This window comes from Azolla caroliniana, unplaced genomic scaffold (genome assembly GCF_043228905.1).
Source record: "Azolla caroliniana isolate FFs.n. ecotype wild unplaced genomic scaffold, voAzoCaro1.0.p SCAF_18, whole genome shotgun sequence".
NCBI classification, from domain to species: Eukaryota; Viridiplantae; Streptophyta; class Polypodiopsida; order Salviniales; family Salviniaceae; genus Azolla; species Azolla caroliniana.
Window position 1 is genome coordinate 3979058 of NW_028230453.1, and position 66259 is coordinate 4045316.

A 66259-nucleotide genomic window follows, 5' to 3' on the forward strand; every position below is an offset into this window, starting at 1 on the left:
AAAAAAATTGGTGAGGCTCAACTCCTTGCTCTCATGATATAACTTCTATTCTTATTATCTATTAGATTATAATAGAGTTAAACCTAGCAGGGCTCACAATAAAAAACATAGGCCAATCCGGCCATCACATCCATTCATTTAAGTTATTGGGCCAATGGATGGAAACATTGGTGTCACCCTTGAAAATGGGCCCACTTTTAACAACGTAGGCCAATATGGCCATCATATCCAATCGTTTAAGTTATTGAGCCAATGGTTGGAAACATTGGCTTCACCCTTGAAAATGGGCTCACTTTAAAAAACGTAGGCCAATCCGGCCATCATATCCATTTATTTAAGTTATTGAGCCAATGGTTGGAAACATTGGCATCATCCTAGAAAATGGGCTCACTTTAAAAAACGAAGGCCAATCTGACCATCATATCCATTCATTTTAGTTATTGGGCCAATGGTTGGAAACATTGGCATCATCCTTGAAAATGGGCTCACTTTAAAAAACATAGGCCAATCTGGCCATCATATCCATTCATTTAAGTTATTGGGCCAATGGTTGGAAACATTGGCATCATCCTTGAAAATGGGCTCACTTTAAAAAATGTAGGCCAATCTGGCCATCATATCCATTCATTTAAGTTATTGGGTCAATGGTTGGAAACATTGACATCGCCCTTGAAATTGGGCTACTAATAGATAAGAGGGTGGATGTAATGATTTTTTATATAAATAAGTAATGTTCTTTGATAGCAAATATGGCATTCGAAAGAAAGAAATGCTTAATATGGGGGTGTTGTGACAATTTAACTCATGACCTCTCACACTCGAAGCATGAATCATACCACTAGACCAAACACCCAATGCAAAAAAATAACTCTACAGAAATCAATACATCTTTTTCAATTTATGGAAGTCCACTAATATCTTCAAGAACAAATTGTTGGTTCTCATCTCCATTCGTGAATCTTTTATCAAGTAACTCGCACTCATGATACCATATAAAGCATGTTGACTCTTGTATAGTCGAGGTGTGCAAAAGTGTTGTGTGTGAGCAAGATAATGAATCAAAGAAAACAACCAAAAATAAGATATACACATGATGATGGTTTAGGGTTTACACACATAAGCATGTTGACTCTTGTATAGTCGAGGTGTGCAAAAGTGTTGTGTGTGTGAGCAAGATAATGAATCAAAGAAAACAACCAGAAATAAGATATACACATGATGATGGTTTAGGGTTTATGCCCATAACCCACTTGACTCTTGTATAGTCGAGGTGTGCAAATTGTGTGTGAGCAAGATAATGAATCAAAGAAAACAACCAGAAATAAGATCTACACATGATGATGGTTTAGGGTTTACGCACATAACCCACTGGACATGGGCAACGATTAGATGTACGCAAATTTGGCAATCATGAAATCTGTCGAAAGCATGGTCAACTATGGCATCAATTTGTATGTGGAACATTTGGAAATACAAATGTGTAAAATGGTACTCAGAGGAAACACACACGATTGCAAATGCTTACACAACTATGTGGATTGATCTAGTGGTATCATTGTGTGCACAATTTGAAAACCTACAAGGAGATTCATAGTCTCAAGAGTTGGCACGAGCACAATTTATCTCACTCTAGGAAGCCACACTGATGGTGGACTTCACACCAGGATATTCGAAATGGTGCTTCCAACCACCTCACTGGCTCTACCTCCCCTCGCCAGCAAATCACCGATATTGCGTTCAGTGATATCAATGTCTGCCTACGTTCAAAAGCTTGCTAGCTATGGCTTGATGCTTGTTGAAAAATAACAAGTTTTATCTCGCAACCGTTTGTTGTTATGTGGACAACGATTGCCCTAGACATTCAAAGTTTGAGTTGATGAGAGTCAAACTCGTGCCCTCTTGTACCCAAAGTAAAAGTAGACTGTAGCACCATTCGACCAAATACTTCAACGTTTGGTGACTTTGATAAAAATCATTTAATAAACTTTTTTAGATTACCTTTGAGCCTTTTCTTGATCTCTCGTCATTATCGTTATATTTTTGTCATTTTAGTAAATATTCTGTGTAGAGCTCAAAAAACCACTTACATATGCAATTAAAGTAGTTAAAGAACATGCTAATGATTGCATCTTTTACAAGGAGTGGCTGAATTGAGCCATTACATGTGATAAATGGCATGCCAAGGGGACCCTCAAAATGTTTGAGTCCATCTTTGGCGCGATTGATGGCCTTGTTGTAGCCAAAGATGATGCACACTTGAAAGAGTGTTGGTGAGAGTGGGCATCATCAATTAAGATCAATAATAAGAAATTCCACATGGATCTGGCAAATTGCAACGGTTTGGTTTGAGGGTGTCAACCTCAAACCATTTTAAACCGAATTGTTAAAAAAAATTTGAAACTTAAACCAAACCGAATTGAACCATGAAACCATTTAAACCAAAACTGTTCAAACCAAACCATTAAAGAAAATTCAAACTCAAACCAAACGGTTTTAGAGATTTTCAAACCGTTAAACTGTCATAATTTTTTCAATTTTTTCAAAATTTCCCTAAAATGTCAAAATTAGGCTTAAATGAAAAGGTTGTTAAGAAAAATGATTATGAAAATATTTAAGAAAAAATAATAAAGTGACAACATTAAACCATTTAAACTGTTTGAACCATTTAAACCACGGCTGCAAACCGTTTGAACCGAACCGAACCGAACTGTCGACCCCCCAAATTGAACCGAATCGTTCAAAAAAACCTAAACCTAAACCGAACCGAACCAATCCATTTTAGCCGTTAAGTTGCGATTTCGTGGTTTGGTTTGGTTCAAACTAAACCATTGTCAATTCCTACATGGATCTTTGCCAATGAGAACAAATGTTGTCCCTTGGGTGGATTGGCGGTTAAAGGATAATACACTCTCGTTACAAAGTCACAACAAATATGTTGTATAATCATGCAATGACATCATTGTCTTGGATATTACCTAAAACATGAAAAGGTATGGAATAATATATGTAGGTCAAATGCAAGGTGGTGGCAAATATTGTAATGTGGTTGGCATTGCTATTTTTCATTTCATGCAAATGTATTCATATGGAGAGTCATGATTTGTGGGTTACCATTAGGTTTAGCCTTAAAGGCACAAGGACGAGGGTCAGATACATGCTTCTTTTGCACTATTCTATTGGAGGTCAATACACATATGTTCATTTAATGTCCTATGGCACATATAGTTTGGAGGTACTTATGAGATATTTGGCAAGTTTTAACCCGTTGTTATTTGAGGTTTCAAATTTTTCGCTCAATATGTTCGAAATGGTCCGGGTGACGAGTTGGAGATACTGTTCCAGTTTTTACAATACTGGGTATTGCAACACGATTGGAATATGCGTAAACGCTTTCATGTTGTTGACAGCAAACATGGGGTTGAAAACATATGCAGAGAAGTTAGAAGAGGCATTCTTCATTCTTATGTGGAAGTTTTGGATGTGAGAGGCATATATATATATATATATATATATATATGTATATACATAGACATATTCAGGTGTTTCTAATGGCGTTACAGGGAGGGAGGTCTTGCTCTGCTCTCTCCTCCCTACGTAGGTAGGATAGGTGGGTAGAGAAAGACAGAAAGTTATATTAACGTCTTCTAAGGCCCAAATTTGGCCCATGAGACAATTGGTGTACTAGGTAGGGTGTCTACCGAATCATCAAAATACAAATAAAAATAAGCATAGACTTAACAAGTCTGTAACAAAAAAAGGCGGATTTGCACATACGATCGATATAAACCGTGGGTGCTTTTTTTTAGCCCAGAAAGCAGAAAGCAGAAAGCATAAAGCAGAGAGCAGAGAGCAGAAAGCAGAAAGCATAAAGCAGAAAGAGACGCCATTTGTTCTTTGGTTATACATATGAATATGTATATATGTACATATTTGAATTGGGATGTGTCCGTTTGAGAACAAAAATTCTTTGATTTCTTCTTTCTTTCTTTCTTTCATCTTCTTCCTGTGTTTCTTATGATTTTATTGATTGAAAAGTTATTTTTGGAGGCTTTCTCTCCTTTTGGCTTATTTACATATTTGCCCCCCCCCCCCCCTCCTCTCTGTCTCTGTCTCTGTTTCTCTCTCTCTCTGCTCTGCTCTGTTCTGTCTTTTTCTCTGTGTCTCTCTCCTCCTTCGTCGTCTCAGGTTCTCTGTCTGTCTGTCTGTCTGTTTGTCTGTGGATCCTTCCCTTCGCTTCATTCCATTGATCGCTATTTCTTTCTTTCTTTCTTTCTCATAGGGGTAGTTCTCTCTTCTCTCTTCTCGTCCTTTGCCTCCTTTTCCCATCTCCTTTCTTTCTTTTCTTCCCTCCTCTGCTTCTTTCTCGTTTCTTTTCTGCCGATTTTCTGCTTAAGTACAGTATCAGTACCAAAAATTTGGTTTTTCTTTTTCTTTTTCTTTTTTCCATTCAGGTGCAGCTTCCTGTGTGTTGATACATATATATATACATATATATATCACAGAAAGTAAAGAAGGATAAAGGAGGAGGACATCGATCAGCGCGGAAGGAGTGAGCCATGGAGAGCAGGTCTTCTGAGAATCTCTCCACAGATCTGTCTGAAGACTTGATAGAAAGTGGGGTTCTGGAAGGTTCCGAAGAAAGAGGAAGCGAAGGACGTATCGTCCCTGCTTCTGTATCATCATCCAGAACCTCTTTTACAAGCCTGAGTCAAGTCGATTCTGACCTTGCCCTCGCCCGAGCTCTTCAACAACAGGTATGCCTTTGGTCCTCTTATCTTTCTGCTTTCAACTATCTTGGCAAAGATTGCTGGGTTTCTGTCCCGAGTTGTAAAGATTCAAAGAGTTGTTTTGCCAGAGGATATGTACAGGTTCAAGATAATAGGTTGAGTGATAGAATGTATAGATACATGAGGAAATCCACGGCGATCATGTGGAGAAACAGTACATCCACAGAGATGATGTAGAGACATAGGATCACAGAGGGGATGTGTAGAGAGAGGATTTACATAGCTAAGATAGGATAGAATGTGAACATTGTAGAGAAATGATGTGTGGAGAGAGGATGGGTACGCCTACATGTACATGAACGTTATGTCCTAAGAGAGGATATGGTATGTCGATGGAAAGGATGTGTACTTTGTAAAGAGAGAATATGTATACTGCCATGTCAACAGTCCAAAGATAGGGTGCTTATCCTGTTAATAAATGATATGAAGAGACAGGATGTGTAAACTCCATGCCCCCATGGATTCTGGCTTATATACTTATATATAGACCTTTATAACTTATTGTGTTTGGGCAGCCTTAAAATCTTTCAACTATCATCAAGGAAGTTCAAGATTATTTATCATTTCTAATATGGTTTTTAGTGTTTCCTAGAGTACATTGTTCGGTATCTTTCTTCATTGTAGAAAATTTCCTTAATCTTCATGTACGTGATTAAATTTATTGTTTGGATTATATGTTCTTGCTCAATAATTCATAAAAATGAGGCATTGGAATCTCTATTTCAAAAGAATCATGAATAGATAATAGAAATGTAACTGTTGGATCTTGTATCAAAGAGGGGTTGGGGACATTCAGAGTTGGATAGTAGAATTGAGAAAATTTCAAAATAGTGAAAATCATGGAAGTGAAATTTGAGAATCAAAACAGTAAAAAAAATCAGTGCTTGAAAATCAGGGAAATTTCTTAAATAGAGAAATGATGAGGGTTAATTGTAGAAGTGAACTTTGAGAATTATAACAGTTGAAAAAAAAAGCGCTTGAAAATCAAGGAAATTTTTAATTTTCTGAAATAGGGAAAGTCATGAGGGTTAATTGTAGAAGTGAACTTTGTGAATCAAAACAGTTGGAAAAAATCAGCGCTTGAAAATCAAGGAAATTTTTAAGTGTCTTAAATAGTGGGTCTAAAACAGTTGGGAAAGTTTATTATGTGAAATTAGTAAAATTTTAATTTGCAGCCAAATTAGAGATTGGGATTGAAAATTGAATAACAGGTTGCAACTCATATGTGTTCTATTATACTCTTAGTTTTAAAGTAATTTATGAAATAGCACATATGAGGGGCCCAAACCATGCCCATTTATAGAAAAACTGTGGAAACAATATCACTATGCGTATTATATTGGAGCATCATACATGATATAAAAAGTTCTATTTCCAGCATAAAAACTGTTTTTCTTTGCAGGAGCATGCCTACTTACTTTTGCATATGGGCGGTGAAGAAAATGAATATGAAATAGTCAGTGCTGCTGAGGACTACGAGTATGTTAATGAAGGTGATGAGGATCAAGATCCTGCAGATCTACAATCACAACTCCCACCAGAACCTAACCGTTTGATTGGAGAAGAGGATGATGATGATGAAGGTCACATAGATGGATCGCTGTTTGAAAATGATGAAGCATATGCCCAAGCTTTGCAAGATGCAGAGCAACGGAATGCAACTCTTTACATGATGGGACGTATAGGTGTTGTTGAATGTATGTGCCCTACGTTTTTAACCTATGCCTAAATAGACGACTTTGTACGTTGGTGTATACTGTATTTTGGGATATTGACATGCATGAAGGATTTTAGGCATTAAGAGTTAAGGTTGTAATGTGTAGTGTAAATCATCATCTTGTCTTTCAGAAATTTGTTTTATATTCTGATTTCCTAAACTATATGAATAAATATTGACACTGGTGTTCATTATTCTAAGGATGAAGACATGCATGAAAAGTTTATGGTGCCCTTGTATAATTTGAAAAGAGAAAATTGGTCTTCTATTTAAGTCCGTCAATGTATATTCTTTTCAGTATGCTGACATGACATAAAAGTTCTTATTCTCACTGATGATGCTGTCAATAGTTTGCTGTCTTGGTCTTCAGACTAAATGAACATCTGTTAATAGCTTGTAACCCTCTCACAGTCTTTATGCAAACATGGCTGCATTTCAATTTCTTCGAATTATCGGATTACTCATTCTTTCTTTCAGAGTCTTTACTGCTATTCTGATTTTCTATTTTTACTCATACAAAATGTAAACAAATCTTGCAGCTGATGGAGAAGAAGATGATGAAAGCTATGGGTCTCAGGTACTAGATCCATTGAGTGCTCATCTTTATAATGTACATCCTTTGTTTTTCTCTTTTGATGTTTGTGTATCCTAATATTATATTAATGCTTCTGTTTTTTGCTATTCAGGATGTCTGGCAAGATGTGGATCCAGATAACATGTCTTATGAGGTAAATTGAAAGCTATGTTGTTGGTTAAATGATGAATGGTGTTAAGCAGGTTTATTATATTGGGAATTCAGGGTTTCACTGACTGTGTTAAACAGGTTTATTATATTGGGAATTAAAAATTGCAATCTTACACAGGAATTGGTAGCTCTAGGAGAGGCAGTTGGAACACATAGTAAAGGTCTGAAGCCTGATGTTATTGCTTCATTACCTTGTAATAAGTTTGTTAGCTCAAGCACCAATTCTGAAGATCCGTAAGTTTTCTTCATCCCAAATCATCATACATTTTGTCATCCCTTACTGATTTTTATGTGCGTCACTTTTGCGAAGTATTCATTTTATATCATATTATTGCTTGAAGAAGTGTGAGTCAGTTCTTCTGCTCTTGTTTAATGATCATGCATTTCTTCTTTCCTCATTTGAATGGAGTTCGCTACTTTATTTTGATTGTAGTCTTGCATTATCTACTTGCCAAGATGTTCATTTCAAAATATATGATGGTTTGAATAGGTGTGTGATTTGTCGATATGAATATGAAGATGGTGATACATTATCAACATTACCCTGCAAACACCGTTACCATACAGATTGCATTAAGGACTGGCTTCAAATAAACAAGGTAGTTCATTTTTTAAATTCTCTCTTTATACCTGTTTCCTATGGTTGTCGAAAGGCAATGCTTATAATATGAACCTTATCAACAAACAATCCATCATCAAGGGTTTTGTTTATATGATCTTGAAATGATCTCGCAGGTTTGCCCAATGTGCAGTGCTGAAGTAACACCATCAGGAAAGGAGAATTAGTGTTTGTATGATGGTTTCTCGAATTATTATGACTACTTGATATATTGTGTACATACGATATTGTTTGTTTTGGACACATTCACCGCTGTGAATGTGTCTTGGTGGCAATCCAATTTGTAAAGGATGCAACTCTGACATTGTTTTTTCATTATGATTTATTGAAATCATGTGCTTTGCACTCATTCTCTATTTCAATCTTCATCATATTATGAATGTATGGAAGAGATGGATAGAAACCAGTTGTGCCATATGTCTATATCATCATAATTGAGAGTGAGCGAGAGAGAGGGAGACAAAGACTAAGCGGGAATGTTAAAATGAATTCAATAATATAGACAATTTGATGGAAATAGAAATTTGTACTTCCATGGCTCAAAGTGATACCATGGTTTTCAAGAAGGTTTCAAGATTAAGGTCTTCAAGTGGTTCTGATGGTTATGGCCCCATATTAACACCTCATTGTAGCATAAATTGTTTTATATTAAAGCTATCAATTGGTGCTAAACTGATCAATTGGCTGTAAATGTCTTACCCAGAGAGTTTGTGAGTGAAATTGTATTGCTGAAGATAGTTCTGTAATAACAATGAACATGCACTTTGTGTTAGAATGTTTTTAAGGGAGGGTCATGAAGTGGTTCAACTCATATACTGTGTGACTCAACTTTGGGTTGGAACTTGGAAAATGTAAATAGACTAGTCATTGTTTTACAGCCTTTTAACATGATCAGGAAAGTGACATCTCCTCTTTAGCACCTTTTACCCTAAATTTGGACACACAACAAAGAAATCATCATTGTATATTGTCTCTTTTATATCTAGATTTTACATGTCTCATTAACCTCTTTTTTTCAAGTCTACTTATCTTACACAACAAAAATGATGGCAATAAAGGCAACACAACCAGGACACCACACCATGCTTACATATAAGGCAGAACCAATACAAGTGGTTCAAAGATTAAATTTTAAATTTTAATGCCCCATCGACAAATATGTGGAGTATATGCTTTGAGTCTCGATTTCAAGACGGTAGACATATTATATGTCTGAAAATCAATGCAACCAATGTGACACATGAGGATTGAAGCTGGATTGATGTTATTCAATGTTATGTTGGTCCAAGCGTTGCTTTATGCAGTGGAGGTGTGGGGTGGCACTATCTCGCTTAGTGCGTGGAATGAATTGGGGGCCAACTATGCAGGTTGAAACATATCATCCTATTGGAAACAAGTACTACCTATGCAAAGAGTATAGATGTATATCACAAAAGTCAAGAGTATGCTTGATCATAGATTTCCCAAAGAAGTGTGGAACATAGGATGCAAAGTATGAAAAACTAATAAGAGAAAAATCCTCTCATCTAGCTAGGTGCTTTACATTTCAAAATGGTTAAAGGGTGGGTATTAAAAGATGTAATGTAGCTCTTAGTTGATGTTATGAAATTGGGGTTAAATTACCAGAGGCACGAAGGATGAAGGGACAAGATGCTAAAATGTCCAAATTGGAATATTATTACATTGCAAATATTAGCCCCTAGTATTGGCCCCACGACAAGTTAAAAAATACCAAAATATATCCAATTCCATCGCACTTCTTCAAACTCGCTCACACAAGTTAGGCATTGAGGTAGCATCATGGCCTCACCATAGTGGAGGATAAATATCGAATATCACTTACTTGTCGCATGCTCAACATATCAGGTAATTCGTGAGAAATATGATGACTTGTTAAATGCGCATGATAATGTGAGTGAGTGTCATACTCAGATTTCCAACGAGAAGGGTGAGCGCGTACGTGGGTGCATTATTTTCACAATAGAGAGAGATTTTTTTTACTACATAGTAGTAACCCCTTTTCTTAGGAAGGAGTCACATAGACACGGTGATATGTTGATTTGGTCTCGTAGGTCAAATTTGGCCTCATCTTGAACGATACAATTTCTATGCTATTCTAGTCTTTTTCAACATGAAGCAGCAACACATTGATGCGCTACTGTGAGCGAAACGATAACCTGTCATTATAGTCATACCTCCATCTTCATAGCCTTTTACGGAGCCATCGGGACGAAGAAGTAACATATATCGTAGTTTCCCGATCGGGAAAAAACCTCGGATATCTCAGTTTCCCGATCGGGAAAGGTTTTTTTTTACGACTACGCGGTATAAGAAGGAGGAACCAACATGTGTGAAAGCAATAGAAGAAGAAGAAGAAGAAGAAGAAGAAGAAGAAGAAAAAGAAAAAGAAGAAGAAAAGATGAAGAAGAAAGCTCTGTTTTTTTTTTTGTTAACCAAACATATAGAGACAGAATAAGATAAGGCATGTGGGCGATCTGCCTATCCTATCCCAATCTGCACTGATGTGAGTCTCCCTCTCCCTTCTCTCTCCCTCTCTCTCTGCACTTGATTTTCTGGCTTTTGATCTTCATCTGTGAATGCTTAAAGAAGTGTGGAAAGCAACTCTCTGTTTTGTGCTACATGCCTCTAGGATATGGCATGCTCTGCTATCTTATTAACTCTTTGTATTTCAGGCTTTGAAGGGCACCTTATTGCTGTATCTGTCAAACACACCACACGCACACATAGATATCATGATTGAAATGTGTATGGCTGTCTGTCTGTATACATATATGTAGTTACATACATTACATACACAGTGATAGAGAGATTGCTGCATGTAAAATGCTGAACACACGAATCAAGTCTTATGTATAATAGGAATGGCTCAGCTGTATACATATGTTCAGATACATACATACATCCATACATCATAGAGATGGGACATCAATGTATTGGCGAGTCTGACAATACATACCAATAAACCATCACCCTTTATCTGCAATCTGCACAATCTGCACCATTGCTGTAATATCACATAGCTTTCATCCTCTTTGGTGTGAGACAGGGCATCCAAACTTTTGGGGGACTTATGAACCATGCATGTTTTGATCTGAACAAGTATCTCTAGAACCCTCTACTTCAATCATTTATTTTTTATTACATTGAAAGTTAGTTTACTGGCATTTTCAATCATGACCTTACACACCTTTCTTTCTCAGCCACAGTGTGCACAGTCAAATGCAAAGTTCATTGTGAAAGTTCTTGAACATTTATATGTAATTATGTGAGATAAAGATAGATAGATAGAGAGATGTGGTTTATATATGCCTTTTAGTCTCTAAAAGACGGTTCTTAAATTAGGTCATCAAGGCCATAAGTTCCCATTCAAATCCAGCCAGCAGTGTATTATGCATGTATAAGTTAGTTTCAACACAAAGTGCTCACAATCATTGAGGCTAAGCAGAATAGAATGGCTCTTCTATGTGGGGGTTGTTATCATGCTAACCTTCCAAATGCTCATATGAGACTGGTGCCACATCCAACCACTTTGAAACACTTATCTCATGTTCAGTGCAAGTCTAAGGTGGACATCAACATGGTCAGAGAAGATAATTTGTTTCACATTCAGTCAAAAAGACCCGAATCAAGAAAGCATGGTTCCACCCTCACAACATTTGCACCATTACTTTCTTCCCTCTTCATGCTAGCACCAGCTGGTGCTATGGAAACTTCTCGTTCGTATGCATTACCTCTTGCCAAAATTGGCGAGAATGGCCTATATACAGAGGACCTCCGGACTTTATATATGTTATCTCTTGCGGAAATAGATCCATCAACGGCTGCCACCATTGCGCAAATCCTTGGTCCCATCTTTGCGTCCCTAAATTTCCTCTTCATTATAAGAATCGTTATGTCATGGTATCCTCAACTACCTGTAGACAAACTTCCTTATGTAATTGCTTTTGCACCGACTGAGCCAGTGCTTGAACCTACCCGGAGGCTTATTCCCCCTGTTGGAGGTGTGGATGTGGCACCTGTTATTTGGGTAGCTATCATGAGTTTTTTGAATGAAATTCTGTTGGGCCAACAAGGGCTCCTTGTGCTTCTTTCCCAGAAGACCTAACTTTAAAAGTTATATACATGTACTTTTCAATGTATAGCACCTTGAGGTGCTTGCTATATTTACATTGGCAGGTACATCCTCTTGTAACACATTTGTCATTATAGACGCGAATTTAATTGTAATTCAAAGGGTTTATCTGTTCCAATGCATAACGGCTTGAGGTATTGATTTATTGTTCATAACTGACCAAATGTTTATCATGCACATGTATTTATTGGTTGTGGTTGCATATCTTTTATATGTATGTGGTTAGAGATCTTGATTTTTGTCCATTTTGGTATTTGAGATCCATTCCCTTCGCAATAGCATCTCCAGTATCTATTGATTCTTCTTGTTTATAATTACATCGCTGACTCTCTTATAACCAAAATATTGTGTACCATCAGTTCTTGGTCTTCAAAATTTATTTGTTTCCACATCATCTCGTAACCGATATTGAACGAGAGGATGATTGATAGTGAGATTTAACTTCTGACCTGAAAATAACATCAAATTCATATGATGCACAACAGTGATCCCAGCCTAATTATTCTCTACTTTTAAGGCCATGTTAATATAGTAATCTATTCTTGAGAAGATGGCTAATGTCGAGAATAATTAGAGATGAAGTCAGTATTATACAGCGCACAATTAATACTATGAAAGGGTGCCATATGCAAGGATTGGAGTGAAAGTGAAAAGGGCAGTTAGAGAGAAAGTATGCAGTAAGACAAAGGACAACAACAAGATAGAAATGAAGAGAATCTCACTTAAACTGACATATGCAACTTAATAAAGAAAATTTCTAAGAAATATGAGGAAATAGAAGATAGAATGAGGATGCAACAAGTTCCTCCCTTGTTTCTAGTTGAGAGCCATTATAGGTCTTTGAAAACATTAGAACCGTTATAGGCCTTTGAAAACATTGGAACTGAAGGAAAAAGTTATATTGTTAACACGTAATGTTGCACATCCATTTGTGTGTAGATGTTAGAGACACAAACACCTGAAGATGTTACATTCTTCCCATCCAATTGCATTATGTGTACAAAAGCTTGTTTTCCGAGCTCCATATTATTCCATTTCTTGCAAGCGCCCAAGAAGGTAATCCATGTTACAAGGTTAGGTTGGTAGGGCATCATCATAATCATCATAACAACATTTCCCAATTGACCTGCACGACCAAGTATATCCACCAGGCAAGTATAATGCTCGAAAGATGGTGTCATACCATGGTCTTTGCTTAGGTATACATATGCCTCGTCTATTAAACCTGCATGACTACATGCATTAAGTATAGAAACCAATGTAAGCATATGCGCTTTTTGGTCTGCATTCCTCATTTGGTTAAATGTAAGAAAAACTTCTTCACATTCACCAAGATGAGCATATCCTGTCAACAATGATGTCCACGAGATTACATCTTTCATTGGTAGATTATCAAACACTTGTCGTGCCCTTGAAACCAAACCACAATTTACATACATATCAATCAATGCATTTCCAAGAAGAAGATCACGCTCTAATAATTCTTGCTTCACAATCTTTGCATGTACTTCTTGACCCTTTTGAGAAGCTCCTAAGCTTGCACAAGCCTTCAGGCAACATACAAATGAAATTGCATCAGCGTGTATACCATCTTGATGGTGCATTTTCTCAAAATAGTCTAACACTTCATGATTGTAACAAAGATTTGCATATCCTGTTATCAAAGCATTCCAAGAGACCTTGTCTCGAGCATGAAGACTGTCAAAAATTTCTTGTGCTTCCAACATCCAGCTACAATGGCCATACATATTAATCAATGCATTGCCAATTCCTACCTCTATGTCTAATAATCCTTTCTTGACAACCTCAGCGTGTATTTCTTGGCCTCTTTCCAAAGCCCATAGGCCGCCACAAGCTTTTAAGGTGCAGATGAAAGTAACACGAGTAGGAATGATGCCTCTTACAAGCATTTGTTCAAAACATCGGGAAACTTCATGAAAATGTTTATGAATAGCATAGCCTGTCATAATTGTATTCCAAGATACTACATCTTGAACCGAGAGTGTATCAAATACTTCTCTTGCTTTTGTTAGAAACCCACATTTGGCATACATATCTACTAATGCATTTCCAATACTGATATCATACCCCAGTAATCCTGTTTTAATAATCTCAGCATGTAGTTCTTGCCCTTTTTGCATGGCTCTCACATTACTACTACCACTACTGCAAGCATTCAGACTACAAAGAAATGTGACAGAATCTGGAGGAATAGCTTCATATTGCATCTGTTCATAACAATTTAGTGCACAGTCAGAATATCCATGAATCACATACCCCATTATTAGTGCATTCCATGATACCGTGTCTCTTATTTTAAGTTCATCAAATACTGCTTGTGCTTTTACGAGTGCGCTACATTTTGCATACATATCCACCAAAGCATTGCCTATTCTGAGGTCGTTTTCTAGAATTCCATTTTGAGTGATTTGAGAATGTATCTGTTGGCCTTTATCTAAAGTGCCTGTGATAGCACAAACTTTCAAACAGCAAAGAAATGTAATTACATCGGGAGAGACACTCTCTATTTGCATTCGATCATAACAAGTGAATGCTTCATCGACATACCCATGTTTGGTATACACAGCAATTAGCATTGTCCATGTGACTACATCTCGAGCTGAAAGCTCCTCAAACACCATACATGCTCTTCGCAACAAACAACATTTAGCATACATACTGAGCAACGCATTGCCAAGGAAAATGTCTCCTTTGAGAATTTCTTTGATTTTGATAGCTCTATGTATCTCTTCTCCCTGAGCTATGGCTCTAATGGCAGTGCATGCTTGCAAGGTAAAGGCAAATGTGACATTATTTGGAATAAAACCTTCCAATTGCATTTGTTTGAAACAGTTAAGCGCCTCAAGAGCATGCCCGTGTTTGGCATATTGTGCAATTCTCACATTCCATGAGACAATATTTATTCCACCATCCTTAATAAACATTTCCTCTGCCTTTTATCGAAGGGAATCATATTTTCGAATACTCATCGATCAGTACAATAACGAGTATTAATCACATATACATACATATACATATAGACACACATGTGTGTGTAAATATACAAATACACACAACTATCGATCAGTGGGTTTGGCATTAATGAAATGTGATTAGCATCAGAACATGTCTTTCTGGGCTCTGTTCCACAGCTTTTTATGTGAGATGACACACATAAATATTGATATGCATTATCAAATTGCTGATGGTGATAATGATCCAACAATTTTCCTTGATGTTGCAACTTTTTCTGTTGACTATGAAAATGATACAACATTTTCCCAGGCCCCTTGAAACAACTACCCCAACATCAATTATGCACATTCTTCAACTCAGTCAGTACAAGGCCTCCGAAGAGTGGCAAGAAAACATTCGAGAGAGATACAAAGAGTCGAATACGATGTGAGCTCACCTTGTCTGCCACGAATTCTCGAAAAGGGGATGAGTGTCTTGGGGGGGGGGGAATGTGGACACAAGCCGTGCATTGGCTATCGCCAGTTCGTGCCCTAAGGTGTTGTTGAGTTAAGTCTCGCATTGAGGGAAACCACCCTAGCGGATTGTTTCCAATACTAAGGTTGGAACCCTACACATACCACCGAAGATAAGCCCGCGGAAGGTGGACATGATGACAAGTCAGCATGTCCCTTGCGCCTTGGCGAGACACCACATTGCCCCAATGGTTCACAAGACGAAGAGCCGAGACCCCCCCTGTGGAGGCAAGCTAAGCTCAGGAATGCAACAAATAGTATTTGGCTCTTCAGGGGGTTGTTATCCGGGCTACGGCTCGTAACCTTCGCCGACAACCACGATGGCCCCGCACGCACTAGAGGGCTAGAGACTACTACCCTGCCCCACCCTTGAGGTCTTAGAAGCGGCCTCCACACTTGCTTTGGAAGCAAATATATTTTTTATTCACAAGATCCATTCTAAGTAAGAAGAAGAAGTTATGAAGAAAAGGTGGGAGATAGGAAGAATTTGGCTCATCGGATTTGTGGGTGAGTCTATTTAGGTCTACGGCCAAGATTTCAACAATTCCTCGGTGTGACTAATGATTCCTCATTAGGATGGGCCATTTACCCATTACATATATATCTATTTTTCTATCTAGAGAGAGAGACACACACACACACATAGAGTTTCTTTTAAACCCCAACAACTGGCATTGGAGAAAACTTGACCATTTTTTGAATCATTTCGTTTTGAGCCATACCTAGTTGACGTCTAAACAATGTCGAGACCCATTGTGGAGCTCATGAAGTGGTGAGATTGCTTAAAAAATGAATAGGTAGATCTAAGATCCCTGTCATCATAAGGTTTTGTGATCTAGATGGCTAAGTTAGTACTTATTTGAAGCATACACGCTCTTTGTGTACATTGCAAACACTTACTTACTCTCATCTCATGTTACAACATTTTTATATTGTGTACGTGTTGATATCTTATATGAGATTAGTAGATAATAGGGGAAGAGCGGGTGGTGCGACCCAATAGACTCTCTAAAATATAGTTCATGGCGGTTCTTATATAGCTTGCCTTAGTATTAGCTTTCACATGAAGCCGTCAAGTAAACCGTTCTATTGAAGTCACCCAAATAGATCGTGGCCCATAGCCAAAACCTTTAGATCTATTCATGGTTCTCTAATGCTCATTGCTCCATGTTGTGCCCTGTTTGTTGTCTTGGCATTTTGCAAGGTGTGATTGTTTATGCATTATGATGCTACTAAATTGATGGGATAATGTTGGATGCTTTTCGGGTGCAATTGGTTATGCATTAAGATACTGATGTCAAGTTGTGACAAGAGAGGATTCAAAAATAATGAGAGACGTGGTACATAAGGAACAAATAGAATACATTGAAATCAATTCGCGTGTATGAGTGAACATGGGTATTTTGGACCCGCCCTAAGATCAATGTCAGAAGAATGCGTGTTTGAATCACTATTTTCTTTTGAAACACTATGCAATGGAATCTATTTTCTATTGAGTGTGAGTTGCGCTCGGTCATTCAAATAAAGGCAAATTTTAAAATCCAATAATTACTTGAAATTGGGTTAGGCGACGAAACGAGACGTTATATAAAAACTATATCATATAGCTTTCTTTCTTTTTTGCTTACCCTAGCGGTAAGTTGGTAACACTACTAGCACTACATGCTTGGGTTCGAAAACTCGGTTTTCTCACCTCTCTAGTATTCCATACATATCCCGTTGATTTGCGAGATGCCATTGTGGAATGTAGGTAGGGTTTGAACCTATGACTTTTTGGTCTCCATCCATATGGGCTCTCTTTTTTTTTTTGCCCTAGTGGTAAGTTGTTAGCACTACAAGCACTACATTGTGGGTTCGAAACCCAACTTCTTCACCTTTCTATTATATATTTCTTATATATCTCTTAATTCACTAGATGCCATTGTGGAATGTAGGGGTTAAACCCATGACCACCTGGTCTCCATTGGGCAACCTTACCAACTGAGCTACATCCATATGGGCATGGGCGCTCTCTCTGTGGGTCAATATTGGACTCTCTATGGTGGCTAAAAAAGATGTATATATGTATCTCATGCCATTTGGCATTGACTTGGTGGTTTGCACCATGACATATGACCCTGGTTCCATCCTCGTGATGGTCATACAGGTAGCCAATTGGCCGATCTCTTCATGGAATGGCCGGCCTCGGCCGCCCGACCCGACGGAAGTCTCCGGAAAGGAGGAGGAGGGGGCCCATCCATATATTTTTGCTGGAATCTCAATCAAGATTCAAACTCACCACCACCACTAATTTACAATAATAATAATAATAATAATAATAATTATTATTATTATTATTATTTATTTATTTTGGGCCATTTCTTTTTGTTTTTCTGCGGAAAAATGCACACAAAAATTGAATTCCCGAGTTTATTTATTTATTTATTTATTCCTGTAATTTTTTGGTGGCCATGGAGGAGCCACAGTCTCTCACGTAAAACCAGAGAAAGAAACCCTAATCAGACTCCTCAGAACCCCATCTCCATCTTCCATCTCCATCTCCATCTCCTTCACCTTCTCTCTCTCTCTCTCTCTTTTTCCATCATCATCTACGCCTTCTTCTTCTTCTTCTCTTCTTCTCCTTCTTTCGATCCTGATTTGGAGGAGGCCATGGCTGCAGCAACGACATCCACATCTTGCACCCCGCGAACGAACATCTCATTCTCATCTCTGATCACCAGCACCGCCACTGCCAAAAAGAGAAAGAATGGCGTGCTCCAGCAGTGCCCCTTCCATGTCGCTTTACTCAGATCATCGCCATCATTACCATCACCATCACCATCGCCGTCACCGTCATCGTCATCACCTCCTTCTTTTTGCAGAAGTTCCTTCAATTCTCCATCGATCTTCAAAGCTATGGTTTCCAATGGTTATAATCGCACAAGATCCTCCCTGCACCAGGATCGACATGAACAGATCACTACCTCTGAATCGATGCCTGATTCTACTTCTTTTCTTCATCGGCATTTGAAATTCTTTTGTTTGGCTTTAACCTCTGTAGCAGTTTCTGCTGCTTTGCTCATTCACCCTCTCACGTTTGATGAAGAGGCGATGGCTGCAGAATCCCTCACCATCACGTTTCCTGCTTCCAAAATCCGTGAGGTACTGCTGTAAATTCTTCATTTTCCTTTGTCAAGCTCCGTTACTAGATATCTCCAGGTATAAACAACGAAGCAAAAAGACAAATCTATGTATTTTATCTCAAATAAAAAAAGATGAGAGAAAGAATCGGTAGTTTAGTGATTGAAAGTAAAGAGATGTTAATTGCGTGACTAGAGAGATCTGTGTCACTTTATGCTTTGAAATTGAGGGAAATGGCCTGTAAATTTCGTTCTTCCCTTCTCTAGCTCCTTCTACAACATATCTCCAGGTATAAGAAACGAAGAAGTGAAATAGACGTCTTTTTTTTATGGTCTTCCTCGTTGATGTTTCTGCACTGGCAGTCTCCATCAGTATCATCATTATCATTGAAACCTGGAAGGTAATAGCATAAAGAATTGCATTTAAGTTATTTTTCCTTATCCTTTTCGTTCTACTGGATATCTGATTAGAGATATAAGCCATGAAGAACGCAAATTTCTTACTTAAGGAAATAGAAAGAAAAACGTTGTTAGTTCATTGTTGATCTAGAGATGTAAAAAAAGAATAATAAGATATTTGCGAGTCCCCTGCTTCAAATTTTTGGGAAATATGGAAAAAACAAAAAACAGAGAGAAAAGATTGCTAGGTTAGTAATAAGTATTGGACTAGAGATATTAAGAAGAAGAGAAGTTTGCATGCTAATTTCATGCTTCTGGGAGGAACTCTTTTCTTTTTCCATATCCTTGTAGTTATTTCTTGGTATAAGTAAGAGAGGATCGAGCATCAAGAGGCAAGGAAAAAGTACTGTGCTTTGGATGTTTACTAGAGAGAGAGAGAGAGAGAGAGAGAGAGAGAGAGAGAGAGATCTTTGCTAATTCTGTTGATTTTCATTTGGAAAAGAGAGAAATCATTGTTAGTTTCATGATTCACAAATCGAGGAGATTCCATCATATTTTCCTTTTCCAACTGCTTGGACAAATCGGATCCAGGTAGCAGTGAAACAAAAGGTTGCTCATTTAGTGTTGAAATGAAGATGTTAAGAAAAAAAGACATCTTTGCTAATTTCTTGTAGATTTGATCTCTATGCCCTAAGCTTCCTAGAGGCCTTTACAACTCTGACGTGCACTACAATTATGCCTGTTTTTTGTGGATAAAGGAAAATCTTCCTTTTCCCATGACGATTCCATTGTGTTGGAATGGAGATGTTCAGAAAAGGAGAGGCCTTTGCCAGTTTGCTGCTGGAATCGATGTTAAGAGAAAGATAGATGTTTCTTGTATGATTGACATGTGTGTCCATAGCATCCGAGAGGCTTTGGTGACCCAGGAGTGAATCAAGAGAATTCCTTCTTTTTGTACAACCCCCACCCACATGCACGCAATTGCCCGTCGTTTCATAGTTGATTACATTAACATTTTTCAAACGTTTCACATTATCAGGTGATTGCTGCACAGAAGACACTCATTGAGACATGGGGACTAATCAGGGAGACCTACGTTGATCCCACTTTCAATCACCAAGGTTTGTCTCCTCCTTGGTGTGGCCTCCATTTTTCCTAGGTTTAGAGTTGATGGACAAAGGACAATGGCAACATCCTCAAAATATGTAACAGAATAAGACTAGGTTTTGGGAATCTCTGAAGAGGAGGTAGAGGAAGAAGCGGAGGAGGACAAAGATCCAATGAAACAACACTATACCTTTAAAAAAAGTTTCTGGAGAAAGAATAGCAGAAGGAGAAGGTTTTTCCTCATCTAGCCATGGATAACATTCTTCTGAAGGCTTGAAACTCCTTGGAAATTCTTTTATTGATCCTGAAACTGTGCCTTTGTGATTTACATTAGTTTCTTTTTATTGCTGTGTAATATCAACTGCCCATATTAATTTGTTATTGTTGCAGACTGGGATTTGAAGCTTGGAGAAACCATGTCTCAAATACTCCCTGAGAAAACAGCAGATGCCGCATACAAAAAAATCCAAAGCATGTTGGCTACCCTTGGTGATCCTTTCACACGCCTTGTTAGTCCACAGGTATATATTCTGATCAGATTTCAACTTTCCAATAGTCCACTTACTTTATTAGTATATCCATGCTCTAGCATATGCATTCTATGTCTTTTACCTTCAGCTGATTATTAGAGCTTTGTCTGCATAAGTGTCTTACCTACTCTAGATATCTCTCACACTTTCACAGGAGTATCAGAAATTCAAGATAGGCAACGATGGTGCTCTCGAAGGTGTTGGCCTTCTCATTGCATCTGACCGTGACACCGGCCGCCTGGTATTTCGCCTATCTATGTCTCCAGTTTTACTTAAAATTCAATCACCAAACTTTTAGCGAGATTTCCACTGAGACGGATTGTCAGGTTGTAATCTCTGCACTTGATGGTGGTCCAGCTGCTAGGGCTGGAATACAGTCTGGTGATGAACTTCTGCAAATAGATGGTAATTCTCAAACTCCCTTTTTTCTTATTTTTTGTGCATTGATAGAGAGCTTGTGTGAAAAAATTGTCATGCTAACCATTCATGAATCACATGTCTTGTCCATTCACAGATGAAATGTTGGCAGGAATGGATGGTGAAAAAGCAGCATCAAAATTAAGAGGACCTGCTGGAACTCCAGTAAAGCTAAAAATTCGTCGAGATGTATGATTCTACATGATCATGGTTATATTTAGCACTCTAAAGTCCAAACTAAAACCTACATTTGTGGTATTTAACAGGGAGTTCTGAAAGATCAGGAGAACACAGAATTGACTGAGGTGTAATGACATTTATGTAAAACTTCAGTCGAAAATTGTTATTCTTGCTTTGGCTATTGTTGATCGTACGGAAAATGATGGATAGAATTTTGAATCATGACGATCTATGATATTCTGTATATCTAAATCACATTGTTCAAGTTTCAGGTGAGAATATTACGAGAGAGTATCACACTTTCACCTGTTTCCACAGCAGTCCTTTCCCACGTGACACCAGATGGACACTTGGCAAAAACAGGATATCTCAGATTGACTGCTTTTTCTCAGGTCTTGATTTTACTATGCATAGTTAAGCTTTGCTTGTGGACAGTTTGTTGTTCCTTTGCATGAATGTGCAATGCTATTTTCTCCTTTGACTTAGAATGCTGCAGCTGATATGGAAAAAGCCATCTCTGGTCTTGAGATCGAAGGTGCAGATTCTTACATTCTTGACTTGCGCAATAATCCTGTAAGCTCTCAAAAATTTGTTTATCACTAATACCCATTCAGGGGAATACATTTTCTGTTTGTGATACCACCTGTATCAAGGAGAAAAAGTAATTTTTGGAAGAACACGACTAATCTTCAAACTGTGTTTGGTATTTCGCACAGGGTGGACTGGTGAAAGCTGGTTTGGATGTTGCCCAAATGTGGCTAGATGGTGATGAAATTCTGGTCAATACTATAGATAGAGATGGGAATACCCTACCAATAAGCCTCGAGAATAGCCATGCCTTGACACATGATCCTCTTGCTGTTCTGGTATGTCCTTTAACAATATGCACGTTTCTAGCCCTCAACCTAGATATGGCTTTTGTACTGATACCAAAGAATGAACGAATTATGTTAGGTGAACGGAGGTAGTGCGAGTGCTAGTGAAATTCTTGCTGGAGCTTTACATGATAATGGACGAGCCATTCTTGTTGGCACAAAAACATTTGGTAAAGGAAAGATACAGGTATAGAAATGCCTTCTGTATATGCTCACATTGGGAGTGCTTGTTTAAGTGTTTGGGAAAGAGGTTCTAAAACACTTCAGGTTGTTGACAGTTTGAACTTCCATTGCCAGTGGAATATATTATAAATGAAACAAAATCCTGCTATAGATTTGTAGTATTTCCATTATTTCGCGTACGAAAAGGGAACTTGACCGATCAATAATGAAAACCTTTTTGTTACACTGATTTTGTATGTGTGGTTTTGTGTTCAATAAGAAGATGGTTGATTCACCATTTTGACCCTTAAAACAGAGTGTCACAGAGCTCAAGGATGGATCTGCGCTGTTTGTAACTGTTGCGAAGTACCTTTCACCATCATTACATGAGATAGATCAAGTGGGTATAACACCTGATGTGCTGTGCTCTCCGGGAGATGCCACTACAACCAGTGCTGATTTACTTAAAGGTGCATCATCAGCCACATCCCAAATAGAGCAAGATTCTTGCATAGTTGCAGCTGAGCATCAACTTGGTGTCTTCTAAATCACATCTAAAATCCCACTTGTATGTACATACACATATTCTTTCAATGCAAATTTATGTAACTGTAAGCCATAGTACCAGTGCGGCTCAGCACATTCTTCTAGATTCTGAATCAAAAGAATCTGTAAATATGCCCCAGAATGGGCAAAACAGATCAACTTGATCCTGTATAGTAGTAGTGTGAGTATGTATATTTGGTTTCGAATGAAATTCAACGTCCAGGTTGAAATGGGGATACATGACTTTCTCTCTCGATTGATCAATTAATTCACCTACATTTGGGCAAATGCTAATAATACTAAATTTTCTTACAATTTTGTGGGGAAGCCGGTACTGGGCCAACTATTTTTCTGGAGGAGTCATACTTGAATGAAGACGTTAGCTAAACATATTAAGCAATAATTATAAATTCATTAACAAATTCATGTTCTATTTCCATGACCAAGTTTGAGGTGAATCAATGTGGCTTGAACATGCCGCATGCAGGAGATGGTAAAATATCGATATATGGATTATCCACTCTCAGCGAGCGAAGGTCTATGAATGCAAGGAGAAAGGATCGCGATATGATTGTAGAAGCACAGTACATCAAAAGGATTGGTCCAAAACACAAAATCAAGCTAAGCTATTATAGCTATCTTGTTCATGGATGGAGATGTGATTGGGGCCATGAGAAATGAGAGTGATCAGTGGGATACGAGCCATGGCACCTTGCCCAATCATTAGCACACTGGTGTTATAATAAACGCCTGGGTGTGAAATGAAGGCTCCCAACCGGAGATAAGGATTGTTGGGTTGGCATTTCACTAGGACCGATTGTCCATGCATTAGGGTGAATTGTGGACCTTCCCATATTTCACTATATCGCCTTTGTAGCGTGATGGTCTCACCGCTCATGTTTACTACACGTGTGAAACCTCTCTTCTTCTTCATCATCATCATCATCTTCTTCTTCTCCTGGTGATGGTAGTTGTTGTCATGGTTGTCAGATCTGCAAATAGGTGAAATACATGAATATATGAATCTTAACTTATAATCGAAATAAGAGTCTTGCTTTTCCATTTCATACGGTGCCATGTCTCAGGTAGCTTTAACTCAGAATCAAGGGTTTTAATCTCAGGAAGGCTTCTCCAAAATACCTAAAAAAGTCTGCATATGTTGAGATGATGTGCGTGTGTGGCCTTCTTTTATTGTGGAGTTCTCTACTATACTTGGCTAAGTCAAGTCTTAGAGAAAAGTTGAAGAAGCTTCTCCTTGTAAATAAAGAAAAGTTGAAGAAGCTTCTCCCCTTTTTGACAATTTGTGTTAAATATGTATATATAATAAATAGCCTGAGGTTCCACAATTTGTCTTAAATTACTGTTATTTCCCGGATGCTGCCAAATTACTGTTATTTCCACAAATGCCCCCTGAAAAGAAAGAAAGATGGGGATGGAATTGACTACATAATTGAGTGAGGAAACGAGATGAAACTGACAACATGAGTGTGCTTAAATATAGCACATATAAGTACACTCAAGGGTATTTAAGGAAATAGCAAAACATTAGGGGCAGTTCGGTAGAGATCAAGAGGAAGCTCAAGGGGTGCTTTAGGGTTTGAAGTTTGAACCATTGCAATTGAGGGCGATGGGCAATTGGTCATTTCGTGTTCTACTACCACAGATCAGGTTGGAAGTATCCAACCGGAAGAAATAGCCCTTCAGTTGAGGTCTCCCAATTCGGAAATAGTTGCTCCCTCAAGGAGAGCACAATACAAATGAAAGTTGTTGGTTGCATCTTGGGGTGGGGCCATTGTTCGGCCTCCATGGTAGAATCATTCGCGTAGGTCCTAAGAGACGATAGCTCACCTTGGGTCAAACGATAGCAATTAGAGTCCACTTATTCCTAGCATGTGATCCATGTCCGTGCATAGGTAACTTAAGTGTAGGGATAAGATTTTTACCAACTGTTTGCTAATGGATTTTGTCCCATTCTCTACAAACCTCCCTTAGAGGTAGTTTCATTGCTTGCTGAACAATCTTAATCAACTTTCTCATTTCATTGAGTCATATAAAGTGATGAGCCCACAAATCTTCTTTTGTTTTCACTTGGATTGTCCATTCTTTCTACCCGATTTGTGGCAAAGAAGATGTTGACTAAACAAAAGAGATAAGTTTTTTATTTTGTAGTTAGTGATTCGGACAAACGAGAGTAGGTTAAAATAATCAATCCTTTTGGTAATATATTGGATTAACAACGTGTACAAGACTGTTAATCCTAGGGCCGGACAACAGCCTAACACAGGGTGTCCACTTAAGACACTTCACCAAAGGGTGTTACGGTAATTCCATGGCTACTGCATGAAGATAGAAACGAATCTCTCGTTTCATGAGGGGACGAACTCAACCCCGACAGTAATCTCTTCAGATCTTTTCGCCCGTGGATTCAGTACCAAAAAAGAACTATCCATCTCTAACATAAAAAAAATTTAGGTAGGCGTGATGGATACACGGTGGGGGTGGCTTTCTATTACTGGCGGAGGAGAACAGGTTTCGGAGAATGCTCAGAAGGCATGGGAAAGCCTTCACGTTCTCGCCGGAGGAGATTGGGTGCGTGGACCCGACGACCATCGAACCGATGGTGATCTTCATGGTACCGCATGTACCGTGGAATCTCAAATCGATTCCGGTGCCGAGAGTTACGGCAAGGTGACTTACGGCACAACGCTTAATTAGACCTTAATGGATTACTTAGCCAAACATCATTAACACGCGTAAGGTATAACAATAAGTACATAACGGTAATCAACACTGAAAGATTAAGGCAATAAGTTCTATTAATTATCTGTTGTCGATTACATTGTAACCGGGCCTTTATATAGGTCTCCGGTGTGAAGTACAAAATGGTGCCAACCAACACCTTTTCGGGATCGGTCCGGATCCGAATCGGCATACTGATTCCGGTCCATCCGTCCACATCTTCTCAAATATTAAAATATATTAAGACTAATAATTACAACAGTTCCCGAATAACTATTCCTTTCACACTCTAGTCTGGACCTCCTTAAGCCTTCTTGCCGGCCGGGTAACAAAGACATGGAATGGGGCTACAAGTGGTTAAAAAACTCAAGGATAAATTTATGTCTCTAACAAATTGGTGTAAAGTTAGAGACAAATTCATTGGATTGATCATCAAAGCTTTTTTGAAAGAAACATCATAGGATTCAAGAGAAAATGTAAAAGGGAAAGAGAAACAAATGAAAATTAATCCTCATGAGGGATTATAGGTTCTGTACAACATATCATGATATCTATATATATTGATGACAACATGCATTGCACAATGAATATAAATATGTGTAGCCCATGGTCTTAGGCTCTCTCAACACTAGAAGATATATTGCATTAGAAATTCTCCATGTTTTCCTTATCTTCTCGTCTTTCCTTTCTAAAAATTTGTCAAACCCTTTGCATCCTACCCCCCAAAATTTTATTTTGTCGATCCCCTCCAAAAAGTTAGTCTCCTTTGCTATTCAAGGATTCAAAATCACAATATACAACACTGAAACACTAAACAACATGGATGTGTAGAGGGCGGGCGTACCTACTAGAAAGTTCACTACCAATGACTAGACCCAACGAAAATTTATTTACATATTCGATATCATTATTTTCTATTAATTTCACCATTTTGAATGAAAAATATAAAATTTTATGTTGGGTGTTTGGTCTAGTGGTATGATTCCCGTTTCGGGTGCGGCGAGAGGTCGTGAGCTCGATTCTCGCACCACCTCAAATTATGTGTCTTTCTTCCGGAGGCTATACTTGTTCTAAAAGGACATCATCTATTAAATCAAAACATCATTGGCATTCGCCTTATTTATTGCTAATGCGTTTTCAAGGGTGACCCATTTGAGTACCCATTAACTCAAATGAGTGAATATGATGACCAACCTAATTGCCCTATTTTATAGTGGGCAAGCCCTTGTAGGTTTAACTCCATTATAAGCTAATAGAGAATAAAAGTAGGAGTTGTTGAGCAATGTCCATGATACATAGACTCCTGAGTCCTAGTTGGAGTTGAAGGTCGCCTATTTTTTCGCTTGTCAAAAACTTGTGCTACATAAAAATGCCAACAATAATGTTATGAAGCATTGTTTGATCTCAAACATTATGAAGAGTTTCACACAAGACATTGATATTTATCGGAAAGTACTATTTTGTTGCAATAATGTTCACCTTGGTATTGTTTATGCACTCCCCCTCATGCGCAATTAATCATGTGAATGTAGGCTAGGTGGATGTAGGGCAAGTGCATTTGAAAACTGTCTGATCTTGTTTGCCTCAAGAGAGTGGTTCATGATAAGATCCCACATTCCATTTGTCATAGCCATATTGGCTCTCCCAATCTATTAACTCTACTAATTGAGTGTTGCAAGGTGCTTCTATGATGCTTTCTAGCTTGAGAATGACAATAACTTCATCATGAAGACATCGTATCCCACCATGTAATCATTATACCATGTAGCGGGTGACTAGACTATTCTCTTGAATAGAGCACTATATTCACTTAGTTGCTCCTATCGACAGTTGCATCGTCCTCGATTGTCATGACTATGCTCAATTTCGAGAGTATCACGATCTTGTTTCATCAACCACAAACCTCAACTTACAAAAATCTTGTGGATTGACATAATTGTGCTCCTTATGTTCAAGAAGTAGTTCACACACTTGGTTGTGACCTTCATCTATACCCCATTTGGGGACACTCACGTACTTGGAGACACACATACTTAATGCATCCAAAACCTTTGCAATGTGGCATATCTAGCTTCCTCCCACAAATAATAGTGATGGTGTGCAATCTCATCATGGATTACCATGATAAACTACTGATTAATTGTATGTAACTCCCATTTGTTGGAGATATGTTGTAAATTCATCCATTGCCATTTGATGTGCTTGAATCCATGAACCACACATCATCAACCTTTCTAGTGCTCATCAACATGGAGTTTCCCTTGTGATTTATTGCAAACATGTCACCATTTGATGTGCTTGAATCCATGAACCACACATCATCAACCTTGTTAGTGCTTGTCAACATGGAGTTTCCCTTGTGATTTATTTCAAACATGTCACCATTTGATGTGATTGAATCCATGAACCACACATTATCAACCTTGCTAGTGCTCATCAACATGGAGTTTCCTTTCTGATTTATTGCAAACATGTCACCATTTGACGTGCTTGAATCCATGAACCAACTTCATCAACCTTGCTAGTGCTCGTCCACATGGAGTTTCCCTTGTGAATTATTGCAAACATGTCGCCACATGATGTGCTTGAATCCATGAACCACATATCATCAACCTTGCTAGTGTTCATCAACATGGAGCTTGTCAACATGTTGCCATTAATCATTATGACTACGGATGGTGGCATAATTAGTAAGTTACCAACCATTGGTGGCATCAATTTTCTTCTTATGATAATCCAAGCTTGCCGCAATATCAATAATCCGGTTTGTTTTGAGGATTTTCTCCAACATCAAAACTCCCCTTTTTTGGGGGTTTCCTCATCCTTCCACTAACATGATATTCTTCTACCAACAACATGGATTGTGGCCGACAAACAATGCGATTGGTTTTTCTCAAGTAAGAATTGCAAGCCTCAAAGGACCAAACCATTAATTAACCCCACAAAAGCATATTTCAACCATATTTTCATCTTTAACATGCATGCCAATGGAGCAAGAACATTACACAAGTATTTCATTTTAAGGGTGTCATTAATGGATAGTTAAACTCTTGACAAAGTTGAAGCTTTTGTACAGCCGTATTGGCAACAAAATTATTTGAGGTCATCCCATGCCTCCTTCAGTATCTTCACGTCCCTCATTGCCCATTGTGAGGCAATATGTTAGGTCAATGGCTTCTTGTTACCATCCTAGATACTTGATGCCAATAATGTCGAGCATATTTAGGAGATCACCTTCAATGCATCTCTAATAGCCTTGTATTGAGCTCTTGTATTTGCATATGCAAAATTGTTACTGTATTCAAGCTTCTAGAGCTACCCATTTGTGGATTCATCTCATTGATGGCAATTTCTTTTTCTCTTCTTGTTGTCTTCTTCCTTTCTTCGCAACATATGAAAGTATGCTCTTTCAACCACAATTTGACAATTCCTAGAGTCTATACGTGTAAAGCAATTATTCTCCAACTATGGGATCAAACATAAGACACCAAGAAGCAAATGACCTATAACTATCGCATCTTCACACATCGATACCATGTAAAGATATTGAACTCAAGATTAACTTCTTGCACAATACTTCCCCAAAACTACTGGGAAGTGCATTGGTACAATACTTCCCCAAAACTACTTGAAACTAGATATTTACTTCTGGATGATATGGGGTTACAAAATTTCTCAACAAACGTGGATAATTGTTTGGGAGTCAAGAAATATTAAGGCAAGTTTATAAAGATTTTGAATGGAAAATATGCAAAAGAGTGGAATATGGAACACAATCATCGCTTTATCCTTTATCACATCATGGGTATTGTTCAATTGAAGAAACTTGAAGAAGCTTTATCTTGTTTGTCCAAGCACCTATAGATGGTTTGTATAGATTAAAATTTAAGAACAATTTGCATTTACATCATAGTCATTGGACCTCCTAATTAATGGTTCCTTTTCTATTCTTAGTCCAAACTAGCATATATTAAGTAGCCTAGGTATTTGAAGCACTTACTTACAAGACTGGCCCAGTTAACCAAAGCCTCGGTAAATCAAAATTACTAGTTGCCATCAAATAGCCAAGAAGGCATTTGCACCATCTCTTTCCTTTCATAACATCAACAGCAAAGAACCTGATCTAGTGATCATTCTCTAACATCGACAAAGTATAGATTCTTTACGCCACCTACAATCAAGGCCAATATATTATCACAATATCCATTTACACTACCTTTGCTAGATTATACTTAAATTTTGGAGAAAGTACATTTGTGCTCACACATGTTGGTGGTGTTTATCCACCTTTCTTTTACATCAAACGTAGCACAAGTTAATTTCAGCCAATGCTTGTTCCTTACTGAAGTTTTTCCACGCTGGTTCCTTACCAATTATGAGCTTTTTGATGAAACAGACAACCTTTGTTACTACATACTTCTACAAAAGTCAATACTATGCCAATTTCATTCCAATATCATCTTTACACATTACAATTCACTGTAGATTCTCCATTTCAGAAACAGAATGGAATACACTTTCCTTTCAATTTCAACCTGCACTCAACACAAGCAATGATATTGGCTATGTCGAGGACAAGTTATGAAATTAAGTTTTCAGCTCTATTAGCACATCCTTTCAGTGAGATAAAAATAGAGCACATCACGTTAGGGATACAAAATCTGCATTGGTATTTGTTTGATGGAGCTCACTGACCATCAAGCTAGCGCATCATGTTATTCAGGAACTTGCTGGCCATCAGAGCTAGCATAAAATGTACTTTCCTTTTTTAACCTTAGCATTGAGAGAGAAACTCCGACATGGAGATGTGTTTTTTGAGGAAAATGATCTATTATGCCAACAATTAGAGCTAAATTTCAAAAAAAATAAGAATAACCTAAAATTGGACTATCACTTTCCAACTTTAGGAGGGAAATTTACACTACAAGAACTGGAGTTTGGCATTTCTATCATCATTGTAATATAATTCACAGCACAAACCCAACTTTTAGGCTTTGCTTTTTTGGCTATAGTTTCTGAAATCTTTTTGGTCACTCATTCTATTGACTATTTTTGCAGCTCATTGACTTCTGGCATTGTTTTTTTCTTTTTACCATCACAAACTATGGTAACATACATGTACATCTTCGTTTCAAATTTGATTACTTTTTCTTGACCATTCCACAAAGGATGAAAACTTTTGACATACATTCAATTTTTCACTTCACCCTGGACATAATACCTCATGTAAAACAAAACATCATAAATTTAAGGAGTCTTCATCTTCAGGAGGTAAGCTGAAAAGCAATCGGAAAGCTGGTAAGATCTCTGGGACTACTGGCAAATCTGCAAGGTTCACTGTCATCATATCAAAAGCAATAGACGTTGTATTATTGTGGCTAGTATCAAAGACAGGGACCGCTGGATATCGCTGGCTAAAATGTGTTAGAAAAATGCGATACACTCCAGCAGCTACACCTACTTCAATGGCTTCCTTTGTGATACTATGGTTCTTTTTAATTGCTTCAGGAAGCATTCCATCATCGAATGTGGCCTGAAGAATGAAAAACAACAAAACCACGAGAACAATAAGGATCCGAAACAGATTTTGCTAGATTTTGAGTACAGTAATAAACCATAAGTTGGAGCTTCCAAGAGGATAATATGATTATCAAGCTTCACTTTAAAAAGAAGTGGAGTATCTCGGGCAAATGACCAAAATACCAAAAAAAACAGTAACACTTAATAGATTCTTAAAGGAGCAAATCATACAGAAGTTAATCAGATAACCAATTACCTTCATTAAACAACAAATTAATTAGTAGTTTATTGGTGAGTATTATTGTATAACGAACTCCTATCTTAAATATAGACATTTATTCTCAAACTCCACACAAGTATCTTGTTCGCAAAATGCTGATATTACCTCATGAATTAGAATAGTTGCTCCACGTGCAGCTTCAATGACGGCTCTACATGGCCTTGTATCACCAGAGAAAACAAACTTCCAACCTCTTTCCATTGAGCTTCCATTGAGCTTTCTTCCATGAGCTTGAATTACAACAGCAAATGCATTGGGACAATGTACAACAGGAATACTAAAAAGATCCTTCAACCCAAGAGAGTTTAGAGCACTCCTCAATTTTTGTCTCCCTTCTCTATCAACACCTTGTTGAATATGAAAGCCTGGATACATCCAATAGTGTTGCATTTGACTTTGCCTATTACCGTTCTCTGTAGGCACAGAGATCAAACCCCCCTTTTTTTCGAGTGAAATATTCCCGCCTTGTTCAGCATATTTGTCATTATCCTTAGAAAACTCCTCAACATCAAATGTGGTCTGGCTACAATCCAGAAAGTCCATAAGAAGGTCTTCTATTGCACCATATGCATCCAGAAACACCCTTAGCTGCTTGGGTCCAATGACAAGAAGGCGTTCGCATGGAACACGGGCGTCTTCTAGAAGTTTCCTTCGCACAGAAAGGACTCTGACAAGGCCTGTGAAATGATCAGCATGCATATGTGAAATCCATATGAGTTTCAAGCCCATCAGCACTTCATCTGCACCTTCCAAACCATACCTGTTCACACATGCAGCTCTTATTCAAGCATGAAACTATGTGTAAGCTATTAAATAAGGAGAAAAACTCCAAAATACCCGAGTTTTTCTTTATTTCCCTCAATGCCTCTAGATTTTCGTTATTTCCTGGAATTCCCTTAGTCAACCATCGGACGAGATATTATATAGTGAATTCATCCTTTAGACCTTGATTATGTGTGCTAACTGAGCCATTATATTGTTAAATGCTGCATTTCGGGAAATAAAGAGAAATTCAGGGTATTTCAGAGTTCCTTCATTCCAGAAAGAAGTTTATGCATCACCACTGCATACCGTCTTTTAAGTTGTGCATAAGTTCCTTCTCCACAGTCCAATAGGATCCCTCCATGCTTAAATAAGTGGACATATATACTAGTGACATTACGATGTCTTGAAGGTTGAGATGAACCTGTGCCTAAAAATATAAACTCCATTTCTTCTCGGGATACACCTTTCAAACACGGTGGGAGTTTTTGGGAGACCCTGTAACCTGCCAGTTGAAATTTGCAGAAAAGCTTTTAGCCCTCTGTTTCCGTCTTTCAAAGCCTGAGATTTCTTTGTGTTCCGATTAGTTAGCATTTAAGTAACTGATATCATGACTTTTACCTCTCACCTTCATTTTGTGAAAAATCTGATGAAGAGTTTAGACGAGACCAGTTTTCAAATGCCCTCATAGAAATTTCTCGTGCTTTAATTGCTTCCATAGTTTGAGATATATTGGAGTCAAAAATACTTGGCACGTCAGAATCATCTAGTCCAAGATTTGCAAGTGGACGAAAGCGAAACTGTGCCATGAAATAAGAACAAATACATTCATAAGCTACCAGATGAGGGAACAGCAATAGAAAGATTTTTAAAGCATAAGATTACCTGAATGTTACATGCATTATACATACATTGGTTATTTCATATTTAGTTTAAAAGCTTAGTTTTTTGTGCCCACCTTTAACAGGTTATCTGCAACACACATTTTTTTATTTCCCTCCTGCAACAGAAAATGACACTAAATGATCAGGCTAATCCAAAAACTGCGTTTAAAAACAGGCTACAGTGAACTTCTGGTTTATATGAAAATTACCTGCTGTTTTATGCCATCAACCAAGTTCTCATATTGTGGGATCTTGGATTCAGGTGATACCATAGGAAACAACTGTGGACAAACAAAATTCAATTTTGATAGGGTCGCAGCACTACACCTCAGCGTAGGCTTTCCAGGAGCAATTCTGCACCCACAGAGAAGAACTGACTTTAACATTAATTCATAAGTGATTAGCATTCTTGTCTCATCAATACTATTATCTGTCCACTCTTCTGCATTATGTTCAGATGCAATACCTTTTCATTAAAATGAACTTCCTACCCAATAAAATATTGTTGACTCATTTCCCAGTCCCAATTATAATCATTAAACATTCCTTACAATTTTCTGTCCACATGCATAAATATGATAAGTTTCGAGTCACTCACAGTTGTTGGTAAGCCATTATGTGGTGAGTATCTTTAAAATTTTCCATCCAATTCTGATATTCTTTCAAACTTGTAACAGATATGGGAGTTATATGCACCATACAATTTACAACCTTTCCAGAATCTGAAAAATATGATTGAAGGCCTTTAGAAGATACAAGAGATGGAAGGTATGACAAAGAGGGACAGTCAACAAGAATCATGATAGGGCCAGGACTCGAAGGGCCCAATACATCATCTGGATGCACCTAAAATATAAAAAAATACAAATCTTTCAGAAGAAGTTCCATCATCCGCTACCACAAACAAAAGAAGATTCTTACCATTGTGATTCCATCATCCGCTACCACAGATTCACCTTTTTGAAGTTTTCCATACTTGTATCCAGGTTTCAAACCTTTTGCCAAAGCCTTCGCAGGATCAAATTTCCCTTTGACTTCTGACAATTCACAGATGTAAACCGTAGATGGACAATCATATCTACAATTACTTGTTTGTTCACATTCAGGAAAAAGATTTGATGCTTTATCAGTGGAAGACTGATCTTCATGGTACAGTAAAACAGCAGATATCTTGATCAGTTCATCTTCCATTAGAAAGATAGGAGATGAACAATCGAATACAGAAGGATCTTCCGGGCCAAAACAGTGTGCATGTTCCAGCCAACCAGATGGTACAAAGGTACGCAAAGCTTTTCCAAGATTTTGCAAATTGGCTGGTCCCCACGTTTGAGCCTGTTAACATCCATCAGAAATATTGTGAACATGAAGAAATTTGGTGTTCAAACACTTTTTCTATGTTTTCAAAAAAATATACCCTTTTCTAGGAATCGGCAACGGTTGGGTTTTGGCCTAACCGATTTAGCATTGTCCAAGCCAAACTGGTTAAGCCTTAACTGGTTTAGAAGAGTTCAAACCTGAACCAAAACAAACCCTAAACCGGTTAAGACTTAACCTATTTGGGCTAAACCAGTTAAGCCCAAACCAGTTACTGATGTTTCTAGTTTAGAGAGAGAGAGACGGAAATAAAGGTACCATTCCAAGAAGCAAAATACTCTCTCTCTCTCTCTCTCTCTCTCTCTCTCTCTCTCTCTCTCTCTCTCTCTCTCTCTCTCTCTCTCTCTCTCTCATTGGTAAAGTTCTTGAACATCGAGAGTCGCTACTCACTTTCACATGTATCACTTAAAATGTAATATTTTTGGTCTCATAGGTCATATTTGACCTCCGAAGACGATAATAGAATCTATCTATCTATCTACCTATCTATCTCTCATTCAAGAACATACATTAATAGATGATAGATAGTCCCACATCCAGAACCTACTTATATCATTGCAATGAAGATCATTCAAATCTGTGTGAAGAATTAAATCATATTAAGAAAATAAATGATGGGTTTCAACATAGAGTAACATTACTTTTGACCCAAGAAAAAGCTTACCGCCATTCCAGATTCACCCAATTCAGCCAAGGTAAAAATAAGTCCTAAGAAACAAAGAATCAGATAAGTTATCTTGAATTTTTGTTAACTTGAGTTTTTTTTAATTTTTTAATTTTTTAACGAATGAAAGAAATTTCCAAAGGTTTTTCACAAGGATATTCCTATATATCAATTTTATCTTAATGAAAATCTTCATATTTTGAACTCAAATATTTATCTAATTATTCTCTGCTTTTTAAACAGCTGTCTCGATTTAGAAATGAATTAACAAGTTACAGACCAATAAATGCATGCATAATGATGAAGTTCAAAAACAAAAAATCGCTGCTATCCAAAATTTCCTCGTTGATATAGCAAAATGAACAATGCAGTGTAACCAATACTTCTTTAAACTATTCATACCTGGTAGGCCACCAGTTGTTTCTGAGCATACCCTCGTCAAAAATACATGGTCAATCTGCAATAAAATATTATGAGAGTCATCAGACCAACTTCAATGCTGAAAACAGTTACACCACCTAATAAATTCAACCAAGAGAGGAATATTGACATGGACTACAAGGTCAAGCATGCCTTTGACGGCTTGAATCTGTGTTCCATACAAAATCGCAGTAACCCCTGTCAACGTCAGAAAAAACAAAATCATTTACATGCCAGTTCAGCAAAAACATAATACTTATTGTACAGAATTTCTATAGAAAAGGAGCAGCTTTATTACACAGTTGTGTACCTCTCCAACATTGAAGATGAATCGTCGGCGATCAAAAAACAGAAACACTGTTGGCACCGTGTCTCCGGTGTCAAATCCAGTACCATAAATCTGATAGGAACAGTACCAGTAAAGTTAGCTAATAAACAAAATTGAAGAAAACTATTTGCACACCAAATGTCGGATAAAACCCTTTATTCTGTTATAAAAGTCTTTGCCCCACAAAACAAACATTCATTTTTTCAAAACTGGAATTTTCCACTTGTTCTAACAATAGAACTTTCTTGATATGAATGCCAAAAAAAAGAATTCCATGGTTCTAGACTCTAGTTAGAGATATTCAACTACTCTGTCCATAACATGTATGCAATAGCATCTCAATCTTTGCATTTATCCCTAAACCCAACATATTGAGAATCATACAAATATATTGAAAAAAACCAAAAAGTAGGCAGACAAAAGACAAAATAATGGGATATCTTGTTTCAAACAAGGATAAGCGTTTAAGGATGTTCCTGTTCCATACTGATCCATCCTAATGTGCAAACACTAAGTTCAGCCTCCACCACATGTTCCCCTCCTCATCCCTGTGACCATAGTATGAACCATACGTGCATTCTCATTCGAGTATGGTAAACACCCTCAAACTATGGTAAATACCATACTTTTGTATTCATTATTTATTATAAGGTAAAACAATTTTTAAGGTAAGAAAGTTAAGGTAAAATGTGTAAAAAAAAACATATAAGAATGTTGTGATAACATACGCATTCGTATGAAATAGAATGTTTGCCAATGCATTCGAGTATATTACGTACTATGCCTATGACAATGAAAGATGAGCTATGGCCGAATTATTTACTACTATAAGCATACTTCATTTTCATCTCCCAAATGGGCTATGACAATCAACAAACAAAGAGCAATCGTCGAAGATTCGTTTGGCAGTGGATCACACATATCTATGATTTGAGGTGAAGGATAGATGTAGAACGGATGAATGTGCCAAGAACTCGACTGGCCTGGCTAAACACCAATTTAACTGGGAGACAATTGACGTGTATAGCGGTGAAATATGCAATGGTAGCTAAATTTGGATCCTTTCTGCTAGGGGTGTGAAAGTCATTGCATAAAGCAACCACAAATCCTTGCCCTGTACATCTGACAATGCACCCAGAACAAATAGAGCCACATAGAATAGTTGGTATGATGAGGAGTGTCATGATACAAGGAGACACTTCCAATGTGAAGTAACTAAGGGGATTTGTACACAAACAAACAAGAGCAACCTTCCAACACCCAGTGAGGAAAAAAAAGACAACATTTTTGGCTAAATTTGGAGTGCATCAGTATGACTTGTTCCTAGGATAAGAAAGTAAAAAAGCATGGAAAATGTTCAATGAGAAGTAACCTATCACACAACTGACCTTGGTAATCGGCAAGCATTCAGTTTGAACCAAACCGAATCGCAAAACCATGCCTTAACGGTTTTTTAACAGTTCCTTTTGGTTTGGTTCAGGTTCCAGTTTTTGTAAATAGTTTGGTTTTAGTTCAGATCGGTTTGGGGGGGGGGTCAACAGTTCGGTTCAGTTGGATTTGATTCTTTATTGGCTTAAAGTTTCCAGTTTGATGGTTTAGCATTGACACTTGATTATTTTTTTATATATTTTCTTGACTATTTTTTTGAACAACCTTTTCCATTTTAAGCCTAATTTTGACATTTTGGGCTTAACGGTTTTCAAACAGTTCCTTTTGGTTTGGTTCAGGTTCCAGTTTTTGTAAATAGTTTGGTTTTAGTTCAGTTGTTTGGGGGGTCAACGGTTCGGTTCAGTTGGATTTGATTCTTTGTCGGCTTAAAGTTTCCAGTTTGATGGTTTAGCATTGACACTTGATTATTTTCTTAAATATTTTCTTGAACAACCTTTTCCATTTTAAGCCTAATTTTGACATTCTAGGAAAAATCTTTAAATTTTAAAATTAAATCTTGAAATTTTTAACTTTGATCTAACTTGAAAACCGAAACCGAACCGTGAAATTGCAGTTTTAACGGTTAACAGTTTGAACATCTCTAAAACCGTTCGGTCTGAGCTTGGATTTTTTGTAACAGTTTGGTGGTTCAGTTTAAGTTTCAATTAATGTAAACGGTTTAAGTTTGTCACTCTTGAACCGAACCGAACAGTTGCCGATTGTTACCTATGAGCTGGACAGAATACACCATTGTACCAATCTTCAAGAGCAGAGATCCCATAATGCCAGGAAATTATAGGACAATCATGGTTGCCCATTATTTGGCCAAAATATGCCAACATTCAGCTGGGCAGGCAAGCTTTCAAATTTAGTTTACCCTTTAACCCCTTATCATGGACTGCAGATCCCATAAAAAGAGGAGTTAATGCTGCTTTGTGGGTTTCTAAAAAGAATTCAACATGGTACCATGTGTTTAGCTCATGAAGTGGCTCGAAACCGTTGCTATCTCCATTCTTTGGCAATGGGGAATCTATGCATTGTATGAATCCATGTCCGGAAAAGTGGGATCTCCAATCGGTTGTTGGAATCTGTGAAATCAAGGATACTCACTATCACCCCCTCTTCAGTTTCTTTATGAGTTATCGTATTCAATATAGAGATTACATGGTTTGAGAACATGCTTAGCAGCGAGACATTATGCTAATATCTAACTCTGTGAAGGAACTACAAAGACATCTAAACGCTTTAAAATCATTTTGTACATGCAAAGGTTTGTCTGTAAACCTTGATAAAACTAAAGTGATGGTGTTTAACACCACTCATGCATGGTAACAACGTCAGAACAGAAATCTTCTTGAGAGGAGTAACACTCACAGGGACTCATTGTTGCTGTCTGCACATGCATCTATACTTTTCCAAATTGTAACATGTTAAGTTTATTTTTAAGCAACCCCTCTAGACAAAAGAAGAGAATGTTATACCAAGTTTCTCATAAAAAAACTGGCAGTCCATGCAAAATGTGCTCACATACAGGCTTCCCATGATCTCACAAATACCAGTCACGCAGGACTTTAGACTCTAGAAGCTCCATGCACAGATATTTCAAAAAATGAGGAACACAGGGGAATTTTTCCCTCTTTAGTAGGTTTTTTCCCCCTGTCCATAAAAACTCTGATAACCCTAAAGTGGTGAAGTTTCTGGGGATTCAAAATAAGAACCCAACATCAATCTCAATGATTGCCCCCATGATAAGGAGCCCTTGATGCTCTTGAAAGACAATGTGCACATATACAGTTCCGAGAGCCACAAACTAAATTGTAACTATTTCATACACTTGTGACACTGCATCTTCTCTATGGAGTAGAAACCTAGGGACTGAGTCTTCACAGTGTACATAACTAGAAAGATTTGGTGAGACCTTCAATCTCAATTATTGCTCACATGATAAGGAGCAAAGCATCTGTACCCCATGATACAATCCAGAAAGAAATGGGAGCAGCCACCATAATCATCAATGCATTATTCAATCAATGACTAGTATTCAAGAGCTTTGGGAGATCCGTAAATGAAGGTACTCAAGGTTAGCACATATGTTAACAAAACAACTTACTAAACATGGAGATAATCAGAATTTCATCAAGATATACTTCACCTTCTATGCATACCAAATAGACAGGGATATGTCAATGTGTAAAATAAATCTTGCAAAATTAAGGTCTCCTATTGGTTCAAATGGATGTAGCATAACTGGAACTGAATCTTCCTAGGTTTAACTTTGTACATGCTTTAGAGATGTGAGAGAACTACCATTCACGTGAATTTCTCCTCATTGATCAAGAGAATGAAATGTAATGCTCATATATGTGCATAATTAAAAGAAAGATTTATCCCTCAAGTATGTACACAAGTATGGAATATTAAAACACCATAAGAGAACGTGATTCCAAAGAGAATCAAAACAAAATCATGCATCTGCATGATGTCTACATTTGGAAAAAAGAAGCCATTTCATCAGTAACTATAGCGATCAAATTTTCAGTAGAAAGAAAAGAACACATTATCCAAGCTATGAAACAAAGATACCTGCATATAGGAGATTGTGCTGGCTTGATTCGCAAGGACGTTGCGAACAGAAAATTGTTTACGTTCTTTTCTATCCATGCCACGAGCTCTGTGTGTATTTAAAAGATACGAACCTCCCTGTGAGTATCTCTCTGATCCTTGGAAGCTTTCCATCTCTCTGGATTTATTCCTCCACATAGTTGAGTTCTGGTTTCCAAACTTCTCATTGCTTCTACCAGTGATTTTCACAGCTCGATTGTCATTCCCATAACTATACTGCTTCACTTTATTCCGATTATCATTGACCCGACCGTTCTTGAATAGAGATTTTCCATCCATTCTTGACTTCAAATGTTCTTGTCTCTCCAGAGTGTCCCTTTCATTCTTTCCTCTAGCTGATTGGTTTTCAAATTTCTCCCTCCTTAAGGGTATTGAATCTTTCATATTTATATACTTGGTCAGATCATTTGGAAGGTCAGATCTTCTATTTGTTTTATAAAACCTCCGGCCAATGTTCTGCTCATTTTCTCCCAGGTTCAATGGCATTGACATATCCTTCATACGAGTACCTTTGAAATGATCCTCTTTCATTGTATTTTCATTTCCTTTAGTATTTTGTTCTGCATTTTTACTTTGAGAATTCATTGCCTCATTGGGTTGAACTTCCTCATTTAAATGTTGCATGTCATTCACATCCTCTTTTTTAGGCTCTCTTTCCAAAGGTTGGTTGCATTTGAAACTACCAAATATTGATGTTGGCTTGGTTGAGTTCTTGGTATCTGACGATTTTCTATTGGTTCTGTCATCAGTCGCCATATAGTTTCTGTCTGAAAACATGAAATCATCTAGTTCAAAGAGATTTGGAAGTAGATTTTTCTCTTCCAATGGTGCTTGTAAAGAAATTACTGATGAAATATTTGGCACTATCCTGAGAGAGGTATCTGTTTCTCCTTTGTTTGAACTAGTCAAATTAATTTTCTTTTCGATGTCGAGCAAGGAACCATTTTCCTTCATCAGAGATAACTTTCCAAGTATTTTTTCACCATAAACTTTGGTGTTTTCACCACGTATTCCACCTTGCTTCCCCTCGATGCTTGTTGGGGTTATAAGATGATCTTCCAAAGATGTGATACTTTGCATCTTCTTTCTCTCTTCTCTTTTCTTTGGTGAGGTGTCTTCCTCTTTAACTGATGAGATAATGTTACCACCTATATTCAAATCATCTGCAAAAGATGATATGCTAGATTCTGCCAAGATATTATAATCCGTTTCCTTCTTATTTGGTAATGTCTTCGACAACATCAATGGCGGTATCGACAGATTTCCCGCTGAATTACCATCTCCCTGTATGTTTTTTTCTGCCAATGCACCAGACGATGCAACCTTGTTGCTATGCTTTAGAAAACCTTCACCTTGATTTTTTCTAGCCACTTTCTTTGGAGATAATGGTGCTTCATTCAAAACAGACGAGGTAATCTTACCATCCGAAGTTAAATGAACTTCAGAAGGTGAGGTAACCTCTGATAACAAGGTACCATTTTTCTTCTTTCTTGAAACCCTCCCAGGAGATGCCGGTGATATCAATACTTCTTCTAAAATTGCAGATGAGGAAATCTCAGGATCTTTCATTAGATTTTCTTCAGAAGAAACGTCATCTGCTTTCCTTCTTCTGCTTCTTCTCGTTAGAGATGTGGACACTGATGCTGATGATGTTTCTTCAAGTGTAAAGGGGGGAAGTTCCTTTTTATCGTCAGAAGATACAGAAACTTGTGATATTGTACTATCTTTCTTCTTGCTGTTTACTCTCTTAGTTGAGGATATGCCATCTGAGGTCAACATTGTCTCTGATGAATGATCTTCGAATGATGACAAGGATTGTGATGTTAAGCTTTCATCTTTCTTCCTTTTCCTGGTGACTTTCTTTGGCACTGAAGCTGATGAAGTTTCATCTATGGTAGAAGAAAGCTCAGTCGAAGAAGATGTAAGAGGAGGAGGAAGGGAACTTTCTTTCTTCTTCCTGGTGATCTTTTTTGGTAAAAATGCAGACAATAATTGCGATGATGCTTCTTCTGAGGTAGAATCAAGCCCAGTCTCTGCAGGAAGGTTTTCTTTTTCCTTAGGTGACACCCTTCTGGTAACTTTTCTTGGAGACATTGCAGGCAATAATGTGACACCTGAAGCTTCCAATGAGGCAGAAGAAAGCTCCACCTGAGCAGAAAGGGTTTCGCTCTTTTTAGATGAATTTCTTCTGGTAGCTTTTCTTGGCAATTTTGCAGAAAATAAAGTTGGTAATGACGATGATGATGACGATGTTTCTTCCGAGCCTTGAAGAAGATTAATATGAGAAGGAGAAGGAGAAGGAGAAGATGAACCGCTTTCCTTCATGTCAGAAGAATCTTTCTGCGCTGTATGAGGAGGCGGAAAACAAACAGAACCAGCAGCATTTAAGGAGCCATTTCCTTCCTGTGATGCAGATAATCTATGGGCAAAACGTCTACTTCTGAATTCTTTCGAGGATGAAGAAGAAGAGGGAAGAGTGGCTGTAAAGAGCTTCGCTCTTCTGGTTCGGAAAGAAGAAGAAGAAAGACGCGGTAAGAAGCAAGAAGAATTACTCAAACCTGTAAAATACAACATGGTCGAGGTTGCGGTGGAAGAACAGGTGTACTTTGAGGAGAAGGACAGTATGGCTGCATTACATGTTGAGGAAGAAGAAGAAGAAGAAGGAGAAGAAGGCAAGCAGGAACGCAAGTGGACGCCGTAGCTACTGCAGCTCCTTCCCATCATGGACGCCATAGCCAACCAAATCCCTGACCTTCACGAGGAAGAAGAAGAAGAAGAAGAAGGAAGAGGAAGAGAGCTCTCAGGTCATCGCAACGGAGGAATGGAGGAAGGAAAGGGAGCTATATACGTGCAGGCCATGGAACGAAAGAACGAAGAGGAGGAAGGAAGGAAGGAAGGAAGGAAGGAAGGAAGAGCCATAGCCATATCCATAGCGATGGCCATGGCCATCGCCGTCTTCTTCTTCTTCTTCTTCTTCTTCTTCTTCTGCAGGTTTACATATCACTTAATTATGGTCCGAAGATAACCAGTGATTTTTCCTTTATTTACAAAACTGCCCCTATCTTTTTCCAATTTCCCCAGATACCCCTACATTTTTGCTATTTCCCCAAATGCCCCTGACCACCCCCTTTCCAACCTTTTCTTCCTCTATCATCAAATCCATATTTCACCCATCGGCATCGGCTTTCTCCTCACAAACTGTTGTAGGCATAGATGATAGCCTTACAAATCAATTCTATTCTATAACTAATTTTAATGGGTTGCAGATCAATTCTATAGCCTTACACATCAATTATCGGCATTTAAATTATGGATAGGATTGTCGAGAAACCAATCATCCCAAGAACTAAAGACAAACCAACAATGACTTCTTCCTCTTCCTCTTCTTTTCTTTTCTTTTTTTTTCCAAAAAAACTCTTTCCATTAGTTATAAAATTTTACAAATGAGATTATTATGTACAAATCCCTGTAGGGACACAATAGTTCCATCTTATGTGGATACCCACTAACTCAAGAAAGGGAGAGGACGACCATTGTTGGATGAAGGCTATTCGTTTCTTTCAACTCCATTGGAGCCGCCCTTGAGGCCATCATATTGGCTCTTTAGAGTGGCTACAATTTCACTCCATATCTCTTGCAGTAACATTGTTGGATGCACGGGTTGGTTGGAGAAGATCCGTCTACACCGTTGTTTCCATAGAATCCAAAGAGTTATTGGGTTGACCAATTCCACCACAACTTGAGATTTGTCATTAAGAGGAATTTAGTGGACATTGCCGATGGTGGAGAAAAAAACCTCTTGTGCTTTTATCACCAAAGTCATCCCCTCCTCCTGATGCTCGTATATGCCAACTGGGGTTTGCCATGATAGCCAACATATATATTCCCCACTTGATTGAGCCCTCTTGCACATGGCATAATTGTAACAAGCGGCCAACCCCCCACCATATTCAATGGGACGTTGGGCAATCCCACAAAGTGTGTCGTATTGATTCTACTACATTTGGACACTCTACACAATTAGGAGAGCTAAGGTTCCCACGTTGCCATGCTCCCACCGGTAGTGACTTATGTATTAATAGCCATTGGAACGTGGTAATTCGTCTCGCGTGTTGTTGTTTCCAAATTTTCTGCCAAAACTTGGTGATAATTGTGTGAGGAACTTGATATGTGTGCCAGACCTATGCAGCAGCCAGCTCTTGGGCAGTTTGAGCAACTAGAATGTGGCGACCCAATCTAGTTGTGAACTAGAAGAAAGGGATGGGTTTGCTTCCTTGCCCCGTGTAAGGATCATGCCATGTCCATTGCAAAGGGTCCCAACTGACATTACGTAGCCATGTGTTTTCATGAGTACATATGTGCCAATCGGGTTGTACTTTGATTGGAACAGGATCTACAATCCATTTATGACCAATATACGTGAGTACTCGAATTGCGTTATTCTGTGTTGGTGTCTCAGTGTCTCGCAATTCAGAACCTTTGATCCTGTCTGGTGTTCCCGTACCTTTCGAGATCAAAGATCCCCCCTCCTCGTAGCCTATCCATTTCTCCATTGTCGTCCTTTGAGTAGCAGCTTCCCTAATCAGTAGAGCGTTAATGATTTCCGATCTCATAGTCCATCCACCCCTGATTCCATGGAGTATGTTGGCTTGATCTTGTAGTGGCAATGACATAAACCGTCTCTAACATTCTATACTTTTTCCTGGACCTTCTGCAATGTATCCCCATGACAACCCCTTACTTGATCCAAGTAGTTGACTAGATTCATCCTTGATACATGGGTTCCATAGGATACGTTGACCGAGCCGGGCAAGTTCAGAACTCGGTTGATCGCAATTGAGCCCTCGTCTAATATCACACCATGCCTTCCAGATGGATGCACTGGGCGGGAGAAACTAGGTTTGAGATCCATGTTTAGAATCCATCCTGTCTGGGGGGCCCAATTGACCCCTTTTCATGGCCTAAAGTAAGCGAAACAAACCGCAATAGCATTTTCCAACAGTCATTTCTCGGTTGGAGTCCTCGCACCACAAATTTGGCAAGTAAGGCTTTTGATTGTGAGAGGGGATCAATAAGACCCAATCCCCCTCTCGACTTAGGTGATGTGAGTATAGGTCACGCCACCTTGGCACGAGTTACATGATCTTCCTTACCAGACTAAATGTAGTTGTGTACCAGTCGTTGAATCTAATGTATACTTTCCTTGGAGATTGTCCAACATGATAGAATGTACCATGTTGTTGCGAGTAGTACCTGGTTTGCCACTATGATGCGACCCGCTAGTGACAGCTTTTTCGAACTCCAATGTATCAACTTTTGTCTAATGGAATGGATAACGGGTGCAATCATAGTCTCAGGCGGTATGTTGAAACCAATTTGGAAACCCAAATATTTGGTGCTTGCTCCTTGATTGATCCATTTGAAAGCGGGATGTGGGTGCCACGCAGGATCTATTTCATGAGAAAGCCATATTGCACAAGATTTGTGCCAATTGATCATGGCATTGGATCTCTTGCAAACTACGGCTAACCCACTTTCGAGCTTTTGTAGGTTTTCCAAGTCCCCTTGCAGGTAGACCGTTGTGTCATCTACAAATTCTATATCCAGGATGCTTTGGTGAGAATGAGGCACGGGAAGACCACGTAGGTTGAGATGTCGCGAGTTGAGAAAGCAAGAGAGTGCTTCGGCATATAATAAAAACAAGGATGGAGCTAGTGGGCATCCCTGTCGTACAGATCGGGATATTTGGAAAAAGGGGCCCCTTTCACCTGCCAGTGAAACGCAACTATTGTCGTTCCTATAAAGTCTGGCAATGCCTTTGATCCATGTCTCTTGAAAGCCGAGTTTCCCCATCACACTTTCGAGAAAGTTCCAACATAACCTGCCATATGTTGTCCCAAAATCTAGTAGCACCACCGTTACCTTGTGTTGGTACGCTTTGCAAGGGCTATTGCTTCCCAGAATGAGAAGAGGTTGTCTAGGATGCTCTGATTTCTAACAAAACCTGTTTGGGATGGATGAATGAGTTGAGGGAGAAGTGGTGTTAAACGACGTGCCATGATTTTTGCGAGTAACTTATGAACAATATTGAGAAGAGTTATGGGCTGCCACTTGCTAATGTCGTTGGCACTTCCACCACTTTTAGGAATGAGATGTATCATCCCCTGTCCAAATTCCTCCGGCAATGTTTGTAGGTAAAGATAATTCGTTTCCTTCAAACAAACATGAGGAATAGAATTCCTTCGAACTCTTCCACAATAAATTATCCACAATCAGTAAACCGGTCTTTGACGTGCGAAACAAACATAAAGCAAATAATGACTATTATTTTATGTACATGTCAAATAAACATGAAGAATAGTCTTCAATACTTCCTTCAAGGTCTTCTGCAGTAGATCATTGACAATCACTCAACCGGTCTTTGATGTTATCAATTACTTTACATTATCTGCTTCCTCCTCGAAGATATGTAGGCTATAAACTTGTTTTTCATTGACCTGCATCACAAGATCTTGGGAAATCGTTGTTCTTCAACACCTGTTACAAATGTTGCATTTGTAGACAGCAAACCTACCATGATACGCATGCACTTGGAATTCCTTCATCTCCACAACCCCTCAACAAACCAACAAGGACTTGTATAACACATGGTGGTCTAGGAGCCTTAGGTGATTGAGCTATTTATACAAAGGGGACTAGCTCTACCCTCCTTCATTATGCCATCCAGAGACAATGTCGAGACTCAATTAGTAAGGCTAAACTTTTCTTTTTTTGTCGGATCTGTTATTTCGACAACCAAGCTATGACATTGTTAGGAAACAGGTCCCTCCGGATGGGAAGTGAGAAGAACAGTACGGATGAGCAAACTCGACCGAGGCCGAAACTGGATGAGGAAAACCCAGCTATGGAAGACCCGGTGAGAACCGGATGACGAGTACCCGGCTACGGAGAGCCGGATGGTGCAGACCCGGTGAGAACCGAATGAGGAGTACCCAGAAAGCACCGGATGATGCAAGCCCAGTGAGGAGTGCTCACCGGATGAAGGGACATATTCGTAAATATGTTTCCTGAGAGGTCATCGGGGCTATATTTGTAAATAGCCGAAAAGTCATATTAGTATAAATATGACTTAGGGCAAACTTAGAAGTGTGTTGTTATTATTCTTGTTGGTGCTAGATTAGAGAGCACGTAACAGTGTACAGAGAGAGAGAGAGAGAGAGAGAGAGAGAGAGAGGAAGAGGTCGTTGCCTCTGTTGTAACCGCCGCCTGTGGCGAAGATCGTGAGCACGAGGTCGTTGCCTCCGTGAGCTCCGAGTTGTAATCATTGTGATATAGTGATAGTTTGGAGTCTGTGAACTCCCGTGGTTTTTCCCTCTCAAGGTTTTCCACGTTAAACATCCTGTGTAGTTTTCTCTCCTTTGTGTCATGCTTTCATTTCTCGTCTCCTGTGTATGATTCTAAGCTCGGTTGTGGCCGAGTGTTGCGCATAGGGAGTGAGCAGTTCCTGTCAAACTGGTATCAGAGCGAAGCAACACAGAAGATGGACGAATCGTTGGGCGACATGTTCAAGCTCACCGGCTCCAACTATTCAGTGTGGAAGTCGAAGATGAGGGACATGCTCGTGGTCAAAGATCTTTGGTTGCCAATTTAGTTCGGGGACAAGAGACCATACAAAATCGACGCCACGATATGGGAGGTGATGCACATGAAGACAACGGCGTACATACGGTGCTTCATCGACATGAGCCTATACAACAACTTCAATGAAGAGAGCAAGGCTCATGAGCTCTGGGAGAAGATCGACATTATGTTTCAGAACAAAAATGTTGTTAACCAGGTTTCAGTATTCCGGAAGCTAGTAAGACTACGGTACCAAGATGGCTCCAGCATGGCGGAGCACATGAATGCCTTCCAAGACTGATACACCAAGCAACATCATTGGAAGTACCTCTCGCCGATGAGGTACTAGCGCTACTACTGCTCGGCTCCCTCCCGGATAGCCGGGAGATGTTGGTTGTCACTTTGGGCAACGCCGGGCCAGAAGGGAAACAATTATCCTAGCAAGAGTGAAGTTGAGCTTGCTAGATGAGGAGGCGCGTCGAAAAGATAAGGATACGAGCTCTAACTCCAAAGTGCTCCTTACCGAATCGGAACGCGGAAGACAAAGAAACCGTAGTCCCCAGAACTGGGAAAAGTCGAGGACACGGTCAAAGTCAAGGGGGAGGCCTACTTGCTTCTATTGCGGCAAGCCAGGACACTTCCAGAAGAATTGTCGGCATTTCTGGAAAGACAAGGAAACCGATGGTACCGATTCGAAGCGGACACAGGACCGGAACGGTAAAGACCGGAGGGGAACGGACCAGAAGGGAACGACGGTAATCGTGGCAAGCGAACGCGTTGTTCCACCTTACCCCTGACCGGAAATGCTTCTCATCCTACTCAGTCGGTGATCACGGCTGTGTCCGGATGGGGAATGAAGGTACATGCCGAATTGTTAGCATAGGAGACGTGTGGTTGACAACACCAACCGGATGCAAGTTGTTGCTGAAGGATGTCCGACACATTCCGGAGGTTCGTCTGAACCTGATATCAGTCGGTCGGCTAGATGATGAAGGCTACACGGGTAGCATCCGGAACGGTGTTATGAAGTTTAGCAAAGGAAGCCTGATTGTGGCTCGGGCCCAGAAGGTCAACACGTTGTACCTGATGAATGCCCGGTTATGTCCGGAAGAAGTGAACGTAGCATCCAACACTGCCAGTGAGCTGTGGCACAAGAGGCTGTGTCACATGAACGAGAAGGGGATGAAGAGGCTTGCAAACGACAACCTCATTCCAGTGAAGAACGTACACTTGGAGAAGTGCACTGATTGTCTGGCCGGTAAACAAAACCGAACCTCCTTCCGATCGAGGCCACCGATGAGACGTAATGCACCACTAGAGTTGGTGCATACTGATGTATGTCAAGTGGACACGAAGTCACATGCCGGGTCGCAGTACTTCGTGACGTTCATAGATGACCATAGCCGGAAGTTGTGGGCCACACCGTTGAAGACGAAGGATCGGGTGTTATCCGTCTTCAAAGAGCTCCATGCGAGAGTGGAAAGAGAAACCAGCCGGAAGTTGAAGGCGGTTCGAGCAGATAACGGAGGTGAATACCGGGGGCAGTTCGAGGAGTACTGTCGCTCGAAGGGAATCCGGCTCGAATTTACCGTGCCAAAGACGCTGGAACTAAACGGTGTCGTGAAGAAAACCGTCCACAAGCGGAATCGGTGCACCGGAGCATATGAACCAGCTCTTCATGCACGTACGCCTTATGTTGTACATAAGAGAGAATTAGGTACATAGAAGATCCGAGGTAGGTAGATTCGGTAGGTAGGAAGTTAATGGGAAACGGCTCCTTTCTCGCCTTAAAAAGGAGGGAGACGAGGAGGGGAAAAAGGGGGGATCGCGGTTAGAGAGGACGAAGTGATGTCGGGTTGTCAGCCGAAGGCTTCTCTCTCTTCCATACTCCATAGCTTCTTTCTGCGCAGGTTTTCGGGAGGCTCGCGCTGCTCTGAGGAATGCCTGAGTGCTTCCGGCAGCACCTCCAACCTACTCCTTTCCTTCGGAGCGTTTATGAGCAGGCATCGACATCTGTTCGCCGGCCTGTTCGGTTGTAACCGACTTCGTGCTTCTTGTTGTTTGTCTTTGTTAACATATACATACATACATTCGTGTCTCTCTGTGTCGCTATCCCACTCGCGTCTTTGTGTTGAAGGATCGTGTCCCTGTGAATCTACGCTCGCACGTAGTGGGTCTCTTTTCCTTTCTCTCTTGCTCTTCGGTACAGGACCCCCGAGGTCCCGCCTCATTCCACGCATCCGCGAGGAATACCTCGACATCTTGGTGAACCCGACGTGAAGGAGGCGGCAGAAGAGCAGAAGATGAAGGGGTCGGATCTTGCGGAGGCCATGGCTTCGGCTGTGGATCGGATATTGAACGCATGCGAGGGCACTGGCGCCCTCGACAGAGCCATTGAGGTGGTCGTCGGTACGATCGGCCGGTTCAGCGGAAAGGATGCCACGAAGTATTTGGCGTCCTACGGGGCAGAAATGCTGATGCGGGACATTCTGGAAGAGAGGCGTCTTGCCGGGTTTCCTCGAGTGGCGATGCCGAGCATCCATGCGGAGGTGCTCGAGGTGCGGGCGGAGAGCCGTACCTGGCAGGAGTTCGAAGGCCGACTCCTCGAAAAATACGGGCTGGACGACGCGCTCCGGCTTTCGAAACGGGACTTCATGGAGTGGGTGGAGTCCCCCGGCAAAGGAAGAAACGCGTCGGCACTCCTCCGGGAGTTTGAAGAACGCTTTGCGCGCCTTTCGGCGCTTGACCGAACCATTCTGGATACGAGCCGGGTCCTACTATTCGTCAAGTCGGTGGACGAGCGGAACCGGGATCAAGTCGGCTCCTTGCTGGAAACCGAAGACGGGCTGACGACCGATTGGGCTGCGGTTAAGAGGGTCTGTGGCCGTTTCGACAAACGGTGAGAATGGGCTGACAACGGGGCGGCCGGTGCGGGCTCTGTCACAGCAAGGAGGCTTGAACCGGCACCACAAGGGCGAAGGGAAGAGACCCGGGAATGGCTCGAAACCGGTTCGGCTTCGACCAGCATGGTCAATGGCTCGTCCGGGGGAGCAACGCTGGAGGAGTTGACGTGGGCGATTAAGGATCTCCAGATCGCCCAGGCTCGAAGGGAAGGCGGCGAACCGGCTCGTGACCGACGACCGACAGCAAGGAACAGGTGCATGTGGTGCGACGAGGTCGGCCACATTCGGAAGGACTGCGGCGATTTCGCAGAGGCATTGAGGAACCGGGTGGTGTACCTGTGGGAAGGCCGGGTGCACGCCGGCGACACCAGAAGGGCCCTAAACCGAAACAACGGGCGAGGAGGTATGAAGAGACTGATGGAAGAGGCAGCGGCCCGACACGTGGAGGCCATCCACTACTCGGCGTCGGCAGGCATTCGGGTCGGGGGCAGCGAGGCCCGAAAGGAGAGCAAAGACGGATTCTGGTCGGCAATGCTGGAAGGCCTCGACGGCACACGACTGAGGAAAGATGAAGCGGACCGCGCTTAGAGACGGGTCCGGGAAGTAACCGGGTGGAGCGACCCGGTCGAGGAGAAGACGGGCTTCGTAGAAGCCGCCTGCCGGAACTACGAGGCTCTGGTAGAAGACAAACGAGCGGGGAAAGCCGGAGCGGCCGGGCCCTCACAACGGTACGAGACCCGATTCGGGCAACGACGGAACAAAGCCGGTGGGTCCAGCGCGCAAGATAACCCCAGGAAGGGCGGATACCGACTGGGGACGGAAATAGAAAGGACCACGGACCTTCGAAAGGTCCTAGAAGAACGGATCCTCGACAGCAAAGTGGAGTTGTCATTGCGGGAGGTGCTAGGGATCGCCAAGAAGGAGTTCCACGACTCCATTGTAGATTTGGTGAAACGGAAGAGGTTGTCAACGGAGACGGAACCGGAAAGACCGGTGGAGGTGCGGACGACGCACATCGACGACTTGGCGCTGGAAGATGAGTGGGCGGAGAGCCACTATTCGAGGCCACACTGGGCCCGAGCGACCACGGAGACCCCGGTAAAGATCGGAGATGTTCAGGAACCGGTGGTGGCACTGGTGGACCACGGTTCGGAAATAAACCTGATGTCCATGGACTTCTACAAGAAGGGAAAGTGGCCGATCAACACCAAGCACGGGTGGAAGATACGGGCGGCGACGCGCGCCACCGAGGAACTGCACGGGGCCTGCCCGAACGTGCGAGTCAAGATCGGCGACGTCGAGATTGACCAGCACTTCTTCGTACAGGAGATGTCCTCGCACCCGGTCATATTAGGGGAACCATACATCACGGCGGCGCGGATGGAGACCAAGGTGCTGGACAACGGTTCGGCCTACGCGAGGGTCAAAAGCCAGGACGGGCGCCATTCGGTCCATTTTCTGACGGTGCGGCCGAACCACGAGCAAAACCGCGAATCCCTCGGTGGCGAGAACCGAGAGGATTTTTAGAGAGGGTTGCCAAGGCGTGGGGCCAAGACAGTCCGGACACTCGGGAAAGACCCCACAGTTGTATGATAGGTAAAATTTTTTGCTTCTCCAACAACGGAGGGTGTATGATAGTCGGCATCGTTGGCCGAGAAAAGGCAAGGGCGGAGGAGCGACTTCGAGCGTGCGGAGTTCTCGGCCCGGACGAGGAAATCAGCGGAGCCGTGGAGGCGGTCTCCTTCGACGACACCTTGGGGATGCTGAGGAAGGTAGCCGGAGAAGACCTTAACGAAGACCGGACGATACCGGTATGTTCCGAAGAGATGTACGAAGTCATCGCGAACTTCAGTCGGGGGCTCGGGTCGGATCGGATGGCCCGAGTTAGCACGAAGTACAAGACTGTGGACCGGAAGGTAAGGCCAGTCGCGGCACCCTTACCGGAGGGCAGCGAGTCCCGAATCAGAGGGGTTGCGTCGGACCCCAGCTTACGAGATCCGGTCTGCATAGGACACACCTTCACCGACGGGACACTCCGGGAGCTCAAAATCGGTGGGGGCGGGTTCTTACTACCGGTGGAGGAAGACCGGTTTCGGAGAATGCTCAAAAGGCACGGGAAAGCCTTCGCATTCTCACCGGAAGAGATCGGGTGCGTAGACCCGACAATCGTGGACCCGATGGTGATATTCACGGTACCGCATGTGCCGTGGAATCTCAAGCCGATTCCAGTACCGAGAGCTCACATCCCGAAGTTGATGGAGCTATTGAGGCAGAAAGTTGATATGGGCATTCTCGAACCGTCGAGTGCCCCGTACTCGAACCGATGGTTTACCGTACCAAAGAAAAACGGAACATTGCGCTTCATTCAAGACCTGCAGCCGGTCAACAGAGTGACCATTCGGAACGCAGGAATCGAACCGACCATAGATGAGTTCACGGAGGCCTTCGCCGGAAGGTCGATTTACTCGGTCGGTGATTTGTACTCGGGGTACAACCAGTTCCAGCTAGCCGTGGAGAGCAGAGACATTACGACGATGCGAACTCCCCTCGGCCTAGTGCGAATGTGTACCCTACCACAAGGAGGGACCAACTCGGTGGCCCACATGGTGAATGCAATGAACAAGGTACTGAGGGATTGCATCCCGGACCTCACCATGCCATTTCTAGACGACATCCCGATCAAAGGGTGCCCGGTGGAAGAGAAGGACGAGACACTCGGGCCGGACGGATGCCGGCGATTCGTGGCAACACACATCGACGACTGCGAGAAGGTGCTACAAAGGCTAGAGGATGCGAGGCTCACCTTCTCCGGGGAGAAATCGGCCTTCGGGCAATCAGAAACCCTGGTGGTTGGACACCTATGTGGACCATATGGCCGGAAGCCATCTCCGGCAAAGGTAGAAGCCATCTCCGCGATGAAGACCGACTGTAGCTCGGTTACGGAAGTTCGGAGGTTCCTGGGGGCATGCGCATTCTACCACATATGGATCCCGCATTACGCCCACGTTGCGGAGCCGCTATACGGGTTGCTGAAGAAGGGGCAAAATTTCGAGTGGCGAGACGAGCACACGGAGTCGGTCCGGAAGCTGAAGGAAGCTCTTACGGCAGCACCGGCGCTCCGGAAGGCTGTCTACGAGAAGGGTACCCCGGTATACATAACGGTGGATACGAGTCCGACTGGGATCGGATGGGTCGTCAACCAAGAAGACGAGGACAGCATTCGGTTCCCGATCCGATTCGGCGCGAAGGTCCTCAGTGAGCGACAGTGAGGGTACGCCCAGGTTAAACGCGAACTCTGGGCTATCGTTTCGGCAGTAAAGGCCGACAAAGACTACCTAATCGGGACAGAAGTGATTATCGAGACGGATTGCCTGCCAATTCTCGGCATGGTTTCCGGATGCACGACACCGGACCTGGCGATGCTCAGGTGGATAGTGTACATCAAGTCCCTGGACCCGGAAATACGACACATTTCCGGAAAGGACAACGCCATGGCCGACATGCTTTCAAGGGCGAGGTTTGATGACGAGGGCGGCATGGTTTCGGAGGACGAAGAAGTCGGCGTGGACTTCTTCGAGGCAGCGTACGTGACAACCAATGGGACGAGCACTCCGGCGCTTAATGGCTTCGACGAGAGCAAGTATGATGGCGAGTGGCTACAGATCGGTGGTTTCTTGAGGACAATGACGCCAGATGCGTCATGGACGAGGGACGAGACCAACCGGATCCGGAAGAAAGCATACCGATTCTTTCTCCGGGACGGATACTTATGGAAGCACCCGAAGAAGAGGGACGGCGTCCCGCTCCGGGTGGTGGCGATGAAGGAAGAACAGGAGGAGCTGCTGACGGCCTACCACGACAGCCCTTGGGCTGGACACCGTGGAACGTGGGCCACGTTCGAGAAGATAAAGGGGAAATACTGGTGGTCGGGGCTGTACCGGGACGTGCATCGGTTCGTGACAACTTGCGAGAGCTGTCAGATGCACTCCATAGTCCGTCATCGGGACGAGCTTCACCCTACGTACCCTCCGACCATCCACTTCAAATGGATGGTAGATCTGGTGACGATGTCGATGGGAGTAGGACAGATGCGGTATCTGGTCTTGGCTCGGGAAGATCTGACGAACCAGGTGGAAGGCCGAGCCCTTCAGAACAAAACGACCGTGGTCGTATGTCGGTTCCTGATCGAGGACGTGATATGCCGGTACGGGTGCGTCGGGAAGATCGTGGCTGATCGCGGGGAGTTGGACGCCGAAGAGGTTGAGGAGTTGTTCAACCGGCTAGGAGTCAAGCTCTCGCTTACCACTGCGTACAATCCGGAGGCGAATGGGAAGGTGGAGCGCGGACATGGACCGATCGTCAAGGAGTTAGTCCGGGCATGCGGAGGTCAAGTCGGGAACTGGCCGCGGCTGCTGCCTTACGCGTTGTGGGCGGACCAAACTACGCACAGTTCGGTAACCGGATTCATGCCGGCAGAGCCCATGTTTGGGCAGAAGCCGATCATGCCGATGGAACGTACGATCTCCTCATGGGCAACCGTGGACTGGAGAGACGAGATGAGCCGGGAGGAACTGTTGGCGGCGCGCATACGACAGCTCGAGCGAAGGCCGGAGGACATGGAGCAGGCTGCGGGAAAGCTTCGGGTGGCAAGGACGAGGAACAAAGCCCGGTTCGACCGAACGCACCGGCTCCGACCGAAGAAGATCGAGGAAGGCGACTGGGTGCTAATCTACGACAACAGCCTCGACAACCAGCACCGAGCGACACGGAAGTTCGCAAGAAGGTGGTTCGGGCCTTACGTGGTACAAAGCGCCAACGACAACGAGACGTACCATCTGGCGGAACTCGACGGCACGAGAATGGCAGTACCGGTAGCTGGGAAGCGGATCAAAACGTTCAAGAAGCGTCACGACAACGAGCCGGATCCGGTTAACCTGGACCGCGACGACGAACGATCCGAAACCGAGGAAGAACCGACGGGCGGGGAATGAAGGCTGGACCGGTTTTCTTCGTCCCAACTCAATTTGGCGCATGCCGGTGGATGCGCGGTTAGGTGGGGGCGTGTTGAAAAAACAGTGCTCGGCCACAACCGAGGAACTGGATCGATCAACTCACAGAAAACGGGAAATACAAGAATGCACGAAAACAATAGAAAGAAAGGTACGCAGGATGTTTTACGTGGAAAACCCTAACTGGGAAAAAACCACGGGAGTCCTCAAACTCCAACTATCACTATGAACAGAGATGTACAATGGTGAAGCTTCAAGGCAACAACCTTGAACTCACTGTCTTCGCCACAGGCGGCGGTAATACATAGAGGCAACGACCTCTTTGTCTCTCTCTCTCTCTCGCGGCTGCTCTCTTCACTCTCTCTAAGTGAGAAACAGAAAAATGAGCAACAACATAAACTGTTTGCCCTAAGTCATATTTATACACATATGACTTTCGGGCTATTTACAAAATATAGCCTCAATGGCTCTTAGCAAACATATTCACAAATATGTCCCTGCATCCGGATCTCTCTCCGGGTACATTCATCATCCGGCTCCGTAGCCGGGGTCTTCAGCATCCAGCTCCGTAGCCGGGGTCTTCATCATCCGGATCCGTATCCGGGTACTCTTCATCCGGCTTCATGCCGGGTAGTCTTCATCATCCGGATCCGCATCCGGGTACACTTCATCCGGCTTCATGCCGGGTACTCTTCATCATCCGGTTCCGTAACCGCAACCGGGCTTGCCGTCATTTATCTCCGGGGACATCCCATCCGGAGGGACCGAAATCCCAACAAACTCCCCCTTCACTTCGGCATGGGATGTCTCTCTAATCCGATCCTCTTCCGGCATGCTTCCAGCTTGTCGGGTGTGAGCACCTTGGTCAGCATATCCGACCCGTTCTCGTCCGTGTGGATCTTCATCAGCACGAACTCCTTGTCTTCTATCCTTTCCCGGATCCAGTGATATCTTCGCTGGATGTGCTTCGTCCGGGAGTGATAGGCCGCGTTCTTCGCAAGGTGGATTGCACTCTGACTGTCGCAGTAGAGTCTGTACTCCTCCTGCCGGATACCGAGCTCTCTAATGAAGTCCTTCATCCATATTATTTCCTTGCCGGCTTCAACAGCCGCCATGTACTCCGCCTCCGTGGTTGACAACGCAACCGTCTTCTGCAGCCTCGACTGCCACGAAACGGCTCCCCCTGCATACGTCATCACATACCCTGATGTGGACCGGCTGGTATCTGCATCAGCCGACATATCCGAATCGGTGAAGCCGTCGAGTTCGGGCTTACCGGAGCCGAATCGGAGGCACACGTTTGCCGTGCCCTTCAGGTATCGGAGTATCCACTTGACCGCGTTCCAATGCTCTTTGCCGGGATTGCTCATGTACCGGCTCACCACTCCGACTGCGTATCCAATGTCTGGTCTTGTACACACCATTGCGTACATCAAGCTTCCGACAGCAGAGGCATATGGTACTTTCATCATGTCCTCTTTCTCAGCCTTTGTCCTGGGGCTTTGCTTGCTGGACAGCTTGCAGTTCGCCGGGAGGGTTGATCCGACCGGTCTTGCTTCCGACATGTTGAACCGTTGAAGCACCTTTGTCACGTACTTCTCCTGTGACAGCCACAACTGCTTCTTGCTCCGGTCCCGGATGATGTGCATCCCTAGTATTTGTCTCGCCGGACCCAAGTCCTTCATTGAGAAGGTTCGGTGAAGAGCCTTCTTCAGCATCCGTATCTTGACCTGGTCCCGTCCGACGATCAACATGTCGTCCACGTACAGGAGGAGTATTAGAGAGTCTCCTCCTTCGAACTTCTTCACAAACACGCAGTGATCAGACTGCGTTTTGTGGTACCCTTCGTCGGTCATGAAGGAGTCGAACTTCCGGTACCATTGCCGGGGAGCCTGCTTCAGTCCGTAAAGGCTCTTCTGCAACCGGCATACCAGGTGCTCCTTCCCTTTCTTCTCGAATCCTTCCGGTTGCTGCATGTAGATCTCTTCTTCGAGGTCACCGTGAAGGAATGCCGTCTTCACGTCCATCTGTTCTACCTCGAGGTCCATGCTTGCCGCTATGCTCAGCACCGTCCGGATGGAGGTCATCTTCACTACCGGGGCAAATATCTCGTCGAAGTCGACGCCCTTTTTCTGCTGAAACCCCTTCACCACGATCCTGGCTTTGTATCTCGGGGGGTTTCCGGCATCTCCCGGTTTCAGCTTGAACACCCACTTGTTACGGAGTGCCCGTTTTCCTTTCGGCAACTCCACAAGTTCATATGTGTGGTTCTCATGCAGGGAATCCATCTCGTCCTGCATGGCACTCAACCACCTGCTTCTCTGGGTGTCATGCTTTGCTTCTTCAAAGCTCTCCGGCTCCCCCTCGTCGGTTAGCAGCACGTGCTCTGGTTCCGGAAATCTCCGGGGGGCCCTTCTCTCTCTTAGAGGATATCTCCGTTCCGGAGCTTCGGTAACCGGTTCTTCCGATTCTTCTTCTTCATCCGAATCCATTTCGGGATCGGGGCCGGTTCCGGTATCATTTTCATCTTCTTCGGCCGGTTCTGTTTCTTCACCGTCTTCGGCCGGATCCTCGAGTGCTAACCGGTCCCTTGCCGGTCGGGACTGCTCCTCGTAGAGTTTATCCTCACCGGTCGACTTGGAGCTCTTCATCTTCTTCTCCGACTCCCAGTCGGCGAGCGTCTTGTCCTCCATGAAGATGATATCTCGACTCCTGAATATCTTCTTGTCGACCGGGTCCCATACTCGGTAGCCGAACTCGTCGTCACCGTAACCGAGGAATATGCATGGCCGGGTCTTTGGATCTAGCTTTCCTCTCCGGTCCTTTGCCACATGCACGTATGCGAGACACCCGAACACCTTCAGATGCCGGTAGGATACTTCCCTACTGGTCCACACTCTCTGCGGCGTGTCTCCGTCCAAAGGTACTGAGGGTGATCTGTTTATCACGTATGTCGCCGTCGACATCGCCTCAGCCCAAAACCCCTTGGGTAATTTCGCATGCGCCAGCATACTCCGGACCCTCTCCATTATGGTCCGGTTCATCCTCTCGGCCAGCCCGTTCAGTTCCGGCGTCTTCGGCACAGTAAACTCGAGCCGGATTCCCTTCGAGCGACAGTACTCCTGGAACTGCCCCCGGTATTCCCCTCCGTTATCCGCTCGTATCGCTTTCAGCTTCTTGCCGGATTCCCTTTCCACTCTCGCGTGGAGTTCTTTGAAGACGGACAACACTTGGTCCTTTGTCTTCAACGGTGCCGTCCACAGCTTCCGGCTGTGGTCATCAATGAATGTCACGAAGTACTGGGCTCCGCCATGTGACTTCGTTTCTACCTGACACACATCAGTGTGCACCAGCTCCAATGGTGCGCTACGTCTCGTCGGTGGCCTTGAGTGGAAGGAGGTCCGGTTTTGCTTACCGGCCAGGCAGTCGGTGCACTTCTCCAGGTGCACATGCTTCACTGGAATAAGGTTGTCTTCTGCAAGCCTCTTCATCCCCTTCTCACTCATGTGGCACAGTCTCTTGTGCCACAGCTCACCGGCAGTGTCGGCTGCCACGTTCAGCTCCTCCGGACAGAGCCGGGAATTCATCAGGTACAGGGTGTTGACCTTCCGGGCCCGAGCCACTATCAGGCTCCCTTTGCTGAACTTCATGACACCGTTCCGGATGCTACCCGTGTAGCCTTCATCGTCTAGCCTCCCGGCCAAAATCAGGTTCAATCGAACCTCCGGAACGTGTCGAACATCCTTCAGCAGCATTTATCATCCGGTCGGGGTTGTCAACCACACGTCTCCTATGCCGGCAATCCGGCACGTACCTTCATTCCCCATCCGAACACAGCCATGCTCACCGGCTGTGTAGGATGAGAAGTATCTTCTCTCCGGGGTCAGGTGGAACGATGCTCCGGAATCGACCACCCAGGTCGTCTCATCGCCGGCAACGTTTAGTTCACCTTCTTCGGTGATGAGCATGATTTCTTCCTCACTTGCCGCGAGTGCCGTTGTTCCTTTCCGGTCCTGCCCTCGCCGATCCGAACCTCTCCGGTCCGTGGCTCCCCGGTATGCACCGTTTCTCTCCGGTGACTTCTTCGAATCGGTGTCGTCGGCTCCGTTGTCTTTTCGGTAATGCCGACAATTCTTTCGGAAGTGCCCCGGTTTCCCACAGTGGAAGCATGTGGGCCTTCCTCTTGACTGCGACCGGGTCCCCGACTTCTCCCGTCTTTGCGGACTCCGGTTCCATTGTCTTCCCCGTTCCGATTCGGTGAGCAGCGCCTTCGAGTCGGGGGCCGGTTCTTTATCTCTCCGACGCGCTTCTTCGTTCAAAATACTTGTCTTTACCGTTTGTAGGGACAAGTTGTCTTCGGTGCAGGAGGTGCTGAGAGTCACCACCAAGTTCTCCCAGCTTTCCGGCAATGTACACATCAGAATGATGGCTTGCATTGCATCCTCCAACGGGAACTTGATCGCCGCAAGCTGGTTCACAAATCCCATGAACGTGCTCACGTGTTCCACCATATTCTCGCCGTCCCGGTACTTGAGGTTCACTATCTTCCTCATCAGGGAGGTCCGGTTCAACGCATTCTTCCTCTCATAGAGGCCCGACAGCTTCTTCCACATCTCATAGGCGTTCGTATCGTTCGCCACATGTTGCAGGACACTTACATCGACATATTGCCGGATCGTCGCTACGGCTTTCCGGTTCAGGAGCTTCCACTCCGACTCTATTACCCCCTTGGGTATCTCGGCATTGTCGATCGGTTCGTACAGGTCTCGGACGATGAGAAGGTCTTCCATCTTTATCTTCCAGTCGGCGTAGTTCTGTGAGTTCAACACCATCATGCCCGGAGGCCCACTACCGCCGCCTTCCATTTTCTGTGTTAACCTCGCTCTGATACCACTTTGTTGAAAAAACAGTGCTCGGCCACAACCGAGGAACTGGATCGATCAACTCACAGAAAACGGGAAATACAAGAATGCACGAAAACAATAGAAAGAAAGGTACGCAGGATGTTTTACGTGGAAAACCCTAACTGGGAAAAAACCACGGGAGTCCTCAAACTCCAACTATCACTATGAACAGAGATGTACAATGGTGAAGCTTCAAGGCAACAACCTTGAACTCACTGTCTTCGCCATAGGCGGCGGTAATACATAGAGGCAACGACCTCTTCGTCTCTCTCTCTCTCTCGCGGCTGCTCTCTTCACTCTCTCTAAGTGAGAAACAGAAAAATGAGCAACAACATAAACTGTTTGCCCTAAGTCATATTTATACACATATGACTTTCGGGCTATTTACAAAATATAGCCTCAATGGCTCTTAGCAAACATATTCACAAATATGTCCCTGCATCCGGATCTCTCTCCGGGTACATTCATCATCCGGCTCCGTAGCCGGGGTCTTCAGCATCCAGCTCCGTAGCCGGGGTCTTCATCATCCGGATCCGTATCCGGGTACTCTTCATCCGGCTTCATGCCGGGTAGTCTTCATCATCCGGATCCGCATCCGGGTACACTTCATCCGGCTTCATGCCGGGTACTCTTCATCATCCGGTTCCGTAACCGCAACCGGGCTTGCCGTCATTTATCTACGGGGACATCCCATCCGGAGGGACCGAAATCCCAACAGGGCGGATGTCGTGAAGAAAACCGTCCACAAGCGGAATCGATGCACCGGAGCGTATGAACCGGCTCTTCATGCACGTACGCCTTATGTTGTACATAAGAGAGAATTAGGTACATAGAAGATCCGAGGTAGGTAGATTCGGTAGGTAGGAAGTTAATGGGAAACGGCTCCTTTCTCGCCTTAAAAAGGAGGGAGACGAGGAGGGGAAAAAGGGGGGATCGCGGTTAGAGAGGACGAAGTGCTGTCGGGTTGTCGGCCGAAGGCTTCTCTCTCTTGCATACTCAATAGCTTCTTTCTGCGCAGGTTTTCAGGAGGCTCGCGTTGCTCTGAGGAATGCCCGAGTGCTTCCGGCAACACCTCCAACCTACTCCTTTCCTTCGGAGCGTTTACGAGTAGGCATCGGCATCTGTTCGCCGGCCTGTTCGGTTGTAACCGACTTCGTGCTTCTTGTTGTTTGTCTTTGTTAACATATACATACATACATTCGTGTCTCTCTGTGTCGCTGTCCCACTCGCGTCTTTGTGTCGAAGGGCCATGTCCCTGTGAATCTACGCTCGCACGTAGTGGGTCTCTTCTCCTTTCTCTCTTGCTCTTCGGTACAGGACCCCCGAGGTCCCGCCTCATTCCACGCATCCGCGAGGAATACCTCGACAACGGACTGGCCGAGAGGATGAACCGGACCATAATGGAGAGGGTCCGGAGTGTGCTGGCGCATGCAAAGTTACCCAAGACGTTTTGGGCTGAGGCGCTGTCGATAGCGACGTATGTGATAAACAGATCACCCTCAGTGCCCTTGGATGGAGACACACCGCAGAAGGTGTGGACCGGTAAGGAAGTGTCCTACCGACATCTGAAGGTGTTCGGGTGTCTCACATACGTGAATGTAGCTAAGGACCGAAGAGGAAAGTTAGATCCAAAGACCCGGCCATGCATATTCCTCGGTTACGGCGACGATGAGTTCGGCTACCGAGTGTGGGATTCGGTCGACAAGAAGGTATTCCGGAGTCGAGATATTATCTTCATGGAGGACAAGATGCTTGCCGATTGGGAGTTGGAGAAGAAGATAATGAACTCCGAGTCGACCGGTAAGGATCGATTCTACAATGAGCAGACCCAACCGATAAGAGACCGGTTAGCACTCGAGGAACCAGTCGGCTACGGTGAGGATACCGAACCGGCAGAAGAAGAAGTAGAGGAAGCTGAAACCGGAACCGGCCAAGACCCCGAATCGGATTCGGATGAAGAGCAAATGGAGGAGCCGGTTACCGAAGCCCAAAGACGGAGATATCCTCTCAGAGAGAGAAGGACCCCCCGAAGATTTCTAGATGCAGAGCATGTGCTGCTGACCGATGAGGGGGAGCCAGAAAGCTTCGAAGAAGCGAAGGTTGACACCCACAGCCGAAAATGGTTAAGTGCCATGCAGGATGAGATGGATTCCCTACATGAGAACCATACGTACGAATTGGTGGAGTTGCCGAAAGGAAAGCAGGCACTCCGAAACAAGTGGGTGTACAAGTTGAAATCGGGAGATGCCGGCAACCCCCCGAGATACAAAGCCAAGATCGTGGTGAAGGGGTTCCAACATAAGAAGGGCGTGGACTTCGACGAGATATTTGCCCCGGTAGTAAAGATGACCTCCATCCGGACGGTGCTGAGTTTAGCGGCAAGCATGGACCTCGAGGTAGAGCAATTGGACGTGAAGACGGCATTCCTTCACGACGACCTCGAAGAAGAGATCTACATGCAGCAACCAGAAGGATTCGTGGAGAAAGGGAAGGAGCACCTGGTATGCCGATTGAAGAAGAGCCTGTACGGACTGAAGCAGGCTCCCCGACAATGGTACCGGAAGTTCGACTCCTTCATGACCGATCAAGGGTACCACAAGACGCAGGCCGATCACTGCGTGTTTGTGAAGAAGTTCGAAGGAGGCGACTTCCTGATACTCCTTCTGTACGTGGATGACATGTTGATCGTTGGACGGGACCAAGTCAAAATACGAATGCTGAAGAAGGCTCTCAACCGGACCTTCTCAATGAAAAACTTGGGCCTGACAAGACAGATGTTGGGGATGCATATCATCCGGAACCGGCCATCAAAGCAATTGTGGCTGTCACAGGAGAAGTACGTGACAAAGGTGCTTCAGCGGTTCAACATGTTGGAAGTGAAACCGGTCAGATCGACACTCCCGGCAAACTGCAGATTATCCGGTAAGCAAAGCCCGAAGACGAAAGCAGAGAAGGCTGATATGATGAAGGTTCCATATGCCTCTGCCGTCGGGAGCTTAATGTACGCAATGGTGTGTACCCGACCGGATATAGGATACGCAGTCGGAGTGGTGAGCCGGTTTATGAGCAATCCCGGCAAGGAGCACTGGAATGCAGTCAAATGGATACTCTGGTACTTGAAGGGCACTTCGGATATGTGTCTCCGATTCGGTTCCGAAAAACCTCAACTTGACGGTTTTACCGATTCAGACATGTCGGCTGATGTGGATACTAGCCGGTCTACATCCGGGTATGTGATGACATGTGCAGGGGGAGCTGTTTCGTGGCAATCGAGGCTGCAAAAGACAGTTGCGTTGTCAACCATGGAAGCGGAGTACATGGCGACTGTGGAAGCCGGCAAGGAAATATTATGGATGAAGGACTTCATCGGAGAGCTCGGTATCCGGCAAGATGAATACCGGCTCTATTGCGACAGTCAAAGTGCCATCCACCTTGCTAAGAATGCGGCTTACCATTCCTAGACGAAGCATATCCAACGAAAGTATTATTGGATCCAGGAAAGAGTAGATGACCAGGAGTTCGTGCTGACGAAGATCCACACGGCCGAGAACGGGTCAGATATGTTGACCAAAGTACTGATACCCGACAAGCTGGATACATGCTGGAAGTGAATCGGACTAGTAAGACATCCCATGCCGGAGTGAAGGGGGAGTTTGTTAGGAAACAGTTCCCTCCGGATGGGAAGTGAGAAGAACAATACGTATGAGCAAAGGCCGAGGCCGAAACCGGATGAGGAATACCCAGCTACGGAAGACCCGGTGAGAACCGGATGACGAGTACCCGGAAAGCGCCGGATGATGTAGGCCCGGTGAGGAGTGCTCGCCGGATGAAGGGACATATTCGTAAATATGTTTCCTGAGAGGCCATTGGGGCTATATTTGTAAATAGCCGAAAAGTCATATTAGTATAAATATGACTTAGGGCAAACTTAGAAGTGTGTTGTTGTTATTCTTGTTGGCGCTAGATTAGAGAGCGTGTAACAGTGTACAGAGAGAGAGAGAGGAAGAGGTCGTTGCCTCTGTTGTAACCGCCGCCTGTGGCGAAGATCGTGAGCACGAGGTCGTTGCCTTCGTGAGCTCCAGTTGTAATCATTGTGATATAGTGATAGTTTGGAGTCTGTGAACTCCCGTGGTTTTTCCCTCTCAGGGTTTTCCACGTTAAACATCCCGTGTAGTCTTCTCTCCTTTGTGTCATGCTTTCATTTCCCGTCTCCTGTGTATGATTCTGAGCTCGGTTGTGGCCGAGTGTTGCGCATAGGGAGCGAGCAGTTCCTGTCAGACATAAGGTAATATTTTGTGGTATGGGACATTGATGATATTTTATGTTTGTCTCATGCACTTCACTTGAGGTGATCAATATGGTTACGATGCTCATCAAGGGCAACTTGAGAAATAAAATTGACGGTATTTTATGTTTGTCTCATGTCGTTTCACTCGAGGGTGGTCAATGTGGTTACGTCACTCATTGAGGGAATTTGTAACAAAACTATGTGTGGACTGTTTAACAAAAATAATAACTCAAGGTTGTTCACCCTCCCAAAGATAGGTTGTTGTTTTTGCGTTCGATTGAAGGAATGGGCTTGAAGGAAAGGGCATGTTCGAAAGACATGAGCACACTTAAAAGAAGGGGTAGATTCTAAAGAAAGGAAAATTGCAAGGCGATATAAGATGGTACTTAGGTGTCAAAGTGGCCTCCATTCATACTTTAACTTGAGCTATGGGTGAATAAATCTCTAGAAGAAAATGTTGTTTTCAAAAAGCTATAGGGTATAACTGATTTATCATACCATAGAAGGGCTTGGATGATAAATCAGTTGTTCGAATGGGAAAAAAAGACAATGATATACATCATTTTAGCTGCAACATGCTTCCAATATTGCATATAAGCTAGATGCTATATTTTTACAAAAAGGAAAGAAAACCTATAATGTTATGAATTTATTGTCACATTGTATCCAAGCTACTACTTGAACTAGAAAAATCCTTGAGAACCCCTTTGGAAATAGCTCCACTAACATATCTTATTGGACAAGATGGAATTTTCGTAATTCTTCATGTTGATGGTGATTAAAACACTCCATCTTTGTGATCCCTTGTCGTAAAAACATGACACGTGACTTATCATGACATCGATAGTGGTAAAGACAAGAAAAGACTAAGCAAATAGTGAGGAAAAGAGACAACTTTTACTCTAGAGCATTGGGCAAATGGGCATCCCCAATGTGAAGATGGGAAAAACCTTTGTAACAAGGCAATAAAACCACTTTTGGTGACTTTTTAGCTTCTCTAGTAATCATAGAGCTAGAGCCTCCTTGGGTAATTTGAAATAAAGCTTTATCTTCCCCTTTTCCATCTCCTTCCATACTAAGTAGTGATTAGTGCAAGAGCTTCCAAGCCAAATGTTAATCATTCTTTCCATTTGTATGTGTTGAAGTGTGATAACTTATAGTTGATGTTTATTTAACATTATGTCATGTGCTTTTTATGTGTGTCTTAATCTAGTTAATCTAAAGCTTCTATGAAGTATTGGTTAAACTTTACTAACATGGTCTTCCTGAGAGAAGTAGGTAGGAGTTCACCGAGTTAGGTTGTACAATACTAGCCACTTGAGGATGATTGACAACCATCTTGCTTTGTTCGCCACCAAAAGGGTATACATCTGACTCCATGACCAATGATTATGACGAGAGGAAAGAATTGTCCCTGGAACATATAGAGTTGTAGTCAATGTGAGACACCTAAGGGTGACACACTTGCGTGGATTTAGTGGTCAACAAAGTGAAATTGGATCAGTGGTTGCAATCATTTATCTAGAATATATTGCTAATCAAATTGTTTGTCTAATATACAATAATACTCTTATGTATCAATTGTAGAGTAAATTCAAAGTTAATAAACATTTAATTATCAAATACATAGAGACGTTGATCCACTAGTTGTGATCACAAGCCACAACCCA

At 42.5% G+C, this 66259-nt stretch overlaps 4 protein-coding genes across 5 annotated transcripts; 2 read left to right on the forward strand and 2 right to left on the reverse strand.

The window, feature by feature from the left end:
• The first annotated feature begins 4478 nt into the window (after positions 1-4478).
• Positions 4479-12139, forward strand: LOC147852145 (uncharacterized). The gene is made up of 9 exons (XM_087334418.1): positions 4479-4754; positions 6190-6484; positions 7044-7081; positions 7191-7232; positions 7368-7483; positions 7740-7848; positions 7985-8034; positions 11044-11146; positions 11296-12139. The coding sequence occupies exons 1-9, from the start codon at positions 4557-4559 to the stop codon at positions 11992-11994; spliced, it is 1650 nt and encodes a 549-aa protein (XP_087190544.1). The 5' UTR covers positions 4479-4556; the 3' UTR covers positions 11995-12139.
• A 778-nt stretch (positions 12140-12917) lies between these two features.
• LOC147852146 (pentatricopeptide repeat-containing protein At4g13650-like) lies at positions 12918-14966 on the reverse strand. Its single transcript, XM_087334419.1, has one exon. The coding sequence runs from the start codon at positions 14964-14966 to the stop codon at positions 12918-12920; it is 2049 nt and encodes a 682-aa protein (XP_087190545.1).
• A 3186-nt stretch (positions 14967-18152) lies between these two features.
• LOC147852147 (Peptidase S41 family protein) lies at positions 18153-23159 on the forward strand. The gene is made up of 12 exons (XM_087334071.1): positions 18153-18650; positions 20067-20148; positions 20525-20655; positions 20819-20905; positions 20991-21069; positions 21179-21270; positions 21348-21386; positions 21534-21653; positions 21748-21834; positions 21978-22127; positions 22216-22323; positions 22615-23159. The coding sequence occupies exons 1-12, from the start codon at positions 18159-18161 to the stop codon at positions 22843-22845; spliced, it is 1698 nt and encodes a 565-aa protein (XP_087190197.1). The 5' UTR covers positions 18153-18158; the 3' UTR covers positions 22846-23159.
• A 7070-nt stretch (positions 23160-30229) lies between these two features.
• Positions 30230-42727, reverse strand: LOC147852148 (uncharacterized). Of its 2 annotated transcripts, XM_087333990.1 has the most exons (13): positions 39827-42726; positions 35798-35887; positions 35641-35685; positions 35470-35524; positions 35068-35111; positions 33951-34361; positions 33628-33875; positions 33239-33383; positions 33104-33145; positions 32774-32945; positions 32455-32650; positions 31489-32143; positions 30230-31116 (listed from the first exon to the last, which is right to left on the reverse strand). In XM_087333990.1, the coding sequence occupies exons 1-13, from the start codon at positions 42596-42598 to the stop codon at positions 30823-30825; spliced, it is 5169 nt and encodes a 1722-aa protein (XP_087190116.1). In that variant the 5' UTR covers positions 42599-42726; the 3' UTR covers positions 30230-30822. The 2 variants fall into 2 exon arrangements, with proteins under 2 accessions (XP_087190116.1, XP_087190117.1); XM_087333991.1 differs by lacking the exons at positions 30230-31116; positions 31489-32143 and adding an exon at positions 32222-32369 and having other exon boundaries at positions 39827-42727.
• Between the last annotated feature and the right edge of the window lie 23532 nt (positions 42728-66259).

Bases quoted from the DNA above. Each gene is read 5' to 3' on its own strand.
- LOC147852145 (XM_087334418.1), top strand. From the start codon at position 4,557: ATGGAGAGCAGGTCTTCTGAGAATCTCTCCACAGATCTGTCTGAAGAC. The intron at 4,755-6,189 runs GTATGCCTTTGG...TTTTCTTTGCAG, and splicing joins CCCGAGCTCTTCAACAACAG to GAGCATGCCTACTTACTTTT. The intron at 7,484-7,739 runs GTAAGTTTTCTT...TGGTTTGAATAG, and splicing joins AGCACCAATTCTGAAGATCC to GTGTGTGATTTGTCGATATG.
- LOC147852146 (XM_087334419.1), bottom strand. From the start codon at position 14,966: ATGTTTATTAAGGATGGTGGAATAAATATTGTCTCATGGAATGTGAGA.
- LOC147852147 (XM_087334071.1), top strand. From the start codon at position 18,159: ATGGCTGCAGCAACGACATCCACATCTTGCACCCCGCGAACGAACATC. The intron at 22,128-22,215 runs GTATGTCCTTTA...GAATTATGTTAG, and splicing joins ATGATCCTCTTGCTGTTCTG to GTGAACGGAGGTAGTGCGAG. The intron at 22,324-22,614 runs GTATAGAAATGC...CCCTTAAAACAG, and splicing joins TTGGTAAAGGAAAGATACAG to AGTGTCACAGAGCTCAAGGA.
- LOC147852148 (XM_087333990.1), bottom strand. From the start codon at position 42,598: ATGGCGTCCATGATGGGAAGGAGCTGCAGTAGCTACGGCGTCCACTTG. The intron at 35,525-35,640 runs GCATGCTTGACC...ATTTTATTGCAG, and splicing joins ACAGATTCAAGCCGTCAAAG to ATTGACCATGTATTTTTGAC. The intron at 32,144-32,454 runs GTATGCAGTGGT...ATGTGTGAACAG, and splicing joins TATGCACAACTTAAAAGACG to GTATGGTTTGGAAGGTGCAG.